This window comes from Zingiber officinale, chromosome 6A (genome assembly GCF_018446385.1).
Source record: "Zingiber officinale cultivar Zhangliang chromosome 6A, Zo_v1.1, whole genome shotgun sequence".
Classification (NCBI taxonomy): Eukaryota; Viridiplantae; Streptophyta; class Magnoliopsida; order Zingiberales; family Zingiberaceae; genus Zingiber; species Zingiber officinale.
In genome coordinates this window covers 87927879-87999967 of record NC_055997.1, presented here as the reverse complement: position 1 = coordinate 87999967, position 72089 = coordinate 87927879, and the positions used below count along the sequence as shown (strand labels likewise).

Sequence of the window (72089 nt, the reverse complement as noted above, 5' to 3'; positions counted from 1 at the left end):
GAGAAACAACCATAAAGTTTATTTATTACCAAAAATCCAGTAGCAACCTTATCTATCCTAAACTTACCAAATGCCAACAACTTGGACCAAGCAAACCTCCTCCTTTAAAAGCCCTCAACTGAACCAAGATCAGTCGTAGCAGATTGAAAACCCTAATCTGCTATATAAACCAAGTCCAAACAATTATCAATTCCTCCACAATAGAATATGAGAAACAGAGTCACAACCTACCTCAAATCCATATCAATGAGGGGAAGAAGAATTCGGCATCCGAAACTAGCGCTGTGGCGCTGCCCAAAGCTAGGGCACAAATGAAGAAAACTATGGCTTGTAGATGACTCGACAACACCTGATGTCCAACAATCAGCACAGTGAGGACCTCCCCCATTCCGGTGACGTTTGGACTCAGCAAAGTCGGGGTGGCACCGTGCGATGAAGAGGAGAAGAGGCTCAGAGAAACAAAACGGTGGCCGGCGTTAGGGCTGTGGAGGGGCGGTGATGTCGACCAGAAGGGGTGCGTCGGGGAGAGGAGGCTGTCGGGGATGGCTAGAGCAAATACGGCGTTGGCTGTGGTGACCTGGTTTCGGGCGGAGTAGTTTTGGCACGATCAAGGGAAGAAGAAGAATGGAAGAGGAGCAAGAAGATCCGTCTCGGGCGGTTAGGGTGCAGGAGTAGGCTTGTATGCGTCGGGTGGAAGAAACCGCCGCGGGCGGCAGTGGTTAGGGCAGATAGCGTCGGCGCGCGGGGAGGAAGGAACCGTCGGAGAGGAGAAGGAAGGGAAGTTAGGGCACGACATCGAGCAAGTGGGTTCAGCGGGGAAGAAGAGAGGGACGCGCGGGGAAAAGAAAAGTTCGGCGAAAACAAAGAAAGAAAAAGAAATGAATAAATAAATTCAACTTTTCCTCGCTTAAATTGGGTAGCCTAAACAGGCTTTCCCGGGCCCCGTTTTTTATCCCCGTTAACTCGTCCATACGAGTTCCAAAAAATTCCTGAAAAATTTCCAAAAATTTCAGAAAATTCCCTTATCATTATTCGCCATTTTTCGGTATTTTACATAAAGTATTATAGGAGTGCAATAGACAGTCTACTCTACTTAACTGCAAGTCGACCTGATATCTTATTTGCAGTTAGTATGTGTGCAAGATACCAAACATGTGCTAAAGAATCCCATTTGACTCAAGTCAAAAGGATTTTTAGATATCTTAAGGGAACAACAGACGTAGGAATTTGGTATCCTAGGACCAGTGACTTTGAATTAATAGGATATTTTGATTCAGATTATGCTGGATGCAAATTAGACCGCAAAAGCACAAGTGGTGGATGTCAACTACTAGGCCCATCACTTGTTAGCTGGTTTAGTAGAAAGCAACATTGTGTTGCACTATCTACAACTGAGTCAGAATACATAGCTATAGGAGAATGTGTAGCCCAATTATTATGGATGATGCACACCTTAAAAGATTTCAACTTAAAAATCACAAATGTCAAAGTTTTAATTGACAATATTAGTTCAATAAATTTAACAAAAAATCCAGTGCATCATTTAAGAACCAAACACATTGAAATCAGGCACCACTTTATCAGGGATCATGTTACTAAGGGTGACATTGAGCTCAAATACGTTGAGCCCAAGTCAAACTTAGCTAACATATTCACTAAACCACTCCCTGAAAATGAATTTAGCCATTTACGTAGAAAACTAGGAATGTGTCTAATAGACTAGGAGTTTCAAACTTCAAAAATATTTTCAAAAATGGTTATTCTCAAATTATAGGTTAAAACATATTCTGTTTTCAAAACTTTCCTATTTTTAGATTTTTAAATAAATTTTTAGCCTTAGACTAGTTTAAAATCCTTAGAGAACATGTACCCATAGGACTAGTTTTGAGCATCTCACCAAAACCCTAGGCTTACCTTGCTTGTGTTTGACGAACATAGAAAGGGGTGAGATGCATAGGCCACTTGCCTAAGACTTAAGATGCTTATTTCAGTACATCGACATAAGTCTGGGCGTTAAATACAAAATATATATTAATCAAGTTAAGGTTGACCTTAACTTGACTAACCAAGTGAAAGCTGCTATCTTTTGATAAGTCAGTCAGTAACAAACTGGTTAGACATTGGATTTAATGTCAGGTTCAGGGGGAGAAATAAAACGACTTCAGTTTTTCAAATTAAACTTTAAAATTATTTTTGACTCAACTTGATTAAAAATATGCAAATTTTTTTTTGAAAAGTTAATTCTGAAAAAGAATTTTTAAAAAAAATCCTTTGTCTACGTTAAATATTTTAAAACTATGTTTGCAAACTAACTCTTACACAATCAAGTTGTTTTGGGTTTCATTTTTTATTTTTTTATTGAAAATTAATTTTGAATATTAAATTTAACTTAGTTTTGAAAATTAAAAATGAGACTTTTTTGTTATTGAAAATTGTGGAAATGAGATTTTTCAAAAAGTTTACAAATTAAATCTTTTACAAACTTAGTTTTGAAAAATAAATTTCAATCAGTTTTGAAATATAATCTTTTTCAAACTCAGTTTTGGAATTTTTGAAAACTTATTTGAAAAGCATTTCAAAATTGAAACTTGTGTTGAAAAATTTAAACTTAGCTACTTTTTAAACTTAGCTACTTTTCTAAACATCCAAAAGCTAATGCTTTAGACAGTTTAAACTCCCCCAATTATCTTGACATTTTTAGAGTCTATGCTTAGTTAATCCATGTTTTTTTTTATGAATGCCAAAGGGGGAGGGTTAGGTGGTTAAGTTAGCTGAACCAGTTAGCTGAACCAAACAACCAAACTGAAAATACAAACTAACTTAAAAACCACATTAAATGCATGTTGTTTTATGCATATGTTTACACTAACTTAACCAGGTTGTCATTCCATCAAAAAGGGGGAGATTGTTGGTGCGGTTTGCACTAACGATTTAACCCAGGTTTTGATGAATGACAAATCAGGTTAAGTTAGCTTGTTGTTGTCTAACACTCTGATCGAGTGTGCAGGAAAAGTCCAGACAGGTCGACGGGCTGACCAGATATCTGGCACGAAGTCCAGCTAGGACGACGGGCTGACCGGATAGCTGGCGAGAAGTCCAAGCGGGTCAACGGGCTGACCGGACGCTTGGCGAGAAGTCCAGCTAGGTCGACGGGCTGACCGAATAGCTGGCGAGAAGTCCAGACGGGTCGAAGGACTGACCGGACGTCTGGCAGGTGAGTAAAGGTAAGTCACTAGAAGGGAGTGACTGTGAGGACGCGTTCCCGAGAAGGGAACATTAGGCGTCGATCCGGCTTAGATCCATTTCGGATATCTAAGTCGAGATCGTGACTAGATTCCGGTTTCGGAAAGACGAAATCTAAGTCATACTCTTTGTTATTACTTTGTTGAACTTTAATTATGCTAACACTTTGTTTTGCAGGATCTATTTTGTCTCGGACTAACCTTGTTTTGCAGGAAAGTTGTTCACTGGAAAAAGGTGGTCCGGGCGCCCGGGAGGCACCCGGGCGCCCGGGAGGCACCCGGGCGCCCTGGAGGCAAAAATTATCCTGACCGCGCGTCGCCACTTGGAGCTCGCTGGTTGGACTTGCCACGTCTCACCAGGGCGCCTGGATGGAATCCAGGGCGCCCCGAGCTTCATATAAAAGATGGGGCGGAGGCAGAGATCAAAATCAACTCAGAACTCTTAGACTGCTTGCTCTGCTACTCTGCGCTCCAACGACGCCAACGAAGCTCCGACAACGTTCTCTTGTCCTTGTGGTTTTCTTTCTGTCGGTATAGCTTTGTTTTAATTTTCATTAGCATTCCTTGTACTGTCTTTGTAATCATTATTTCGAATTGCTAGTGAATTGCCCAACGAAAGTGCTCACGGAGTACGGGCCTTCGAGTAGGAGTCGTCACAGGCTCCGAACGAAGTAAAAAAATATTGTGTTCATCTGTCTAAGCTGTTTCATTTCCGCTGCGCTTAACTCGTTTATACTCGTTGTTTTTCTAATCGATATTCACCCCCCCCCCCCTCTATCGACGTTTCACGGTCCAACACAACCATATCATAAGCATCCAGGTTCTTATGTTACTTTGGAAGCTCAGAGTTCATGGTGGCAATCATAAGGCATGATACATCTAATGCATCATCTTGATGATTTTTATAAGCATCCTTATCAATTATAGTGGCAGTGCTAGTAGTGGGGGTGTTTTAGGAATGGGGCGCTTTAGGACGTATAGTTTTCTTTCTTTCTTGAGTACTATTCTCAAGTTTCTGTACCAGTCTAGGAAATTAGTGTTGGAACCCCAAGGTTATTTTGGTGTGATCAACAAGTTAAGTTAGGTCTTGTGTGTTTCTAACCTTGTGTCTAAGTGCGCAGGAGCTTAGGAGCACATGTAGTCGAGCGGAAGACGCAGCTAGCGAGAAGGACGACAGTCCGAGGGACGAGGTGTTGCGGAAGAGTACACCGGCAGACGAGAAGGAAGCGTGCGGTGGTTCCGAGGGACGAAAGCCGGAGCAGAAGATTGCTCGGGGAGCAAGAGACGCAGCTAGAGAGAAGGTTGGCACGGGGTGCCACCGAGGGACGAAGACTGCGGATGAGTACGCCGACGGACGAGAAGGAAGCATGCGGCGATTCCGAGGGACGAGAAGCCGGAGCGGAAGCCCGCTCGAGAAGACCGAAACTTGGGTTCGGGTGAGCCCTTTTCCGGATGGCAGAGATCACTCAAGCGAGCGGATCCGGAGTTGAAGACCCGGACTGAGGTGAACTAAACCGGAGCAGTGGTCCCCAGATGAAAAAGTCAACATTGGTTGACTTTAGGCTCCGTGGCGCCCGGAACAGCCCGGGGCGCCCGGACCCAGTTTGTTGACCAGATCGCGTCAAACACGATATGAATGTTGGGGGATAAAGTTTTATCCCCCTATGGCGCCCGGAACCCTTCGGGGCGCCCCGACCAAGGCTATAAATATAGCCTTGGTCCAGAAGCTTATCATTAGTTCAGAAATTGTAACAACGCTTGTGCGCTTCCACTGTTTAGATTAGCTTCTTTCTTTCTGTGCCTACATTGCTGTAAAAGAGGCTTCTCCGCCTGAAGGAGATAGTAGTGCGATCATTTTCCTTGGATTAACAACCTCCCTAGTTGTAACCAAGTAAACATTTGGTGCCTTATCTTTTTCTATTTTGATTTATTGCTTTTCTATTTTATATCCAAGTGTTAGTTTGAAAAGTCGAGAAGGGTCGATTTTATTTTTTACAAGGCTATTCAACCTCCCTTCTAGCTGACCCAACGGTCCTACAAGTGATATCAGAGTCGAGGCGCTTCAGGAGGACTAACCGTCGAATGAAGCAACGAGATGGCCGGACCAAGCATCCACCCACCGAAATTCGAAGGGGATTTCGCCTCTTGGAAAAAGCTGATGCAGGTATTCTTTACCACTAATTTTGAATTAATGCTTACAATGGAATTTGGTTTTACAGCACCAGAAGGTAAGGAGAAAAATAATTGGACGAAAAAGGGTAGGCCGACTTCATGGCGAATGACAAAGCATAATACCATCTGCTAAGTGTTCTTCCGCCTCAAGAAGTCAACAGGATCGGGAACTACGACTCGACAAAGGAACTTTGGGAGAAGTTCCTCGAGCTGCACGAAGGGACGTCCGAAGCCAAGCTCGCCAGAAGAGATCTACTTCGCAATCAGCTCACAGCCTGCGACTTGGGGAAGACAAGACGGTTGCGCACCTGCACTTGAGAATCAAGGAGATCATCACCGGACTCTCAAATCTCAGAGAAAAGGTAAGTAACCGAGATTCGCTAAGGTACGCTTTGAATTCCTTTCCTAGAAATACCAAATGGGCATCATTAGTAGATGCCTTTTACATTTCTAAAGATTTAGAAAAGATTTCGTTAGAAGAATTTTTCTTGACTTTTGAAGTGCACGAATCAAGATGTGCATGTTCGAAGGAGCCCAAGAACAACATCGCCCTTAAAGCTTCGAGAGACGAACCTGAGTCAGAATCTTCTCTCGATGACGAGGAAATGATAATGATGGTAAGAAGATTCAAGAAACTTTGTAAATCTAGATCTATTAACCATCCACAGGGGAAAAAGAAAAGGACGATCTGTTGCTACCACTGCGATGAAGAAGGGCACATCAAGGACAACTACCCCAAGCTAAAGAACAAGGACAAGGAGAAGGGTAAGAAGCCTATCCAAAAGCGAAAGGCCCTAAAGGCGACGTGGGACGATACGTCGTCGGAGTCGGAAGTCGAGGCATTCTCCGGATTTGCTTTAATGGCAAGTCATCAAGACGACGACTGCGAGTCAAGCTCTTCCGAAATGAGCATCGAGAGCATCGATGAAGGGGGAGCCATGTCAGAAGAAAGCAACAGTTCAGGGGGAGAAACGGGCAACGAAATCGACAAGGTAAGTGAGATACGATCACTTCCTCCTGATAAACTCTTTAAGTTTGTTAAACTATTAACAAAAGACTGTTGCAAATTAGAAAAGGAGATTAAAAATTTAAAAATAATTTTGGCTAAATCTTGTCCCTTAGAAGAATTAGACAAATCAAAATTAGAAAATGAGAAATTGAAATCAGAAAATAAAGATATGAAAATTCAAGTAGATAATTTGAAAAATCATGCATGCTCATCTAATGTTAGAAAATTTAAAAATTTAAATTGGTATTATAGATATCACCAGGGACAAATTAGGAATATTTCAAGAAAATATATACCTAAGAAATATTTAGTTAATCCAGTAGGCTGGAACCTATATTGGGTTCCTAAATCTTGCTTAGTCTAAATTTTAAACGAAATTAATGATTTCAGTGAGAAAATTAAACAGTGCATTTCTCTATGAGGCTTTGTCTAAGGAAATGGTTGTTGCTCCAATAACCAAGAAGGCCTAGTGCCTCGCCACGACCTGGAAGCCAAAATATTGAAATAAATGTTTAATTAACTTTCGATCAAAACATTAAAATTAGAATTAATTAATGCTTTTAAAGTTTTTCAAACATTTTTTTCAAAATATTTTTACATGAAATTTTTACTTAGAAAATTTTACTTAGAAAAATCTTAAGTTAGGATTTTTATTTTTCTTTAAAAAATAATTTTTCAAAGACTTGAATTTCTTTTTCAAAAAGATTTTTTTCTAACTTAGAAATTTTTTTTTGAGTTTTTTTCTTAAAAAAAAATTCTCTTTTATACTTAGAAAAATTTCTAAAAAATGTTTTACAAAGCTGTCTAAGTTAGAATTTTTTTTCTTATAATTTCACTTAGAAAATTTACTTAAAATTATACTTAAATTTTTTTTATAGAGACTATTTATTATTGCAAAAATCTTTATTATTTTTAAGGATCTCCAAATTTTCTAAGTTTTTACCCTTAGATTTTTTCTTATAACCCTAGTTTTTATGTGATCAAAGGGGGAGAAGGAAAAGTATAAGTCTAGGGGAAGGTAGACCAAAATTTAACTTGTTTTATTTTAGCACTTAATTACAAATTTAGTTAAGTTTATTTTATGTCTATTTTTTCCTAGCTTAACTTGGGTTGCTCACACCAAAAAGGGGGAGATTGTTGGAACCCCAAGGTTGTTTTGGTGTGATCAACAAGTTAAGTTAGGTCCTGTGTGTTTCTAACCTTGTGTCTAAGTATGCAGGAGCTTAGTGTAGGATCGAAAAGAATTTAGATATCTCCACAATGACATGATATTGTCCACTTTGGGCCTAAGCCCTCATGGTTTTGCTCTTGGGCTCTACCCAAAAGGCCTCATGCCAATGGAGATATCTTTCTCTTATAAACCCATGATCTTTTCCATGTGTTTTCAATATGGGACTATGTTTGCAATCTTGCAACCCCAACAATCCCCCCCTCAAACAAAGGACCATGGGCTTCCCACGTCCGATCCTTGACCCACCAGGTCTTCCTGCCCCTCGGTCTACCCGACCTACTAGGACTTCCTGCCCCTCGGTCCACCCGACCTACTAGGACTTCCTTGCCTAGCCGCAACTAGGACTTCCTGCCTGGTGTCTGGTCATCTTGATCCGAACATAGGAGCCCCCACTTTCTTTGTTCGAGGTCAATATTGTACTCACATGGTTCAATCAGACCATAGCTCTTGTGCACAGTCGGCGGTTAAACCTTCTGGCAGTCCGGGCTCTGATACCAATTGTAGGATCGAAAAGAATTTAGATATCTCCACAATGACATGATATTGTCCACTTTGGGCCTAAGCCCTCATGGTTTTGCTCTTGGGCTCTACCCAAAAGGCCTCATGCCAATGGAGATATCTTTCTCTTATAAACCCATGATCTTTTCCATGTGTTTTCAATATGGGACTATGTTTGCAACCTTGCAACCCCAACACTTAGGAGCACAGGTAGTCAAGCGGAAGACGTAGCTAGCGAGAAGGACGACAGTCCGAGGGACGAGGTGCTGCGGAAGAGTACACCGGCAGACGAGAAGGAAGCGTGCAGTGGTTCCAAGGGACGAAAGCCGGAGTGGAAGATTGCTCGGGGAGCAAGAGACGTAGCTAGCGAGAAGGTAGGCACGGGGTGCGACCGAGGGACGAAGACTGCTGATGAGTATGCCGGCGGACGAGAAGGAAGCATGCAACGATTTCGAGGGACGAGAAGCCGGAGCAGAAGCCCGCTCGAGAAGACCGGAACTTGGATTCGAGTGAGCCCTTTTCCGGATGGCAGAGATCACCTAAGCGAGTGGATCCGGAGTTGAAGAACCGGACCGAGGCGAACTGAACCGGAGCAGTGGTCCCCGGATGAAAAAGTCAACACGGGTTGACTTTAGGCTCCGGGGCGCCCGGAACCATTCCGGGCGCCCAAAACAGCCCGGGGCGACCGGAATGGCTCTGGGCGCCCGGACCCAGTTTGTTGACCAGATCGCGTCAAACGCAATCTGAACGTTGGGGGATAAAGTTTTATCCCCCCAGGGCGCCCGGAACCCTTCGGGGCGTCCCAACCAAGATTATAAATATAGCCTTGGTCCAGAAGCTTATCATCAGTTCAGAAATTGTAACAACGCTTGTGTGCTTCCACTGTTTAGATTAGCTTCTTTCTTTCTGTGCTTGCATTACTGTAAAAGAGGCTTCTCCTCCTGAAGGAGATGGTAGTGTGATCATTTTCCTTGGATTAACAACCTCTTCGGTTGTAACCAAGTAAACATCTGGTGCCTCATCTTTTTCTGTTTTGATTTATTGCTTTTCTATTTTATATCCAAGTGTTAGTTTGAAAAGTCGAGAAGGGTCGATTTTATTTTTTACAGGGCTATTCAACCCCCCCCCCCCCCTTTAGCCTGCCAAATGGTTCTACAATTAGCTCCATTGAGCTTGTCCTTATCAAGGACAGATCGCAGATAGAATGTATTCGACGTACTAGATGACATGGTGATCTACAATAATAATATGCAGAAATAAGTATCATATTTAGATCATTTAATTAAGCTTTTAATTAAATGATTCTCTCACTAAATTGTAAAGCTTGATAGGAGCAAGTCATGGATGTGGTTTTACCCACACTTCTAGTTCTAGATACAAACGCGATGACATTCATGTGGGACAAGATCCATATTATACCTCATCTTGAGTTAACTTTGGTTAATCACCCAAGACTTAGTATAACTTAGGTAGACAACGTTTACCAATTACATCCTATGTAACTCTTGAATAATTAGGTGAACATGACTATTTGTTCGCTTGCCCATCTCATGAAATCCATATTATAACTCATCTTGAGTTAGCTTTGGCTAATCACCCAAGACTAGTATAATTTAAATTACATCGCATGGGATATGCCTCTAAGTTTTCAATCCAATTGAGGAAACTTAGTTAAGTCACACCCAAAATCTAATAGTCAGATATCACAATTGTCCTATCACACTCTACCAAGATAAAATGAGTCGCTTTGCTTTGGCAAACATGACTACAAATGATCGAGGTAGCAGTGAGTACTAAACTTTGGTAGGCATATGAAAAAGACCTAATTGTGATTAAACTACGCATGTATCACATACAATCATGGCATACATCAACATATATGCTAATTAAATGTGACATGGTTATGACCCCATCAATTATGATCTTCTCAAGCCAATGATAAGAGTGAAAGGTCAACCTAGGTCAAAGTAACTTCTCCAAGTGTTTCCTTGGTTGTCGTGTGTTGTTGTCCTTCTCCCTTTTCACCTTCATCTAGTAGACTAATTCCTCTCTAATTTGTACATTACAAAATCTAAAGAAACCTCGAGTTACATTAGAGGATAATCTAAATTTACAACAAGAATGAAAAAGGAGAGACATGATACACATGTCGTATTATGAATTACAACATACACACACATCCAATCACATTGGGGTTAAAGGTTATAACCATGCACCATGTCATATAACATTCACTATATCTTTATGATATAAAATCTACTATGATTACAACAAAGAATTATGAGTTGCAATGCCATGACGGTCCCGCTTGGGTGGGGTTTCAGGGGGTAGCGCCTCTGAAGCAAAATTATTTTACATACTCAGTGTATGAGTTGCTGTTATGCCAGAGACTCTGCTGCCCATAAAACCTTTGGCCAAAATCTTACTATTCACAATAGTTTTGGTCGAGACCTTATTGTTCACAACATCTTTGGTCGAGACCTAGTTTGGTCGAAACCTTTATATGGCCAACACCTGGTTTGGCCAAAACCTAGTTTGGATGAAACCTTGTATGGCCGAGACCTAGTTTGGTCGAAACCTAGTTTGGCCGAGACTATTTTGTTCACAACAACTTTATTTCAGTCCCAACAAAACAAGGACTCATAATCATGCAAATCATAGTAAACATCTCATGCAATTTCTATATCACATATAAAAAATCTAACAACTTAGTATATGTCTTCACAAGTGGCTCTGATATCACTATTAGGATCTAGAGCTCTAAACACGTAGAAAACGTAGTAGAAAAACTATCTAGATCCCTGCAGATGATCCATGTGAAAGGAAAAAAAACATATATACTAAGTATGATAAGAGGGAGTTATACCTTTATTGCGTGCCCTTTGCAATTCCGACAGCAACTTTTCTTTAGATGCAGATCTCAACGCGATCAAGTGGTCACGCCTCTACGGTGTCAACAGGGACACGTTTCGTCCGTCTCACGAACTCATGATTTGGAGAAGAACCACCACTATGATGTTGGCCGCACATGGAGGTTCGACCAAAAGGAAATTTTGCCAAGGAGGAAGGAGGAAGGAGGAAGGAGGAAGAAGGGAATATCAAAAGTCTCTCTTTTTCATCTAATGAAAAATTCAATCAAAAACTATTTATATTCATCCAATGAATACCAAGGGATTTTTTTTGTCTCTTTGTATTCCTCTTAATGGGTTAGATTATTATATTGGATTAACCATTAATCTAATAACCCAATGAGTCTAACCCATTAGTCCAATGTGTCTAGATTGGACTCAATCATTTGAGTGAATTCATTTGAGTATAACTCAATGAATAATCCAAAAAACTTAATCATCTCATAATCGGCTCTTAGGGCTAATACTAACACGAACTGCATGTGTTTACAAAAGTATGGTGAATATTGTAATTAGCGATTACTACTTTGATGATCAGGGCATCATCGTAAGGAACTTCCACTTTATCTAAGTCTTGAGGATCGAAACTGATTTTTGACCCTTCTGTCATTGCTTTGCTGCATCTAATGGTGTAAATTTCTAACCAATTAGTGTGCGTTTTCTGAGCCCGATTAAAGTCACCGTTAGTCGAACCTCTTGCGATCATACATATATCTCCTCGGGCGACGTTGCTGCGGTTCTCCTCTTCCCAAGCTAACAGTCGTGACAGCTTAACTGATGCCCTGGCTAGCCCATCATAGTTTCTCCGTTGAGTCTGCTCGGTGGCTGGCCTTCTATCTTCATGCCAGCCTCCAGACCGGTGGGGATGATGTCGATCAGAAGAGGGGGATTGATGGAGGGATTTCGGTGAAGTCGTTCGACTGGGCTTTGGTTTGAGACTATAGCAATCTCTGGTGTTGTGTGTCGCTACTCGATGATAAGAACAGAAGAGCGGTATCCATGGTTGACCTTTAGTGAACCTTGTCCGCTTAGCTTCCACATGCTACACTGCATGTGTACGGGGCTCTGACTGCGATTGTGCTACCCCCTCTTGGGATCCCTTCGGTGGTTGATATGTATGGGCCACTCGGTGCTTCAAGATAGTGGCGAGTTTGGGGATAACTCTTTCTTCTGGGTCGCCTGAGCCTCCTCAATATTAATGTACTTGGTAGCCCATCTGAGCAGATGATTGAAGTCCCTTGGTGTCTTTCGGATAGTGACCGAAAGAACTTGCCTTTTATGAGTCCTTAGGAGAAAGAATTTATCAAGATCTCTAGTGTGGCTAATGGAACTTCCATGGCCACTTGGTTGAATCTTTTAATGTAGGCCTGTAATGCTTCCCTGGGCCCTTGTTTGACCGTGAATAGGTTGACATTTATCTTTTGATGGTGGCAACTGCTTGCGAAGTGTTGTTGGAATGCCGTTCCGAAGTCCTTATAGTTGCATATAGATCCGATTGGCAATCGCTTGAACCACCTCTGCGCTGATCCTGAGAGCGTGGTGAGAAATACCCGACATTTGACTCCATCGGTATATTAGTGGAGCGTTGCCATGTTGTCGAACTTGATCAGATGATCTTCAGGGTATGTAACCCGTGTCTTCTCTGATCGTTAATGCTATGTAATGTCATGGCAGTTTGTCACCCAGGATCTCTTGAGAAAGCTGTTAATCCGCTAAGGAGAATTCTTGAATCTAGGCGCTTTACCTTTTCGTGCGTCCCAGATGGGCACATCATCTAATGAGGAGCTATGCGTCCTATCAGCTCAACCCCTTTCTTTTGATGGCGTGCAAAATAGCGCTGCTCTATGATAGGGAAATGGCGCTTTAGACTCCTTTATGTTAGCGCAGATCGACTTGTTGCTTGCCTTGCGAGCGGTAGGGTTAGCCACTCGGTCTTTATGGTCAGCTTGCTGGCCCATCGTTGATGCCACAAGTTCGTTTGCCTAGCGGCCGATTATTTCCTGCTGCTGCTCCAACATCTTAGTAGCCCGCACCTGTATTAGTATTTCCAATTCTTCTTGCGTCAATGTCACGGTGGTGAATCATCCAACATCCTCCATCCTCGCGTTTTGGATTCAGGTAAGTCTTCCCACAGAGGGAGCCAAATATGATCCTGCCCGAAAGCAGAGAAAATAGAAAGCTGGGGATGTGACTCGAAGGTTGACGAAGCGAAGACTCCACGTAAGCCAGCAACACAAAGTTGTTAGTGTTGGGCTGGGAAAGAGTTCCTAGCATTAGACCTTCATCGCTCAAGTCAATCTCCGACGAGTAGAAAAATGGAGAATTGTAGCTAAAGCGTGTAGAAGCGCATACCTCTCCCTATAGATGGGAACTCCCCTTTTATAGTGTCACAGTAGTATTTGTGTATGCATCTCAAAGCATAAGCATGTTTTCCTAGGCATCTTAGGAAAAGACAAGTTAAAAAGTGTTCCTGACACCATTCCTTAGGTAGTCATGCACCTCTCTTACATGACAACTTGGAACCTTCTAAAGTGTGATTTTCCTATTAGACATGCTATGCTGTCAGCAGCATAAAATCCCTAAAGATACGATAAGATAGTTAGTGGGTCCCACTGTGGGTCGATAGATGTCCGCTCGGCCGGGGCGTCTTGCCCGGCTATGCCCTTTGGCTTTGCAGGCTCATGCCCTTCCTTGCTTTCCGGAATGCCCTTAGTTACTTTCATCCTACTGGCCATATTGTCTCGGTCAACTAGAATGGCTTGTCATGGCCTGCCATCTGGAGGCTATGGCCGGTCGGGCTTCTTACTTGGATGATCGACACCCACTTGTTTGTCCGTCCAGGCCGACCGGGCCTCTGACCATTCCTGACCGCGACATCCATGTCAGTCGATCTCCCTTACTTTGACCTACCTTTGGTAGGCCCCTCATCATTACCGGATCAATAAGCAATAAAAGGAAACATGGTTCAAGAGAAATTATATAATTTTAATTTTTGTTGTAATCCTTTGATCAATTTAGGGTTACGAATTCTTACCTAACCCTTACCCTCCCTTTTGACATTCATAAAAAAAAAGAAAGATAAATCTAGCATATTATGAAAATTGTAACACAACTTTAGTAAAAAAAATCAGTAGGTTTTATAGGGGAGAGGTGTTTAAAAATTCTTAAAGAAATTTTAAACTTTTCAAAAAGGTTACAACATGTTGAAAATTTTAATTTTCTAAAACAAATCTTCTTGCAAAGCTTAAACTCTGAAAGAAATTTAGAAATCGTTTTACAAGATATAAAACACCTTTTTAAAAACAATATTGCACGAATCCTGTAAAATAATTTAAAGTGCTTTCGAAGTAATTTTGTTAAGAAAGGATAAATTTGTGCAAGAAGTATCTAAAATTTTTCAAAGTGATTAAAAAATATTTTTCAAAGTATTTTGATAGAATTTTTATGATATTTCAAAAGGTTTTCAACATTTTAAAAATTAATTTTGCAAAACAAACTATTTTGTACAAATAAATTTTGCAAGAAAAATAGATTTCAAAAGATGGTTTGTTTGAAAAGTACTTCTCAAAATTTCAATTGTTCAAAGCTCCTTTTTAAAAGGTTTTGCAAAGAATTTGTTTAAGTGAAATATTTTTGGACGTATTTTCAAGGATAAATTTTTAAAAGTGGAAAAATACTTGCTAAAAAAAGTTTTTACAAAGTAAGTATTTGAAAGTATTTTGTAAAATATTTTGAAAGTAATTTTGAAAGTGAAAGGAAATAAATTATTTTGAAAATTATTTTCAAATATCTTCCTCCTGAACTTGATATATATATATATATATATATATATATATATATATATAAAATATTCATCTAAAAATTTGGCATTAAATGTCTAACTATTAGTTACTAACTAACTATTAGAAGATAACAGTATTCACTTGGTTGGTCAAGTTAAGTAACTATATCCAGTTAGTATTTGACTAAAGTAGATTACTTAACCTGATCACTGTAATTTTGGTATTTTTTGCACAAACTTATGTTGATGCACTGATATAAGCATCTGAAGTCCAAACAATAGGCCTATGTATCTCACGCTATTCTAATTTTTGAATTCACAATCAAGGTAGACCTAGTATGTTTGTGAGATGCTCGATACCTAGATCTATAGGAATATACTTTCTATGAATTTGATCTAGTCTAGGACTAAAATTAATTTTAAATACTAAGTAAATGGGAATTTTTAAAAAATATAAGTAAAAAATTTTCCTATGATTTGCAAACCATTTGAAAATTATTTTAAAAATAGCAGTCCTAGTCTAAAAAGGAATTTTCTAGATTTTCTAAATAAAGTGGAAAAAAGATGAATATATAGATCAAGCCAAATAAATACACAATATATAGCAGTGCACTAGATACAATCAGGTCTGGTCATCATTAGTAGTTGGAGGTAGGGGTTGCTCAGGCACTCGTAAAGCTCAAAGGATCAACTGCATCTGTATGTCTAGCTGCCGAAATCTGGTGGTCATCTCCTGCCGAAGAGAGGTGAAACCCTTCGAGACTAACTGCTAGATCTGCGTGGAAGACTCCTCAAGTCAAGCAAGTCAGTCCTCAATGGATAGCTAAGTCAAGGGCTGGGTCGAGGTCGAGAGCTGGGTCGGAAGAGGTCCAAAGAACTCCTCAACCGTAAATGATGGTATCTCCTCTCCCTCGGCCGGAATGATAGGTGGGAAATCCTCCTCGGCCTCGCTTGAGCATCTGGCTGCAACCCCACTCTCCAAGCCAATTCCCCCTGAGCAGTAATATGTATATATGCTAATGTAAGCTGACGCTGACCAATCTCATCATATGTGCTAAGGGAAGTGGACGTACCCTGAGTCATATCTATCTCTATGGTGAAAATATATATGTCAAAAATGTGACAATAAGACATATGAACCTGTCACTTAGTGATGAGACTGAATGCATAAATGATATTCTGAAACATATATGTAATATGATTTCAATGTCTAGACATTGGCATAACACACACAGGAAGAAAGAGTGGGAGGGTCACATCATCGCAACATCACGAGATGTGATCGGCAAAATGCATGTGGTCAGGACTCAATATAGGACATAGTCTTGAACCCTAAGAGAGAGAGAGAGACCTGAAGTCAGTCACAGTAGGTAGTCTCTATTGGATTGAGACGCATGTGAAAAGGGGGGGGGAGTGAATCACATGATTTTCAAAAACTCATCTTTTCGATTTTGAAATCAAAATATGAGCAGCGGGAAAAGAAAATAAAAATAATGAACGCAAGAAAAACACGGGTGGTTTTACTTGGTTCGGAGCCTTCGGCAACTCCTACTCCAAGACCTAGGTTCCATGAACCTATCGATGGATAAATCACTATAAACCTCTTCCAATACCTCCGGAAGAGAGAATTGGGTACAGAGAAAGAAGGAACAAGTGCAACACCTTGCACTTGTCCTATTGCAAATAATTAAAACTTAATTACAACTCGTTACCCAACACCTTTGAAGATTGTTAGCTTTGGCTCGGTGTCGATCGGTTCCTCGGTAGTAGTCGGGTGCAACAACATTGTAACAGGGTCACAGTAGTAGCCCGGAGTAGTTGAAACCTCAATCAGATTCATAGAAACTTGTATATCAGTTGTTGAAGAAGCTTTGGGCGAGCAACCTTAAATAGAGCATGGAAGGCGCCTTCCATAGCCATGGAAGGCGCCTCCAATGAGGCAAGTTTGATCTTGAACAATCCGACACTTATCCGTTGCAACGCCAAAATTTTATCCTCTGGAAGGCACCTTCCATAGCCATGGAAGGCACCTTCTATGAACAATACGAAGGCGCCTTCACTACTTGAAGGTGCCTTCGGACACTGTTCATTCGAAGACAATTTTCTTCATTTTGCCCTACAAAATAATGTTAGTCCAAAAGTATCCTAAAAAATAAGTATTAGGATAATTTAATAATAATACAGAGTATTAATTAGTTCCTGTCTTTCTGGGACCAGGAATTAGTCAAGGTCTCAGCTTAGGGATCCTAAATGGACCTAAATTGGACCGACACCTACTGTCCCTTCAACCAGGACGCGTCCTCACTTAGTCACTCTCCTCCAGTGACTTACCTTAACTTACCAGTTTACCAGACATTCTGTCAGTCTGTTGACATGTTTAGACTTCGTGCCAGCTATCTGGTCGGCCCGTTGACCTAGCTGGACTTCTTGCCAGATATTCGGTCAGTCCGTTAACCTATCTGGACTTCGTGTCAGCTATCCAGTCAGCTCATTGACCTAGCTAGATTTTGTACTAGCTATCTGGTTGGCCCGTCGACCTAGCTGGATTTCCTGCACACTTAATCAAGTGGTTAGATCACGACGGAACATAACATAACTTAGATTACTTGTCATTTATCAAAATTTGGGTCAGACCGTTAGTGCGAACTGCACCAACAGTCTCTCCTTCCTAAACAAATACATATGGATAGTTTCCAATGTAATATGGGAGTAGGGTTTACAAATGACAAATCCCTACTAGGGTAACAAAAAAAAGGGCAAGCAAATCTCCTAAATCCTAAGCTATCATACAATAGAGTGGGGGAGAACCTAAAGTCCTTACCACCCACTCTGGTGGAGTATGTCAGGTTATCGATCTTAACTAGGTTGTTATAAAACTAGGTACATAAGTTTAAGTTTACTGAATGACTACAATAGACTAGTAAATCTAACTAATAATAATCTATAATCTCTATAATAGGGGCACAGTATCAGGTGAAGAACGACCTACTCAGAAACCTAGATTTAAGTGCAATATATGAATGTTGTAGGAAATATTGCCTAAGTTACTCAGTGGAAATCTAAAATCAGTAGAGGGGGTACTGCTCGAACTAGGCTAGGATGGAATCATTTCCTAAAGTAATTTATACATGTAAACATTCAATGAAAAAACATACAAATAAGGAAAATAATTGTATAGATCTAGTTAATGGGTTACCTATAAAGGGTGATTGACAGCTAAAGGATTCAAGCTGATTCATAGTATAGACTATGATCAAACTTTTTTACCAGTTACGATGCTTAAGTCTCTTCAGATTCTACTTGCTATTGCATCTTACTATGATTATGAGATCTGGCAAATGTATATCAAAACTATATTTCTCAATGGAAATTTACTTGAGGATGTGTACATGACACAACCTAAGGGTTTTGTCAATCCAGAGCATGCTGGAAAGGTATGTAAGTTGCAACAATCCATTTATAGATTAAAGCAAGCTTCTAGAAGCTAGAAACTTCAATTCGATGATGCAATCAAAGCATTTAGTTTCATCAAAAATCAAGATGAACCTTGTGTCTACAAGAGGATTAGTGGGAACACGGTCATCTTTCTCATATTGTATGTAGATGATATACTTCTCATTGGAAATGATATCCCTACTCTTCAGTCAGTGAAGACGTAGATTGAGAATTATTTCTCAATGAAGGACTTAGGTGAAGCAGCATACATTTTAGGCATTAAGATCTATAGAGATAGATCTAAGAGATTACTTTATCTAAGTTAAAGTACATACATTAACAAGGTGCTTAATCGTTTCATCATATAGAATTCCAAGAAGAAATTTCTACTGATGTCACATGGTGTGAGTCTTTTGAAGACTCAATCCCCCTCTTCTAAGGAAGAAAGGGATTGCATGGATCAAATTCTTTAATCTTTAGGTTTGAATTTAGTTTTGAAGGTTTAATTTTTGACATTAAGAGTGAATTATTTGATTTACTTTGATTTAGGTAGTGTATTTTATTTTTTGGTACATAGTATTGATTAAGTCTTACTTGCGTTATTAGACATGCTTTCGGAACCCACACTTTAGTTAGTTTTTTATTTTGAATTAGGGTTAAAAATGATTTAAATGTAGAGTTAGACTTATATCCAAATCCATATTTATTGTACATAGCTCTTTGGGACCCAAGTATCATGTTTAATACTTGGACCCTGAGGTAAACTTCTCCAATTATTCCTTTAACTCTTTAACTTGACATTTCATGATAGAATTTTCTTCTTCAAGATTTTCATCCCGAGTTGAATTTCTATTTTGAACTTGGTCAGTTAAGGATGTTGGAATGTATACTGAAAGCCTAAGCTTTGTAAACATTTATTATGAATAAAGAATCACATTTGGTCTAATTGTCTACATTTGTTTGTAGTTGTTCATTTAATTTATATTGTAGATAACATAGTATGTGGTGTCACATACAGAAGATGATGTTATCAGTACCTTATAAATTATAAACAGTAGCTCACGACCAAAATGGAAAAGGAACAAACCATTAGAAGGTCGTAGTGTAATTAGGTATTAGTTTATCTTGACTATATAATTACACTAGTACACTCAGAGTGTATTGAGTAGGACCATTTGAGGTCGTTTCTTTTATACTGACTTTATAAAGGAACAAAGACCTTAGTTATTATGGAAGTGTGTGCTCTTAATCCTAATATAATAACAAGCACATATATTTGATATTCATTTCTTTAATTTATCAATGGGTGAGATTTAGTTCGTTGAATCAATAAACCCGATAAGTTGGGAAATGGTATCACTTATAGTGTGTGTTGTTGATTATAGAAGGAAACTGTGTCCTAGAGATACTAGGTTGATAATGTCCTCAAGAGGAGCTCATAAAGATTGTCATGTTAAACCCTGCAGGTGGACTTAGTCCGACATGACGATAAGGTTGAGTGGTACTACTCTTGGACTTAGATATTAATTAAATGAGTTGTCAGTAACTCACTTAATTAGTGGACATTCGATATCTTAAACACAGGGAGACTAACGCACTCATAATAAGAAGGAACCCAAAAATATAATTTGGGATTGGTGCGGTAGTTCAATGATAGTTCTCTAGTGGAATGAATTATCATTGATAAAATTAAGTTGTGTGTTCGGGGCGAACACGGGATGCTTAATTTTATCGGGAGACCAAAACCAATTCCTCCTCTCGGTCCCTATCGTAGCCTCTTATTTATAGAGTTCTATACCCACCTATACCCACCTTCTATACCCACCAATAAGGGGCCAGCCAAGCTAGGGCCGGCCTAGGTTTAAGATTGGGTGGCCGACCCTAGCTTGAACCCAAGCTAGTAGGGCCGCCATAATTAATTAAAAGAAAATTTAATTTTAATTTTTATTATAATGTGGAAGATATAATTTAAAGAGAATTAGAATTAAAATATCTCTCTTGTAAAAGATTTACAAAAGATTAAAGAAAGAGATTAGATCTCTTTCCTTATTTGTAGATTGGAGAGATGTTTTATTTTCTCTTTAAAATTATTCACATGTTAATAAAATTAAAATTATAGATATTTCCTTTTATTAACCATGAAGAGATTTTAAAGAGAAATTTTATTTTTTAAAATTTCCGGAAACAAATTAGGAAGTTTTAATTGTTGATTAAAACTTGTCCTCTTTTGTTTCCAATGATGTGGCCGACCATCTCAAGTTAATTGGGAAATTTTGTTTTATTTTTCTCAATTAATTCATGTCAAGGAAAATTAAGGAAGTTTTATTGTAATTAAATTTCCTAATTTGCCTAGGCCAAGGAATATAAAAGAAGGGGTGAGGGTGCCTTCACAAGACAACAACATCTATTATTCCTCTCCCTCTTTTGTTCCTTGGTGTGGCCGGCCATCATCTCCTTCTCTTCCTCTTGTGGTGGCCGAATACTTCATCTTTCTTGGAGTTCTTGTGGTGGCCGGATACTACTTGAAGAAGAAGAAGAAGAAGGAGAGAAAGTTAGCATCTCTTGGAGCTTGGTTAGTATTTTGATTTTCTTCTTTGGTAAAGTTCTTCCTTTGTGGCCGAACCTTGCTTGGAGGAGAAGAAGGTGGTTGGTGGTTTCTCATCTTGGTAGATCGTTGCCCACACAACGTCCGAGGTTAGAAGAGGAATACGGTAGAAGATCAAGAGGTTTTTTCTACAAGGTATAACTAGTAATTTCTATTTCCGCATCATGCTAGTTATTTATGAAAATAATACCAAATACAAGAGGCTTAAGTTCTAGTATTTCGAATATGTTTTTTCGAAGTTGTGTTCTTTTGTTTCTTTCTTTTCCTTGTGATTTGATTGTTCTCTTTGGTTAACCTAAAGTTATTTTAGGAAATTAAATATTAGCTTTCTATTAAAGGTTTTGTCTAGTCGGTGGTGGTTGCTCCCATATCCAAGAAGGTCATGTGCCTCGCCACGTCAGTACTGGGAACCTTTTATGGAAATTAATATTTAATGGAATTAGTAACTTAAGGAGACTTGGGTCGAACGTGTTAAGTTCCGTAGGAGATCCAAGTCAAAACCTAAAAGAACAAATAGGTTAAGTTTTGGATCAAACGTGTTAAGTTCCGCAGGCGATCCAAAATTTAATTTAAAAGAACACATGGTAGCTAGGAAAAGGTTCAGACCTTTGTACAAAATTTTTGTACAGTGGAACCTATAGGTTTTCCGAGTAGTAACCAACAATTGGTATCAGAGCTAGGGTTTTGCCTCTGTGTATTTGGTATTTAGTTTAATTATGCACATGTCATACATAATTTAGGCAGGATAATAGTAGGATGTGCTAACTTTGTGGATGCAGGATCCAACTATTATGGCTTTTAGTTAATTATGTGTGTGATTGGACCCTTGGACATGTCAAGGGCAATTTATATGTGTGTGCATGATTGTATTAAAATACAGCAGGAGCTGTATTTAGTTTTATTAGGATTTTATTTTTGATCTAGATACATGTACATTCCTTTTATGGAATATAGGATCAAAAATGTAAAATTCTATTTATGTCGCGGATCGAATCTTGCAAAGCGTGGAACCTTCTAAGGACCAGAGGCGCAGCGGAACTAGGAGCAAGATGGATGCGACAGCTAGACCCGGAGGCGGTGGCCAAATATGGCAGCAGCTTGGGATGACAACACACGGAGGACAATTAGAGATAAAAGCCATAATAGTTGAAAATTAAATTTTCTATTTATTGCTTTTATATTGTGATGTGTGTGCATGTTAGTTTACAAGTTTAAGTAGGCTAGCATAGTTAAAATTCCTCATTTATAAATAACTAAGTGGGAGAGGGATTTTTAAATAAATCCCATGGTCTCCATTACTGGTTTGTAAGTGATGCAAACAAGCTTGCGCGTTGGCTCTGAGTGCCTTCCTCCATAACGGATGAGCTTGTTTGCGGATCACTAGAACAGACTTCTATTTTTAGATGACTATAGGAAGTTAATTAAGAGCGTGTGATCTTCCCCAACGGAAGGGGCATAATCTTATTAATGGACTTAGTGTCAAGTAATGGTATACACTTAGACACATCTAATAGTATCCTCCCCAACGGAGTCACTGCTATTATTTGTGTGACCAAATGATACCAACTATTATTTTTATTTGTCAAAAGTTAGGTTGACAAGATAATAAAATTAATGGGTTAAAATCCTCCTTTACAAATGTTGAATTTGTATACGTCCACACTAACGTGGCATACAAAATTCACGGTGTTATGAGGTGTTGGTTAATTTAAAATAGTATTGTTTGAGGAATCAATATTATTCTAAATTTAGAGTTTTGACCAAAAGTTATTTGTGATTCTTAGGATGTCTTTCAACCCACTGTCCATCATACTTCAACAGAATAGACTTACTGGACCAAACTACATAGATTGGAAAAGAAACCTATAAATTTGTACTGACTGAGCCTTGCCCTGAAGCACCTACTGGTGAATCTACCCAAGAGGAGATTGAATATCATAGGAAATGGGTAAAAGCAGATGAGATGGCGCGGTGTTACATTTTGGCTTCAATGTCAAATGTATTGCAACATCAGCATCAAGATTTACCAACAACCTATGATATTATGAACAATCTCAAGGAACTCTTTGGTCATCAGGATAGGGCTTCTAGGCAAGAAGCCATGAGAAAGATAATGACAGCCACCATGCAAGAGGGTACTCCTGTAAGGGATCATATCCTAAAGATGATGGCTTATCTGAACGAGATACAGATCCTTGGAGGAGAAATTGATGGGGAAACCCAGATCGATATGATCCTCCAAACGCTACCTAGAAGTTTTGAGTAGTTTGAACTATAATATGAATAAGAGGGCTTATTCATTAGCGGAACTATTGACTTCAAGCAGCTGAAGGATTATTTCGTCACAATGCTCATATTCACTATGGAAAATGATTCTACTTCTAAACCGAAAGGAAAGAAGAAGAAGAAACAAGTGGTTCGAAAGAAAGTGAATAAATCTCACGGATTTAAAGTTGGAATGAAGAAGTCAAGGGCAAGTGCTTCATCCGTAAGCAAGGTGACATTGAAGGCGGACTGTCCTCGTAGGAACCAAAACAAAGGTATATCTCATACTCTAGTTGTTGAAACATGTTTAGCGGTGTTATCTACCAGCACCTGGTGTGTAGATACGGGAGCCACTGATCATGTCTGCAATTCCTTGCAGGGGTTCCAGGAAACCCGACGACTATCTGAAGGAGAAATTACCGTCTACATGGGCAATGCTACTAAGGTGGCAGCTGTTGCAGTGGGAGACGTCTACTTATCTTTTAGTAGAAATAGGAATTTGGGTTTAAGAAATTGTCTTTATGTACCCAGTTTTAGAAAGAATTTAATTTCAGTTTCTAAACTGTTTATAGATGGATATTCAGTTTCTTTCAGTAACGATGTAGTTATTAAAAGAAATAAAGTGATTATCTGTTCTGGTGCATTAGTTGACAATTTGTATATTTTAAATCCAATTTCTTCCACAAAGCAAAACATGGAAATTTATAACTCATCTTCTAATTCTAATAAGAGAAAAGAACCTTCAGAAATGAACCAAGCATATCTTTGGCATCTAAGACTTGGTCATATTAATTTAAGTAGGATTCAGAGGTTTATAGCCGATGGACTTTTGAGTTCATTAGAGTTGGAAAATTTTCCAACTTGTGAATCTTGCTTAGAAGGTAAAATGACCAAGAGGCCGTTCAAGGCCAAGGGGTATAGAGCCAAAGAAGTGTTAGAGTTGGTTCACTCTGATTTGTGTGGTCCTATGTCTGTCCAGGCAAGAGGAGGTTTTGAATATTTTGTCTCTTTCATAGACGATTATTCAAGATATGGATACATTTACCTAATGCGCCGCAAGTCCGAGTGCTTTGATAAGTTCAAAGAATACAAGGCTGATGTGGAGAAACGATTAGGTAAAAGTATCAAGACACTACGATCTGATCGTGGTGGCGAATACCTCTTAGGAGAGTTTAGGAATTACTTATCAGAGGCTGGGATTCAATCCCAATTGTCTGCACCTGGTACACCCCAACAGAATGGTGTAGCAGAACGAAGGAATAGGACTCTTATGGAAATGGTTAGATCGATGATGAGTTATTCAGAATTACCAAATTCGTTTTGGGGATATGCTCTGGAAACAGCAGTATACGTTCTGAACTTAGTACCTTCTAAATCAGTTTCTTCTACTCCCATAGAATTGTGGAATGGGCGAAAACCCAGTCTAAGACATATTCGGATTTGGGGTAGTCCAGCACATGTGCTGAAACCAGATGCTGATAAGTTAGAATCTCGTGTGTTTGTAGGATATCCCAAAGGAACGAAAGGTGGTTTATTTTATAGTCCTAAAGACCAGAAGGTCATTGTTAGCACCAATGCCCAGTTTTTAGAAGAAGACTATATAATGGATCACAAGCCCAGTAGTAAAGTTGTTTTAGAAGAACTTAGAGAGGACATGTCTACTTCAGTACCAACAGTACAAGATGAAGTACCACAAGAGACTGCAACACGTGTCACACACGATACACAACCACAGATAGTGCCTCGTCGTAGTGGGAGGGTTGTGAGGCAGCCTGAAAGATTCATGTTTTTGGGAGAGTCTTCGGACTTGATCCCGGGTAAACATGAACCTGATCCCCGGTCATATGACGAAGCACTCCAAGATATAGATGCAGCATCTTGGCAAAAGGCAATGAATTCTGAAATAGAGTCCATGTACTCTAATAAGGTCTGGGAGCTTGTAGAACCACCTGATGGTGTAAAAGCCGTTGGATGCAAGTGGATCTACAAAAGGAAAAGAGGGACAGACGGGAAGGTAGAAACCTTCAAAGCTAGGCTTGTTGCGAAAGGGTACACTCAGAAAGAGGGAATCGATTATGAGGAAACCTTTTCACCGGTAGTCATGCTTAAGTCTATCTGGATACTCTTATCCATTGCTGCTCATATGGATTATGAGATTTGGCAAATGGATGTCAAGACAGCTTTCCTTAATGGAAGTCTTGAAGAGAACATCCATATGAAGCAACCAGAAGGGTTCATTGAAAAAGGCAAAGAGCATCTAGTATGCAAGCTCAATCGGTCCATTTATGGAAGCAAGCTTCAAGGTCTTGGAACATCCGGTTTAATGAAGTAATCCAGTCATATGGATTTATTCAAAGTCCGGATGAGTCTTGTGTATATAAGAAGTGTAACGGAAACGTGGTGGTATTTCTTGTACTATACGTAGATGATATTTTGTTAATTGGCAACAATGTCAAGGTATTATCAGACGTAAGGGTATGGTTGTCCAAACAATTTGATATGAAGGACTTAGGAGAATGTGCACACATTCTTGGGATCAAAGTTATAAGGGATCGCAAGAAAAGAATGTTGTGTCTATCCCAAGCTTCATATATAGATACAATCCTTGCTCGTTTTAGCATGTAAGACTCCAAGAAAGGTTTCTTACCTTTTAGACATGGAGTAGCTCTATCTAAAGAGATGTCTCCAAAGACATCAAAAGAGATAGAGGACATGAAAGCAGTTCCTTATGCTTCGGCTGTAGGAAGCCTAATGTATGCTATGTACGAGACCTGATATCTGTTTTGCCGTAGGCATGGTCAGCAGATATCAGAGTAACCCTGGACAAGGACATTGGACTGCGGTAAAGCATATATTAAAGTACCTGAGAAGGACTAGGGATTATATGCTAGTTTACCAAGCAGATGATTTGCTCCCTGTGGGTTACACGGATTCAGATTTTAATCGATAGGGACAATAGTAAGTCTACATCGCTATGTGTTTACTTTAGGAGGTGGAGCCATTTCATGGAGGAGTGTTAAGCGAAAATGCGTTTGGACTCAACCATGGAAGTCGAGTATGTAGCAGCCTCTGAGGCTAAAGAAGCAGTATGGCTCAGAACTTTCTAATGGACTTAGATGTGATTCTGGTTTGCCCAAGATCATCACAATTTATTGTGATAATAGCGATGCAATTGCAAACTCGAAGGAACCACGAGCTCATAAGGCGAGTAAACATATAGAGCGCAAGTACCACCGATACGAGATATCGTGAAGCGAGGAGAAGTTGTCATCGCCAAGATTGCATCAACGGATAACTGCGGATCCTTTCACTAAGGCCCTTCCCGAAAGATTTCGATCGGCATGTGGAGGAATGGGAATCGGATGTATGGTAGAAGATATGGCGACTTAGTCATTAGTATAAGTGGGAGATTGTTGAATGTATCTGAAAGCCTAAGCTTTGTAAACATTTATTATGAATAAAGAATCACATTTGGTCTAATTGTCTACATCTGTTTGTAGTTGTTCATTTAATTTATATTGTAGATAACATAGTATGTGGTGTCACATACAGAAGATGATGTTATCAGTACCTTATAAATTATAAACAATAGCTCACGACCAAAATGGAAAAGGAACAAACCATTAGAAGGTCGTAGTGTAATTAGGTATTAGTTTATCTTGACTATATAATTACACTAGTACACTCAGAGTGTATTGAGTAGGACCATTTGAGGTCGTTTCTTTTATACTGACTTTATAAAGGAACAAAGACCTTAGTTATTATGGAAGTGTGTGCTCTTAATCCTAATATAATAACAAGCACATATATTTGATATTCATTTCTTTAATTTATCAATGGGTGAGATTTAGTTCGTTGAATCAATAAACCCGATAAGTTGGGAAATGGTATCACTTATAGTGTGTGTTGTTGATTATAGAAGGAAACTGTGTCCTAGAGATACTAGGTTGATAATGTCCTCAAGAGGAGCTCATAAAGATTGTCATGTTAAACCCTGCAGGTGGACTTAGTCCGACATGACGATAAGGTTGAGTGGTACTACTCTTGGACTTAGATATTAATTAAATGAGTTGTCAGTAACTCACTTAATTAGTGGACATTCGATATCTTAAACACAGGGAGACTAACACACTCATAATAAGAAGGAGCCCAAAATGTAATTTGGGATTGGTGCGGTAGTTCAATGATAGTTCTCTAGTGGAATGAATTATCATTGATAAAATTAAGTTGTGTGTTCGAAGCGACGGGATGCTTAATTTTATCGGAGACCAAAACCAATTCCTCCTCTCGGTCCCTATCGTAGCCTCTTATTTATAGAGTACTATACCCACATATACCCACCTTCTATACCCACCTAAAGGGGGCCGGCCAAGCTAGCTTGGGAACCAAGCTAGGGCCGGCCTAAGCTTGGGTTTAAGGTGGCCGGCCCTAGCTTGAACCCAAGCTAGTAGGGCCGGCCATAATTAATTAAAAAGAAAATTTAATTTTAATGTTTATTATTATGTGGAAGATTTAATTTAAAAGAGAATTAAAATTAAAATATCTCTCTTGTAAAAGATTTACAAAAGATTAAAGAAAGAGATTAGATCTCTTTCCTTATTTGTAGATTGGAGAGATGTTTTATTTTCTCTTTAAAATTATTCACATGTTAATAAAATTAAAATTATAGATATTTCCTTTTATTAACCATGAAGAGATTTTAAAGAGAAATTTTATTTTTTAAAATTTCCGGAAACAAATTAGGAAGTTTTAATTGTTGATTAAAACTTGTCCTCTTTTGTTTCCAATGATGTGGCCGGCCATCTCAAGTTAATTGGGAAATTTTGTTTTATTTTTCTCAATTAATTCATGTCAAGGAAAATTAAGGAAGTTTTATTGTAATTAAATTTCCTAATTTGCCTAGGCCAAAGAATATAAAAGAAGGGGTAGGGGTGCCTTCATGAGATACAACTTGTATTGTTTTCTCTCCCTTTTTCCTTGGTGTTGTGGCCGGCCATTACCCTCTCCCTCTCTTCCTCTTGTGGTGGCCGAATACTTCATCTTTCTTGGAGTTCTTGTGGTGGCCGGATACTACTTGAAGAAGAAGAAGAAGAAGGAGAGAAAGTTAGCATCTCTTGGAGCTTGGTTAGTATTTTGATTTTCTTCTTTGGTAAAGTTCTTCCTTTGTGGCCGAACCTTGCTTGGAGGAGAAGAAGGTGGTTGGTGGTTTCTCATCTTGGTAGATCGTTGCCCACACAACGTCCGAGGTTAGAAGAGGAATACGGTAGAAGATCAAGAGGTTTTTTCTACAAGGTATAACTAGTAATTTCTATTTCCGCATCATGCTAGTTATTTATGGAAATAATATCAAATACAAGAGGCTTACGTTCTAATATTTCGAATATGTTTTTTCGAAGTTGTGTTCTTTTGTTTCTTTCTTTTCCTTGTGATTTGATTGTTCTCTTTGGTTAACCTAAAGTTATTTTAGGAAATTAAATATTAGCTTTCTATTAAAGGTTTTGTCTAGTCGGTGGTGGTTGCTCCCATATCCAAGAAGGCCATGTGCCTCGCCACGTCAGTACTGGGAACCTTTTATGGAAATTAATATTTAATGGAATTAGTAACTTAAGGAGACTTGGGTCGAACGTGTTAAGTTCCGCAGGAGATCCAAGTCAAAACCTAAAAGAACAAATAGGTTAAGTTTTGAATCAAACGTGTTAAGTTCCGCAGGCGATCCAAAATTTAATTTAAAAGAACACATGGTAGCTAGGAAAAGGTTCAGACCTTTGTACAAAATTTTTGTACAGTGGAACCTATAGGTTTTCCGAGTAGCAACCAACAAAGGAGGTCAATCTCAATTGTTCCTTAAGGATATTATTTTCCTTAAGGAGTTTAGCGTGTTCCTCAATTTTAGTCAGTTTCTTGTTTAAGCAAGAAATAATTTTTAAAAAAATTGTAATGTAATTAAATGTTACCTTAGTTGGTTCATTTGAACCGGATACGAATCCATTGCTCGACTCGTGTTCTGATTTTTCTTCTTGATCTGATTCACCTTCAGTTGCCATCAGTGCGAGGTAACTCGCTTGCCTCGGTTCTTCTGCTCCCAATTCGTCTAAGGAAGACTCGTCCTAAGTAGATTTTAGTCTTTCTTTTGCTTTGTCTTCTTAATCTTGTCTTCGTTCGGGCATTAATGTTTGAAGTGCCCCTTCTTGTTGCAGTCGTAGCATGTGATGTTCGCCTTCAAGTTAGTGGATGGAGACTTGGACATCTTCTTCATGTTGATCTTGGTGAAGTTTTTCATGTGTCTAGCGAACATTTTCCTTACCATGTTCACTAGCTTCTCTTCTTCATCTGATTTCGAGTCGAATTCACTTTTCATCTTAGGTTTAGCTTCCTTCGAAGTACCTGCAAGAAATGCAATTCCTTTATTGACCTTCATGGCGTTAGTTTGTTCATGTAGTTCTAATTCACAAAATAATTCATCTAATTTTAATTTTGAAAGGTTCCTCAAAACCTTATAGGCATCTATGATCGATGCCCATAGTGAGGTTCAAGGGAACGAGTTCAGAGCATACCTAATAATGTCACGGTTCTCGAGTTAATGCCCGATCATGTGCAGACTATTTAAGATATCCTTGATCCTCGCGTATAGCTGACTTGAGGTTTCTCTGTCCTGTATTTTTATGTTAAATATGCATTTTTTATGTTAAATAAAAAATTTAGAAGGAGGTCTCATTTAGTTACCTTGGCATCGTTAGTTCCTTCGTGTAATTTAGTGAGCTTGTCCCATATCTACTTTGCATTCTCGTGCGGGCCAATTCGGTTGAGTTCTTCTTTCATGAGTCTGTACTAGATCGTGTTCAAGGCTTTTGAGTCGATTTGGACTTTCTTCTTATCTTCTGAACTCTATCTTTCTGGATCAAATGGTACTTTTGTTGCTTCATCTGCAGGCACGCGTACCCTCGTCAATTAGTGAACCATTGCTCAATGTCCATTTTCAAGTAAACATCCATTCTCTTCTTCCAATATAGAAAGTCATTTCCGTTAAAGAGAGGAGGAAGAGCGGTGCTGAATTCCTCAAGTTGGCCTATTGATTATTAAAATAGAAAGAGGTACCAAGACTTGGTCTTAGATTAGTAGCGCTTGAGAGAGAAAAAATGTCAATGACTCGAGTGGTGTTGCACTAAGTTCAAGTGAGAATCGAATGAGAAATAATTATCCAAAGAGGTAAATTTTACCAATTCAAATAAGATACACAAAACCAGAATTCAAAAAGAAAAACAGTTCCCCTGGTTTGATTAGTGGTTGCACCAATTCAAAGCAGAACCTAGCTCCACCACTTGTTGGATCGAGATGCACGTGAGAAGGGGGGATGAATCATATGGTTTTAAAAAAAAACTTTCTTTTTCTGTTTTGAAATAAGTACATAGTGAGAAAAATTATACACGAAAGCAAAACAAAAAACTCGAACTTGGTGGGTTTTACTTAGTTTGGAGCCTTCAGCGACTCCTACTCCAAGATCCAGGTCCTGCAGATCCATCGATGGGTAATCCACTAAATACCTCTTCCAGAACCGTCGGAAGAGGGAATTGAGTACAAAGATAAGTTAGGATAAGTGTAACACTCTACACTTTCCTTTTATGCAGAATTTAAGTACAAAATGAAATGTTCGTTACCCAACACCTTCGAAGATGATCAGATTGCTCAGTGTTGGAAAGCTCCTCAGTAGTGGTAGGGTGCAACAACATTGTAGCAGAGCAGCAGCAGGAAGTTAGAGCAGTCAGAGTGTCAATCAGACGCATAGAAGCTTGTATTAGTGATCTGTACAAAGCCTTGGGCGAGCACCTCTTTTTATAGTGTTAAAGGCACCTTCCATAGCCTTGAAAGCGCCTCTAATGTGTAAAATTTGATCCTGATCAACTCTCTCCTTATCTTCAACAAAGTCTGATTTTATCCATTGGAAGACGCCTTCTATAGCACCGAAGACACCTTCCATGAATAGTACTGAAGGTGTCTTCTGTCCTTTGAAAGGAGCCTCGGGTACTGTTCACCTGAGGTAATTTTTACTCCTTTTGTCCTGTAAAACGTACTAGTCCAACAATAAATAATAACCTATAAAACAAGGTTAGCACAATAATGATATGATTAATTTATGACTTAGACCCTGTCCTCCAGACTAAGATCTAGTCAGGGTCTCAATTTAGGTTTCCTAAATAGACCTAAATTGAATTGACGCCTATTGTCTCCTCAAACGGGACGCATCCTCACTTAGTCACTCTCCTCCAATGACTTACTTTCACTTACCAAGTGTTGTGTTATCTCCTTGACATCCAATCTGATCCACCAGGTCCTCCTGCCGAAATCGCACATCCGGACTTCCTCCCATCAGAAATCGAACATCCTGACCTCCTGCTAAAATCTCACATCTGGACTTCGCCAATCGGAAATCACACATCCCGACTGAACTTCCTGCCTAGTGTCAGGTTCTCTTGACCTGTCAAGTTAGTCAACCCTGCACACTCGGTAAATGTGCACATCTTATGAAATTAACAAAGACCAAAATAAAACATCTTATGAAATTTACTTTAATAAAATTCCTAACATAAAATATTTCAAAGTTTTCGGTTGTAATGTGCACATCTTAAATCTTAAAGATCACTTAGGAAAATTTACTTCAAAAACTAACCAAGGAATTTTTCTTGGGTACTCATCTACAAGTAGAGCCTATAGAGTTTACAATAAATCTACTTTGAAAATTGAGGAAACCACCAATGTAACCTTTAATGAAAATGATTATATTTCAATCAATGAACATGGTCCAAATTCTAGTCATCCAGTTAATCAAGAAGAAGAAGATGAATTAACAAAAAACAAACAACCTGAAATTTCTAATCAAAGAATATTAAAATCTAATCCTAATCATCAAGTTAATCAAATAATAGGAAATCCTGAATTAAGGGTTCAAACAAGATCTGCCTTTAGAAATCTAAGTCAAATAGCATTAATATCTAAAATTGAACCCAAAACCATAAGTGATGCGTTAGTAGACCCTGACTGGATAATTGCAATGCAAGAAGAGTTAAATCAATTTGAAAGGAACCAAGTTTGGGATTTAGTACCTCCACCAAAAGGAAAAAATAATTATAGACACCAAATGGGTATTTAGGAATAAAATAGATGATCAAGGTGAAATTCTATGAAATAAAGCTCGTCTAGTAGCAAAAGGGTTCAGTCAAGTCGAAGGACTAGATTATGACGAGACTTATGCCCCAGTAGCTAGATTTGAATCAATTAGAATATTGTTGGCCTATGCCGCATTTAAAGGGTTCAAATTGTACCAAATGGATGTTAAATCCGCTTTTCTAAATGGCCTTATTAAGAAAGAAGTCTACGTTAGTCAACCACCCAGTTTTGAAGATCTAGAAAATCCAACTTATGTCTTTAAACTAAAAAAAGCTTTATATGGATTAAAACAAGCACCTAGGGTTTGGTAAGAAAGACTGTCTAGTTTTCTAAAACCAAAGGGTTTTAAAGAAGGTCAAATTGATCCTACACTTTTTATTAAAACCTTTAATTCGGACATTTTCATAGCTCAAGTTTATGTAGACGATATTGTATTTGGTTCAACCAATTCGAAATTTTTAAAAGAATTTGTGACCTTAATGGAAAATAAATTTGAAATGAGTTTGGTTGGTAAATTAAATTATTTCTTAGGTCTCCAAATTAAACAAACTAAGGATGGTAATTATGTACATCAAACTAAGTACATAAAAGAACTTCTTAAAAAATTTGGTATGGAAAATAGTAAAGGGCTTAAGACACCAATGGCAAGTAACCTTACCCTTGATAATGATGAAAATGGTATACCTATTGACTTAAAGTATTACAGAAGCATGATAGGGAGTTTTCTTTATCTAACTGCAAGCCGACCTGACATTTTATTTGCAGTTAGTATGTGTGTCCGATATCAGACTTGTGCAAAAGAGACCCATCTTTCACTGGTTAAAAGAATTATTAAATATTTAAAAGGCACTACTAATGTAGGAATTTGGTACCCAAGAACCCCACATTTTGACTTAGTTGGATACTCGGATTCAGATTATGCTGGGTGTAAGTTAGATAGGAAGAGTACAAGTGGAGGTTGTCAATTATTAGGTTCATCTTTAGTTAGTTGGTTTAGCCGTAAGCAACAATGTGTTGCCCTATCTACCACTGAAGCCGAATACATAGTAATGGGTGAATGTGTAACCCAATTGTTATAGATGTCTCATACATTAAAAGATTTTAATCTAGATTATAAAAATGTAAAAACCTACATTGATAATATAAGTTCTATAAATCTTACTAAAAGTCCAGTACATCACTCTAGAACTAAACATATAGAGGTTAAACATCACTTCATTAGAGATCATGTGTCTAAAGGGAATATCGAACTTAATTATATTGAATCCAAATCTAACTTGGCAGATATTTTTACTAAACCTTTACCTGAAGCAGAATTTAGTAATCTAAGAAGACAATTAGGGTTATGTTTTATAGAATAGGTTTGTTTGTTTTGGAAATTATTACTTTATCTTTCAAAATTATTTTTTTGTAAAAATTCTCTTTCAAATTTTTAGTTTTCAAAATTTCTTTTAAAGTTTTTGGAGTAGCTTAGGATCTACCGTAGAATTGCATGATCCTATAGTCCTAGGAGCCAGCATCTCACAAGCACAGTAGGATCCCTTGTTTGATAACTTAGAATGGGTGAGATGCTTAGGTCTTAGCCCTAGATTTCAGATGCTTATGTCAGTACATCGCTATAAATCTGGGCTTTAAAATAACATACATGAATCAATTTGGGTTAACTAACCGATAAAAATCCAGTTAGTACTAAATACTCAAATTGACCAACCTGAGTCATTTGCTACTATCTTGTGGTAGTTAGCCTTGAACAAAGGTTGGACATTTCATCATAATGATAAATTTTTCTTAGTTTTCCTACCCATGCTTGGACTTTTAGGAATTTGTCAATTTTAGGGGGAGCTTCAAAACAAGATTTTTTAAGCTTATATTATTTTTACTTAGTGATCAAATTATTTTCAAAATATTTTTTAAAATTCATTCTTTTCAAAATCTTATTTTTCAAAATTCATTCTTTTTCAAAATATTTTTCAAAATTCAAAATATAATTTTCATAATGTTTTAAAATTTTTAATTTTCAAATGTTTTAATTTTTAAAATATCTTTCAAATTTTATTCTTTTCAACATATAATTTTTAGATATTTTTAAAATATTTCTTGACTTAGTAAATTTTTTAGTAATGTTTTTCACAATATTATTCAAACTTAATATTATGTTCTTTGATAATTCTATTCAAAATTTACTTGGTTTTTGGTTCTGCCCCTATTTTTGATGTGTGTTAAAGGAAGAGAGATAGTGAATTCAGGGGGAGTTATTTAACTCAAACGGAAAAAATTGCTTGTTTATTTACTTGTTGCATATTTTAACTTAACTTTGAATCTTGGTTGCCAAACATCAAAAAGGGGGAGATTGTTGGTGCAAATTGCACCAGAATCAAACTTGAGTTTTGATGTTATCAAAGGTTCAAGTTAAGTCTTGTTATGATCTAACAAGTTGACTGAGTGTGCAGGATGTTTATTCAACCAAGAAAGACCTAGTTGGAGGCTAGGCATGAGAAATCTTAACAGATCGTGGAACCCAGGTGCAAGTCTAAGGAGGTCGAGAGGACTTGAAGCTTGGCAGTATGATCGAGAGGTCTGGAGGACCTAAGATCAAGGGAAAAGTCCTGGCGAGCCGATCAGAGCTAAGTGAAAAGTCCAAACTAGATCTGGAGGATCAAAGTTTGGCAGGTGGGTTGAGGTAAATAAACTGGAGGAGCGACTGTGAGGTCGAGTTCCAGAAGGGAACAACCCTAGGTCGCTGATCCAACTGAAGAAACCGGGAAGGTTTCCAAGTTGAGATCAAGAACAGTTCTACTGTTCTTTTATTACTCATTCATTATTATGTTGTGTGCTAATATCTATGTTGCAGGAAGTTTTTGTTCTAACACTGTGCTGCAGGTCAGACTGGATCGGTCGACCGAACTAGCGGTTCAGTCGACCGAACAAAGCATAACAGACAAAATCAGAAAGCAAACAGCTCAGACCAGATCAAAGTCAAAGTCCGATCAAAGCTTGATCGGTCGACCGAACAGTAAGATCGGTCGACTGATCCCTGGTGACTCAGCACAGACCGAGTTAACAAACATCGATCAGCAGAAAAGGAAAAAGGTTGATCGGTCGACCGAATCGGATGGCCGGTCGACCGATACAATAAAAATTAACTACAGCATTAATGAGGATCTCGGCAGATTTCGACGAACAGGGAAATAGATTGTTCGGTTGACCGAAAAATGGGTTCGGTCGACCGAACCATTCATGAGCATTTACTGCAACAGATCGAGCCAGCTGCAGTCTTCAGCGAGGAAGGAATGGAGCTAGTTCGGTCGACTGAACAGAGGGATCGGTCGACCGAACCTCCAGTACTCTTATAAATTGAGGCTCAAAGTCAGAGGAAAAATAGAACTTTTCGAATCAATTCTGGTGCTCTTCTGCAAGCTACTCACGCCTACGATTTCAGCAAGCAACTTCATTCGTGCCGACCAAGCTTCATCTTTCAAATCTTATTGTCGTTATATTTATTTTATATTGCACTCAATTTACATAAGATAGTAGGTGTGTTACTATCTTAACATTCTTGTATCTGTATGATTCGCTTCTTTCCGAGGACTTCGGAAAGAAGGTTTTTAGTGCTTTGCCCATCGGTGCAGTCAAGGACTGCGGGCCTTCGAGTAGGAGTCGAACTAAACTCCGAACGAAGTAAAATACGCTGTCTCCTTTTTATTCCGCTGCACGACTTTGATTTGAAAGAAAAGAATAGTTTTAAAAAGAGCGATATTCACCCCCCCCCCCCCCTCTATCGCTTCAAACGATCTATCAGGTCCAATTTGATCATTTGATCAAATTGACCAACCCTAGCTCGCCCAAGTCAAGTCTAGGGTGCCCTAACCCAACATCCAGTCAACCGTGACCTGTTGGGACTCCTCGTGCCTAGCATTTGGTCAACCTTGATCTGCTGAGACTTCTTCACCAAGTGTCTGGTCAATCCTTTGACCCACTTGGACTTTTCGTCTTGTGCCAAGTGTCCGGTCCTCTATGACCCACTTAGACTTCCTTCCACCAGATGTTCGGTCACCCTTGCCCCATCTAGATTTACACATGCCAAGTATCCGGTCACTCCTCTGACCTACTTGGACTTCCCAGCACCAGGTGTCCGGTCAACCTTGATCCACCTGGATTTCTACGTGCCTGACTTCACTCACTAGGTCTTTTCTTCTACCTAGCTTCACTCACTAAGACTTTTCATCTACCTGGCTTCACTCACCAGGACTTTCCATCTGTTTGGCTTCATTCACTAGGACTTTCCATATGCCCGACTTCACTCATCGGGACTTTCACCTGGTTTCACTCACTAGGATTTCGAACTGCCTAACTTCACTCACTAGGTCTTTCACCTGACTTCACTTACCAGGATTTTCACCTAGCTTCACTCATTAGGATTTCCAGTCTATCTGGCTTCACCCACCAAGACTTTTACTGTCTGGCTTCACTCACCAGAACTTTCCAGTCAAGTATCCGGTCAACCTTGACCTACTTGACTCTTCTTCACATCTAACTGGTCAGTCCTTGACTAGAGGAGAATTATATCAACAATCTCCCCCAATTGGACGATTGCATCTGCAATCTCCATGTATTGTCAAACATTGAAACTCAAACATCAAGACTCAAGCTTGAGCCAACTCAAGCATAGTCAACCTGGTCAACCTGACCCCAGGGATATTGCACCAACAAATATGACCTAATTTAACTTGGTTGACCATATCAAAACTACCACGAGGTATTTGCAATCTCTCCTTTTTTGATGTACATCAACCCAAGTTAAAGTTAGGATTAAATCATAATGTAATAACATGATTATGTAAAGTAAATTGTAATTATAACAAATAATTACAATACAATGAATGAATTTACTAAGTTAAGTACATGGATAAAAATTCTAAATTTAAAAATATTATCCTAAATCCCCTTAACTTATACCTATTTCTCCTCCTTTAATTACATAAAAAAACTAGGAAAAAATATAATAAAAAGTTAGAAAAATTTTGAAATAATTTTCTAGGGGTATATTCCAAGAATTACTAGTCCTCAAATATTTTTCAGAAATATTTTTCAAAAATACTTTATTTTTACTAATTACTCGTTGGGTTGGACAAAAATATTTCAAAAATTTTTTTTCGATTATGAAAAATTCTGAAATTTTTTGTCAAACTTAAACGAAATAATTTATATCTAAAAAAAATTCATAAAAAATATATTTAATCAAACAGAACTAATTTATTTTATCCAAACAACCTAATTTTCAAAAATAAAATTTAAAAAATATATTTCAACTCTAAAAATTATACTAATTTTCCTAGATATGTAAAACAAAGAGTTTAATGCCAAAAAAAAAGAGAAAAGTTTCCAAATTTCTATTTTCTTGAATTTTTTATATTAAAAATTAACTTTTTAGAAAATAATTTGTAATAATTCAGATAAAATTATAAAATTGTTGAAAATTTTTATTATGATAAAAAATATCATCTATTATTATAGAAAAATAAAATTTTTTAAAAATAAATCTAAAAAATGTTTTAAATTTTCAAAATATTATTTTTTGTTAATAAATTCATAGAAAATAACTTAACGGTAAAAAAAAATTCAAATTTTTTTTTATTTGTAGATCAAATCATTTGATAGAATAGTAAAAATTTCCAACTTGAAATACGAAGAGCTGACATCTAAATAATTTGTTTCAACAATGTAAAAGATAAAGCACATTAAATTTTAAATCATGCATAACATTAATTTAAATTATACTAACCATAATTTCGGAATCCAATATAAATTATTTCCTACTAGGTTAATCAAGAATTTTAGTGGAATATAATCTTTAGGGATTTTTCTAATTTGATTCCTATGATTTTTGATATACCTATTGAATCATCTGTAATTTCTATAATTTAAATTTCGTAAATCTTTTGGAGTTGAACATATATAGTCATTTTTCAAAGATTCTATTTGTTCTTTTAATTTATCATTTTTAAATTTTAATTTATCAAAATCTTTCCGTCGATATGTATTTACTAAGTCAATTTTAACTTTGCCATTTTTTTTCAAATTTAACCATATTTCTAGATAACATCTTGATAAATTAGAAAAACTGCTTAGGAGATAAGGCATGTATTTCACTTACCTTGATGACTTCATTATCCGATGCTCCCCTTCGTCATTGCTTTCTTCCAAAGATTCTCTCGAAAAATTTTCCCCTTCGTCGACGCTCATTTCAGACGAGCTTTCATCGTCATTTTTAGGTATATATTTAGCTATCAGTGCTACTTCAGCAATCTCTTCGGTCTCAGTGTCTTCTAAAGACGAGTCGGTATCCATAGAAGAGTTGGATTCAACTTCTTTTGGTTCTTTGTGGAGTTCTAGAAGCTTATCCAGAGAGCTTTGGCAGATTTGTATGTGCCAATTTTATTGAGTTCATCAACCGGTAATACACTTATAAGGTGAAATTAAGCCTTACCGTTTGCCATAAACTCATCACGTCGCTTTTTGGTCCAGAGGTGTTCTTCGAGTTCTTCTCCGTTCGTGTTCTTTAGTGCTTCAAAATCATATTTCATTATCAATAAAATATTAAAATCGGTCTTAAAGAATACCTTCATTCGTCACTTCCCAAACGCGAACTCCCCCTCGAACACTGGTGGGTAGATGCTAGTTCCGACTATCTCTTGTGTACTTCGATCGGTGGTTAGTCCTTCTAAAGCGGTTAGGATCTAATACCACTTGTTGGTTCTGATGCGGCTGGCAAACGGAGGGTGAATGACTTGTAAAACAAGATTAATCCTTCCTCGATCTTTCAACTCAGATTAGTAGCACAATTATAATAAATAAATGAACAACTAATAAAATAAAAGAGACGGAAGATTTAGTTGGTTACAACCTAGGTGATTGTTAATCCAAGGCAAATGACAGCACTATAAAGTCTCCTTTGTTGAAGGCAGAGAAACCTCTTACACTCGTCGAATGCTAAAAAATATGCTAGGAATTGAATATAGGAGTTGTTGAATATTTTCTAGCTCCAGGTGTCTTTTTATAGCCCCTAAAAACTCTATCCGAAGTTGGAAGACGTCTTCAATAGGGTTCAAGGCGCCTTCAATTAGAGAAGTTTTATCACCGAAGATAAAACTTTATCTTCGACTAATGGTCACTGGAATGTGCCTTTGACACTGTTCATCAAAGACATCTTTCAAGCCATGGAAGACACTTTCCATGATGCAAATAAATTCCTTAGCTGATCTCTTCATATGGGTGATGATCCGGCTAACCGGAGTTGAGCTCACCCGAACCCAACTCCAACCTTCTCCTCAAGCAGGCTTCCTTCCCAGCTTCTCATCCCTCGAACATTGTACACATCCTTCTAGTCCACCGGTGTACTCTTTTGCAGCATCTCGTCCCTCGGATGTACCAAGCCCATTGACTCCTTTCTTGGGCAATTCTTCTCACTAGTTACGTGTTCCGCTCGACTTCTTGTGTTCTTAATCTCCTGCACACTTATATATAAGGATCAAACATAACATGACCTAATTTAATTTGGTTGACCATATCAAAGCTACCACGGGTACTTACAGAATGAATGTCTGATAACTCTTAGAATCATTTCAAGACTGAGATTAATGGTCAACTGAGCAATTCTCTTGGGTCATCTTGCAATGAAACTTAATTTTGTTTGCTTGCTCAAAGGTACATCCAACTAGGGCGGTAAACAGGTCAAGTCAAGTCAAGCCAAACTTTATTCAAGCTTATTTGATAAGGTAACCAAGTTAAATTGAGTTGAGTCTAAAATGAACCAAATTTTTAAAATGATTGTTCAATTTTGACTTGATTTTTTTATGAGCTTGAGCTTGGTTCGTTTGATGTTATCAAGCTCTCAATTTAAGCTTGGTTCATTTAGATGTTATTGAACTCTAAATTCAAACTTGTTTGATTGTTTGAAATTTTTACTTGTTTTATTGATTATTGAGCTTGATAATTCAAATTTGTTTGTTCATTTTAAATGTTTGGTTTCGCCTACACTAAAGCAAGCTCAACCAGCTAGATATTTTTTTATTTATTTAGCATGTTAATATGAGTTTTATTAATAAACATGATTCAGGAACGTTGTTCATGAGTGTTGTTTACAACATTAACAAGTTGAACACATGCATTCAAGTTTGTTTGTTTAGTTTAATGAGTTGTTCAAGTTTATTTATTTAATTGATTTTGTGTGTATTGACGAACATAAACAAGCTCTTATCAAACTGAAGACCAAATTTATTCACGAATGTTTGGTTCATTTACAGTCCTACATCCAAGATATTTGAATTTTGTTCAATTAGCCTAACTAATAGTTGCCTCCAAACATTGTAAAAAGTAAGGAACCAAACTCAAATATGTGATACATTAACTAATCCTACCATTTGAATGTGTCTTCTTAAGTAGATGCCCTACATAAGATTGTTTCATGATGGACACAAAACCATCTACCTCTGTAAAGACATGTGCAAATGATATAGCACTGGAACTTCCTCCTAAAATTTTTCAGTTTTCTTCATAGTGGATTGAAAAATCAATGGCAATGTATCCACTTGCTTCAGGTAGCAGGTAAACATATATAGAATCAAAAAAGAGGATGCTTTATCCCCGAGGCAATGATGCAACGATAAGATACCTTCTTAATTTTTCATACATTTAAGGATGAACTTCTAAGTTTGGCAAATTAATAGATAAATTTTACTTAATGGACGGTTGACGTAAGAACACTAGTTGATGGGGCATCTGCTACAAGCGCTTCCCGATTTATCCTAATGGTCAATGAAAAACTTTCATGGAACTGAACCAGTCACCCAAGATTAGTCAGTGTAAACTGGATACCCAATACCAACTTATAAACAAAAACATGCTTTGAAAGATTGAAATATAAACATTGAATCCACAAATGTGATCGCCATATTCTAGCAACAACAGAATATATCTCATGCCAAGCTGGTCTTATGCTTTAGCTCATGCAAATTAGCTCCATTGGCTTAACACTAAAGCATAACAAAGTGAGACATTTCAATTGAACTCTAATTACTTCACCACCTTTTATGCGAGAGGTTCTAGGATTTAATCAAGTGCAGCAAACGAGGTTGTATATCTATAAGTCATCTTGGTAACACAGAAGACCTAACCTATAGGCAACTACAATCACAACATCCCTCATAATGGTCCGTAATGGATTCTTTATTGCACTCAACTAGTGGTTAGACAAGGCATTACAGTAAGCTTGGTTAAAACAAGGGTGGAGTGAGGATAACTAATGTACTGAAAGTTATAGATGCTATGAAAATGAGTGAAAGGAAATGAGGGCATGGAAAGGTGAGGAAATGCAATCACCCAATTCTAGGCATTGAACTTTATAAATAAACTTCCTTACAATAAGATTCCTCTCCCATTCTTTCAAACTTCCCCAATTCAGACAAGGATTGCAACAAGATGGATGAAATGGCGACCATTGGTTATTGATAAACACAAAATTGAGTATTGATAAACTATTAGATGAAAGAACACTGTGGCTTTCGACATTGTAGTGGAAGATTAGGCCTAAATCAACTAAAAAGAAGCATCCCAGGTGTCCAAGTATTTCATTAGGCCTTAATCAACAAGAATCTATGCTACAATGACAAGATTAGGAGAAACAAAAGAGGGAAACTGTGTAATGAAATGAACAAGAGGAATTGCTAAAATAATAACTTTTATAAAATTTTCCACTTTCTGTAAATAAAATAAAATTTTCACTGCTCCAGAACTTCTCTGCTATCGTGGTTAATTCCTACAGTCTTAAACTTCAATTGTTTATCTTTGCGATAATGTGACTTCCTCACCCATACTTCTGAATCTTGCAAAAAGGTCTCCTTGACACAATGTGAAATTTAGGTCATTCAAGTGCCAGGTGTCAAGCCTACCACTTCGTCTTCCTATAGAGGAATTATTAAATGACTTATTTTCTTGAGCTTCAGGAGGCTAGATCAGTGAATCCAACCACTTCAAGTTATCAAGATCAGTAGATACAGAATGCTTCCCACTCCTAACATTTCTGCTGGAGAGGACTGGCCCACTGACATTTCCATTCACTGTTATAATCAGAAAGGAGCCATCTATTGCATCTGAATATAGACTTTGAAATCAGTTGCAAATCATTGCTTGCTCTCCTGCAGCCACCAGACCCTTGCTTCAGTCATCATAAGGAAGCCTGAAATGTTTTGCCACAAGTTATTGAATTGGATTTCTTACTGATTGATAATTACTTTTGCATGGGAAAGGATATTACATTTGTACAAATGGAAAAGGTTCCCCTCCAACAGTAGTTTGATGGTGTTTTTTAAATCAGCTAAAATAGCAAGATGAAAGTAATGTGAAGAAACAACAATCATAATATGCAGCTTCAGTACCATTATCAGGATGCAAAGTTGCAAATAATAATTTGAAACTTAGTTGATGATGATTGTATTGGATATTGTTTTGTGCCCATCAACCATAGTTTGCTAATCTATAGCAACGACACATAATGAAGAAATGAAGAATGTGTTTAATTGGCAAAAACCACAAATGGCTGCAACCAACCAAACAACTTTGATCTGTATTTGAGGCTCAAAAAATGGAATGAATGGATTTGTACAAGTGTCGCATTTGAACTTTAATAATCTCTCACTATACATCATGGTTTAAAGTGCCGTGTCGAGACGGGCGAAACGGGTGAAATATCTCATGTCGTTCGGCGACTGACACTGGCACGACCTCGACACCAGACCCACAACGACTGCGACGTGTTGCGCGACCCCGTGGTCGTAGCGCAGGGGTCGCTCGACCCCACAACAGGAACGGAGGGGTCGCATAACCCTTCCGCTGCCGTCATAGAAGTGTCACGCGATCCAACGACCGCTGTAAAGGGGTCACATGACCACCACGATCGTGTCGGAGGAGTCACACAATTCCCGTGGCCATGACTGAGGGGTCACACAACCGGCAGCGCCGAAGTCGCGCAACCCCCCTGTAACATCAAAGTCGCGCAACCCCGGGGCAGCACCGAAGTCGCGCAACCCCACGACAGCGCCGAAGTCGCGCGATCTCGTGAGTGGTGTCGCATTTTAGATTTTTTTAATTAAACTTAAATTAATTATTTTAATCAACTCCTAACTATGATAGAGATAATCTAATGCGGCTTTATTAAACCCTAATAAATTATCTAATTAATTTTATATTTTATTTATTTTAATTTAAAAATTATAATAAAATATTTATTTATTTATTTATCTATTTTCATATCTTTTCCTTTTTTTAAGATTATTTTTTATATTTTTTATTTTTTTAAATATTTATGTTAAATATTTTATTTTAAATTAATATATGTTATATTTAAAAAATACCAAAATTATATCAGCACGACACGATACGGTACCAAAATCGTATCGTTCGGTCCAAGACTGAAATCTCGACACGGGTCGAAATTTTAAACATTGCTATACATATAGTGATTGCAACCACTATTTCAGACTTGCCAATCTATCTATGAGCTTACAATTGCTTACAAGTTAGGAATCCCAACAAACATGCAGCAGAAATACCTTCTGATGATTGTTTTCATAGCTTGTTTCATTAACTTGATTTTGGAAATAATGCTTAAATAGCTGAATTGCATAGTACTTACTTTCTGAAAGATACTGACTTCTGTCTTCCTAGACTTTTGCTGCATGTTACCCAATTATCTACAGCAAAGCATCTTGCTTCCTCTTGCAGTGGTAATTCCTCCACCAACTTTGCTTTTGTAAAGAAAAGTAAGATATCACCATTATCAATCTAAATAATATCAGCCTATTAGCTGCATCCACTTACCTTGAATAGGGGCAATAAGTGATATCTCTTTTTTGACTGGAAGGCATTAGTGATTGTTCTTGTCCACCAGTTTGCAGGATCTCAAAATGATACATGAGATATAGTTCCTCCAGTAACCATTCAAGTGCAAAAACTTGAAATCTCCGACATATGCATGACTGAATCAGGAGAAATGCCTTGCTTCAACATTATCTTATATATCTCATAAGCTTTATCCCAATCACCCAATTTATGATATTCATTAATTATCACAGTATAAGTTACTACAGTAGGACAAAGATTCATTTTCAGCATATCATCTAGCAAAGCAATTGCAGTTTCCATCATAAACATCTTGCTATATCCATCAATGACGTAGGTGTATGCATGAGCATCAGGCGCAAGACCGCTGTGCACCATTTTGTCGAACAACTCAGAAGCATTCTTCATATCTTTGTGACTACAGTAGCCATCAATCAAGCATGTATATACAATCCTATCAGGAATAAACCCCTTTATAATCATTTCTTCGAACAAACCCAATGCTTCAGGTAGCCTTCCAATCTTGCAAAGCCCGTTGATAATGATGGTGTATACAAAGATATTTGGCACCAAACCCACCTTTGACATTCCTGCAAACAGCTTCAGTGCCTCCTCAAGATTTGATGATTTAATTAGACCATCAATAAATATGGAATAGATAACTACATCAGGAACAATCCCTTTCTTTATCATTGTTCCCAGAACACCCCACGTGTACACTGATTTTCCTTCCTTGAATAGTCCATTAAGGATAGACTGAGAACATAAATATATTTGGAACAATTCCCCATTCATTCATTTTGTCAACGAAAGCAAAAGCATCTCTATGCTGCTTGCAAAACAAATCAACTATCAGAGTACATGTTACAACACTAGGCATCACACCACTGTTAAGCATGAATTCAAATTGCTCTAATGCTTCATTTAAGCACCCATTTCTACAATGAGCAAATATTACACTCGTGTAACTATGAGCATCTGGGACAAAATTGCATTGAAGCATCTGTTGCCAAAGCCTAGAAGCACCATCCAAATCCCCAAGTTGGCAATATATATCAATGAGGATCCCATAGGAAATTAAGTCATGTGCATAGCCTTGGCCACTCAGTTGACTGAAGAGACTTGATGCACATCCCATCTCGCCTTTCAAGCATAAACCATGAAGTAGTGAACTAAAACTGACAATCGTCGGCATGGTCTCACTGCTTAACATTTCTTCAAGAAGATTAGAGCCCTTCACAACATCTCCACTTTTGCAAAATCCATCAATGAGAATGCTGTAGCTATGCGCATCCGGTTTCGGTCCATGTTCTTTCATCTCCTGAACTACTGACAATGCTTTCTCCAACTCATGCTCCCTTCAAAAACCAAGTACCAGAGCATTATAACAATTGGTATTGCATGGCAAGCCTCTGACTGCAAATCCTGAAGAAATTCCTTTGCAGACTTAACATCCCCTGCTCGACAAAGCCCCCTGATGCACGTATCATATGTCACTGCATTTGACTTCACACCTTCCATTTCCATTTCATCAAGAATTTTACTAGCTTCATTTATGTCCAAGTTATTAGATGTTGTAATAGTTCAACACTATGTTATACCAATTATAATTTATAGTTGATACCATATAGATATTTTATACCGGTCAATACTAATCAACATTATATTATACTAGCTATGAATCTTAACTACTATAATATAAATATTTCATCTCTAGTCAATAGATCAACATTATATTATGATAGTCATAAGATCATAACTACTACAATAATATTAAAAATAAACATATTTTTAAAAATAAAAATAGATTGAGACAAAATAGATGTTTCTATAATAAATAAAAAGGAGTGTTTTTAAACAATTCCAATAAGAATAGATACTATTTTTATTTTTACCCAAATAAATTTACATGAGCCAGATTAAAAAAAAAAAATAGAACTTTCAGACAATGAAGATAATAAATTGCTCCAATCATTGTAATTAATTAACACCAACTGCAAAAGCCTTCACTGTCAGAAAGGCAAGAACAGGATTGTATTATTGTACTGTCAATGTCTGTCTTACAATTTAACAAGATGCTTGCTAAAGGACTGGTATTAACTAGCATCAATGTTAAGTAAATAACTTATCCTCAATACTTATTGCTTCCAACCCAGCAAGTGCAATCACTGGGATCATAAATTAATACTGAAAGGAAGTGAGTGAATTCCCAAGCATTTCTAGTAATCTTTTGGAAACTTCACTTCCTTTGAAGTAACAAATTGATACGCATCAAAGCTCATGTGGCAAATCCATAAATTGCTCATTCAGAGCACAAACGATAGAACTCGAGTCGTTAACTGTAACTCTATCTTGACCCATCGGATTACTAAAGCAAAACTCAATGTCATCATCATCACTATCAATGTTGTGGCATGTTACCCGGTTTTGGTACCTTCGGCGCTCGAGGACAAACACATTGAAGTAGTAGCTTACTAAACTAGTCCACTTTCTGTGAGGGAAATATATTTTAAGCCACTTCCAGAAGTTTTTGCCCTTTGATGGCCGATTCAGGTGAACAACAGTCTTGAACTTCGATTGTTCATCTTTTGTCCATGAAAGTGTGACTTCCTCACCCATATTTCTAAATCCCCAAAAATGAAAAGCTGGACCCAATTCATGGTTCAATTGAAATCTCTTCTCGGCGATGTGAAATCTGGTGCACTCAACTGATCTGGGAAAGTTACATTCACAAGTATCTTGTCTACCTCTTCCAATAGCAGGATCATTAAATAATGGCATGTTCTCTTGACCTTCAGGAGGCCAGAGCCGTGTACCTAACCATTTCAGCTCATCTGAAGAATCAGCAGATACAGATGGCCAGTCAGTCCAATCAAGAACTTCTGCTTGGAAGGACAAGCCCACTGGTACTTCCTTCTGTCGTTGAACGCCAAAATGCCAATCATCTATGTTATCGAAGTACATACTATGAGTTGTATGTTGGGCATCATTGCATGCCAAAGTTGTTGAACTAGATTTTTCTTTAACAGACTGAGATGACTCAGTGATATGGGAAATGGTACCATTAACATCGACACAATTGATGGAGTTTGCTTCCTGCAAGAGTTAAATGGTGTTTTTTAGATACTTAAATGACACGAAGGAAACCGTTTAACCATATTCGCAAAGAAGGAAAAAAAAATAATTGCAAATATGCAGTTTTAAGCCATCATCATCCCACCCTGTAGCCAATTAGAAAAGTAACTCAACCAATTTTCTATAAGCTACAAGCAATAAGACCTACCAAAGATAGAGAAATGAGCTATATGTTAATGCAAGTATCAACTTTGCATCTCTTGAGCCTACTGCTGGACTAATAGAGAAGAGGTAAGGTGTCAACCTATAGAGTATAAAATGAATTAGTCCTGTTACTCTATATACAGCTACATTTTGATTTAAGAACATTAAGAAAGCATGTTCACATGTTATAATACTAGTCACGCTTTCGATATAACCATAAAAGCAATCATATACTCTAGAACACATAATGGAGGTGTACATACCTACAGAATACAATAGGAAAGGCTTTACATATTGAAGAGTTGGATAGATGAGAGGCAATAGAATTTCAAACAAACTCATGTGATCATGAAAAGCCCAATTAGAGCATATACGTAAACATACACCAGAATTCCAACCCAACAAAGTTGTAAAGATTGTCTGTAGTCACCGTATGTGCCTAACCCACACAATATTGCAGCATGTGGACCATATGCAGTCGCACATGCTACCCAAAATTACTAATGTCGGCAAAAAAAAATCCATGGGCATATATAAGAAAGTACATAAATGATTACCCAAACAATTTAGGCAATTGGCACTATATATATATATATATATATATATATGTAAACCAATCTTGGCAATTTAGATAGTTTTCAGAAGGATACTAATTAATGCTTGCAAATTTGCACAGTATGAAGTTTAGGCAGACTACTCAGAGGGCCTGTTTCTGCAAAGGAATATATAGTTGCATAAATTGTTTTCTGAGGACATGCTTGATACAGACAAAACATGTACTCAAATTCTAACATCTATAGTGCATCTTCTGTACACTGAATCAATATTTTCAAAATAGAATCTAGACTAATTTTAGCTGAATTGTGAAAACTAGTAGTTCAATATTTGTGTTATTAACTGACTAGTGAACTCTACCTTTTAGAAGTAGTCCATGGTTAATAGACAGAAATGGTAAATACCAGTTAGTTATGGTACATAGAAGTAGTCCATGGTTAATAGACAGAAATGGTAAATACCTGTTAGTTACGGTAAATATACCATGCTAGAACTCCTGTTCATCTTGGGAATCTCTGATCCACCAAAGACTATTTGTTGTTACAAGATAACCGCATACTACCTGACCTTTACATAGGTGACATGATCCAATATCTGTCAGATATGGTTTTACTATCAAGGATTCATTAGATATGAGGGATAAGATGTAACACTTCAAGCTTGCCTACAAGTTCTATCTGAACTGTGAGTCAGTTTAAATAGTATAAAATTATCATACACCTGATTACATAAAAATCACTGTTTTTGGTATAAACTTTGTAGCTTAAGCTCAAAGAATGACATTTAATAGTACGATTGTCCGATTGTCTCATGTCAGATTTTTATAGCCTTATGGTAGCAAAAGGTGGAATCTGTCACCCCAGCGGCCCCACACGGTAGGCCCCACAACCATCTGTGAGGAGGTAAATTGGGAAGCTATAGTTGGCCAGTGTGGAGGAGGGCTTTTTTTCCTCAACTTTGCCGAGATTCGAACCCTTGCCCTATGGTAGCAACTTTGCTCCGCACTAGCCAACTTTTCTGCGCCTATGTGGATTGGTACACCAAAGATATATCATTAATCACTTAATTGTCACTTAATAAACTCTTCAAAAGTTGCAAGTACCATCATAAATTATCCATTTGGCCATACCATAGATCAAGATTCAAAAATTCATTTTGCGTCGAAGTTTCAATATCGCCAAAATGTTACAATTTTGGCACCTGGTTGTGTCAATAGTAAAGTGTATCGAAAGGAATTTAGATGAATTTTACTCATTTTATATACTTTCGACTAAGTTTATTTACTTTTAAAAATAATACTATCACATTTAGAAAATTAATTGAATTATAATTATATAATACCATGTTATACTAATATTCAATACAATTTTGATGTCTATTAAAGCGTGACAAGATCAATTAAATAAGGTTGAATCAAAATATTTTTACTTCAATGTGAATTGGAATGAACTTCATTGATTTGTTTACTTTTGAAAATAAGGCCATAACAATTACTTGAATTCATTAAGCCAAAGAATATTGATTGTCAACACAATATGATACTCATGAAGACAATTGACATGGATGGTATAGGAGACATCGCCTATATCGATTAGCATTAAGTTTTGGTAATTTATTAGAATAGCATGTTTTGATTGTGTCACCTCACACAGCATGAGATTTCAAACTATGTCATAGATATTTCTTCTCTAGTTGATTAATGGGCGTCTAGTGATATTACAATCACTTGCAATGCTAATGTGCATAGTTCTAAAAAAAAGGACACTTACGAGGATTTAGGAGGAGGTTCATTTAAAGTGTTTTAGATTTGAACCGCAATGATTCAAAACTAAATTTCCCTATTTATTGTATCTTGTGAGTATTAACTTAAACACCTGTTTTGCAAGTGATAACATTTGAGGTATTAATTATATGCATGTTACTTATGTATCAACTTTTCTATGATTAATATAGATTGTTATATCTCATGTGATTTCCATTGTACGATTGATGTAGAAGTATGAATTGGAAGTGTAGATTAATACATTTTATTGCATATATGTTAGTCATTTTTATCGACATAAAAATGTTGTTATATTGATTCAACAAATTAAGAATAGAAAACCTAGTGAGAGTAGCATAGCTTTAATTGGATGATATGGATTTAAAGACAAAAACACTATGCTTAATGCATCAATCTCGCAGCTTTGTGCATGTTTGTCTTCATACCACATATGGGCTACAAATTGGGTTGGCCATTATATACCCCTCACATATGCCTCTGGAAATCTTGATAATATGTAATGTGTTCTAATTGAATAAGGATACAAATTCAAGTAGTGGAGTAAAAAAATATTCCTTGGGGTTTAGACATTTTGGCACGGGCTATCAAGGCCTAGTTCAACCCTCAGTTTTCATCCAATCATGGAACCAACATAGGTAGTTTTAGAGAAGTATCATATCGTAGTTGGTTCTAAATGATCTCTTCTCACTTGAGAAGTGAGGCTTTGATAACATCAGTTACATCTATCAAAATTAGTAAGTACCAATTTTTGACATAAGTTATGTGTTTTTTCAGCAAAGATAGGCATATGCATTTAGAGGCATTGCTAAAGCATCGGTCATATGTCATGTAGATGAATGCAAATGAATGAACAGGTTTATTGTGATTTGGAAATGTTTGTGCATTTATTGACTGGTAGAGAGGAAAGTTCGTCTGGGTTGGTGTGTGATATGATTTCATATGCATATTTGTCAACCAGTTGACAAATTGGTGCCTATTGCTAAGATGGTGTAAGTTATCTCAATTATGCAGTGTTACCCTTGTTTTGCAAAGGTTTGCACATAGTACAAAATGAGAAAGCTAACTCATTAACAGAATACTCTCGACGACTGTTGACCCAAAATGCTTAAGCTGAGTTAGGCATATCACTATCTAAGCATTATAAACTTTGTCCAAGCATAGAAGCATTCCCCTAGTTATAGTTTCCTTAGAGGTAAGCAAAGAGGGAGGAATACTAGACTTTTTAAAAATTATTTGTTGAAAATAGAAATTTTTAAGTCGAATTGCATGTAACAATGCCTTTTCCATCCAAAATCGAAAGAAAGCAAATGTATGCCAAATTGGAAAAAGATTTCCCACCAAAGGAAATGGAGAGGAAGTGCGGCTAGGAAAAAACTTTTTCACTGACTCCTTTCCTTCCATAATATGATGCCTAGTCTTGTAACTGAAATTTCAGAGCTTATCAATCCACATACATGCTTATCTATTGCATGAAATTTAGAAACATACACAAAAATTAATTTAGCAGAAATACCTTCTGATGGTTCGCTTCGGAGTCAGTTTGATTCACTACTTTCTGAAACAATGCCTTCCTAGCCAGAAGAGCACAAGCATAGTTCTCCATAGCCGCAATGTTCTTACTTTGTCTAACATCAGCTAATTGTGTTTTCCCAACACGACAGTAAATAGGATTTTTCGCGGTATTTCTCACCCAACGAAGCAATCGAACCAAAGTTTGCTGCTTCCTTTTGCAACGATTGCTTCCACCCTTAACTGAGCTCAATTCCAACATTAGACTATCACTGTTGTCATACTCATTCCCATTGGTGCCAGTCTTCGAACAGCATCCACATCCCTTTAATGGAGACAAGAACTGATCTTCTAGTGAACATGAAAGCATTGGCGATTGTTTTATAGTTGCTTTTGCATTAGAGTGATTCAGATTTTGGTATCCACTCTGTTGCCCTTTGACCTGCTTCCCCGATGCTAGCATCACCCACCTCTCGAGCGCATCCAAGTACTTAAAGAACACCAATTTCACCATCGAACCGCACCTCGACTCCACCCCAAGCGCCTGTGCCACCGAAGCCCATCCGGAGTCCGCAGACACCCGATCATAGCCGCCCATATCACGCACGGAGCAGTAGAGCTTCCACATATCGACGGGACGCCCATCGCCGACCATGGCCGGCATCGGGCGGAGCTCCCCTCTCCGATTGGCCTCCTTCAAGAAGGCCGACAGGACCCGATCGAAGAGCGCGCTCGAAGTCTCGGAGCCAGCATCCGTCACATCGAGACGAGAGCAAAAGCCGACGCTTTGGAGCTTGCGAAGGATCTCCGCGACGTCCAGATGGGAATCCGCCGCCAAGAAACTCATGTGTCCATCGACGGGAGCACCTTCGAGAGAGCGAATGGAGCTGGGAGGCGGCGAGGTCGAAAGATGGGATTTTTCTCGGACTTCGAAACGAACAGAGCGACGAAGAGCGAGAGAGCGAGAGAGAGAGAAAGAGAGAGAGGCGTCGAAACCGCGAGAGCAGTAACGATTTATTTTGAAAGCATAAATGCCATAAAATTAAAATAAATGGCATAGGAACACCCAATGGTATTTTTTTCCAAAAAAAACAAAAAAAAAATACGAGGACGAAGAAGAGAGATCCATCTCAAACTCTAAATTGTGCTACATTTGGAAAGGAAGCAAATGTTAATTGCATTTGTACTCTAGATATGTATTTACGAATAGAAGAGTTAAGATGGGACCGGCACCCTAGGTATCATTCAGGATTAATTTATATTTTTAAATTTATCTTGATTGGTCGGTAAAAATATTTATAAAAATTTATATTTTTAAATTTATTTTGATAATCAATAAAAAATTTTATAAGATTAATTTGAATTGATCATCTTCAAAATTAGTCGGTCAAAGTTAAATAACTTGATTATTAAAAAACATGAATGAAAGAGTCCAAAGATAAATTAAAAAAAAATAAAATTGGATATAAATGAATAAATAAATAGAAAGATAGATTGAGAACGAAGAATTTTTGTATCTTGCCTTAATAACAAAGGCCGATTAAAATTGGACGAAAATATCTAAGCTCTAGAGATAAGGAAGGAATGAATTTATTAAAATAACAACTAAATTAAAATATTTTAATTTGAAAAACCAACTTGAAATTATATTGTAATTTTTATTTTGGTTGGAAGTGAACATAAATTAATTAAAAGTAGTTTCCAAATAATAACTTTATGAGATTAGTAATTAAAAATATATATAATTTAAAATTCACATGTCTAAAAATTATATAAAATCAATAAAAATAAGAAAATAATAATTCATATACTAATCTTGCACTAAATCATCCAAAAAAATGATCTCAGTTTTAACAAGATGTACACTATGCTAGATCATAGTTATACAGCAAAGCTTTAAAATATAGAGGTTGAAATAACATTAGCATAAAATATACAAATAGAACAACACAATTATCTTAAATTTTAAGAATGAAAAGGAACGAGGGCCTTCTCATTATGACCTGTCAATTTTTTATTTAATTTATTCTATTGACAACTTTTTATAGATGGAAATTGTTTTCCTGCTTAAAGAAGGTTATGCAATTGGTAAATTATTAAAGAATTATTTATTCATTAGCAAATATGGCACATGGTAAAGCATTATTAATCCCTAAAGTATATTGTTCAAAGCATATGTGACAACAAAATAAATGACACTTATTTTCTTGTTCTAGAAGACTAAACTAAATATCAGCAAAATGACCTTAGACTACATGTTTGTGAAAAAAAAAAAAAAAACATGTATATGAAACGTAAAAGAAAATTGAACTTTAATGTGTCAAGCTTGCTCCAGCATAAGGAAGCAAAACACAAGACAAAAGATACAGAAAGTATACATTACCACAATCAACATCTTGAGAACTACAGCCAAAATTTAAGTCCTAAAGAATTTGTGAAAAATTGTAAATTACTTGATTGAGAGGAAAAAAACAAACCACAAATTGTATTCAAGGCTGAGTTTCCTTGGATGAACAGTTAGAAGGGAGAGAGAAATACTCTTAAAATTACACCTGAGAAACTGATTCCTGCTTGCTGAAACTTGTTTCAGCTGCCATCATCTTTTCTACAGCAAAATAGTTTCTACAGTAAAGCACAAGTACAGAAGCAAGTATAGAGAAATAGTTTCTACAGTTGATCCTTGAAGCAACAAATATTAATGTTTAACCGCAATATCTGGTTTATTAATACCGATTACTACAGTATGCTAATATTTGGCATTCTGACGTCCAAGATAAATCAACTAAATCTAGAGGAAATAGAGAGTATAGCTGCACTTACACCGCATAGCTACAAAAGAGCTATGTAGACACTGTTGCACCTTCATTTCCAATTTTGTAGAATGCTGTTCCCGGCAGGCACTTGTCTTAAGTAAGCCATGATCTAGAGGAAGAAAATCCTATAAAATGTCTTCTTGGCTGATGCTCTGATCATTTAGTATGCAGACATAACTGAAGCTTCCAGTAGTATACAATTAACAAACTTCAAGATGACACTTACGGCAACCCAAAGATACCTCTCCCAAAATAATGTGTGTTTTTTCTCCTAACCCTATTTGCACATCTTCTACTGCTTCTCAATGGAGTGAGGTAGAAACGTAGAAGTCCAGGGTCAACGTTCCCTGGAGAGGGATAATGGACACTTCGGCTTCGACCAATCTTGAATTCATTTTTCATTCGCCATTCAGACCTCATATTCTTCATATCAGCATGAGCAGCATTCATACTTAGGGATGCACTGTGATTCATTCTAATAGAACCTTGGCAATCACCATTGTTTAGTGATACACCATTGGTTTCCATGCTTTCTACATTATTACTCTTCTGTCCATGTAAAGTCTCTGATGCAGACCTCTCAAGAATATGATCGCATTTTTTTACCAAGTCTCGGAAAGAATTACCTATATTCCAGTCCCAAACCTTACTCAGTCGGCGAGATTTTTTCCTTCTGATTCTTGACACAGCATCCCCTGGTTGAGATTCTTCATGAAGTCTCTTGATAAAAAGTGTTTCCGAGGAAATGGGTTTCTCATCAGCCTTCGGCACATTAGCAGTAAATTTGAATCTATCAATTTTATCAATATTTTGGTTGTGATTTCCAGTTATTTCACCATGCACACCTGTCTCCGTTCTTGTTAAATCTTCATCACTTTCTTCAAGGCAAGAAAATGAACAGGACAGTGCCCTGGTCAACATTGAACCTTCCCATGAATGTCTTGGAGGTTCCCAGGAGTTCTTGCTTGAATTATGACATAACCTCCAGTCACAAGATTGCCATAAATTAAGATAGCTTTCGGAATTTTTATCACCAGATAAATAACTAGACTCATCATCAGGTATTTCAAACTTCTTTGAAATGCTCCCCGCTCTCCACAAAGTTCTTTTCTTTGCAAACATCGTATTGAACCAAAGGGTCTTACCTTGGCCCTTTTGCCTCTCTACAGAGTCCCTGATATCTTTGGCAATAAATGTACCAATTGTAATCTCCTCGGAAGAATTGGAATCATTCTCGATCATCCTAGTTCCTCCATAAGAGTTGATTTTAATGTTAGCATCCTCAGAGAAGAAACAGCGGCCATCATGGGAACTAATTTCAGATTCACAAGCATTTGAAGTTGATGTCAAATTTTTTTCTGGCACACTAAGTGTAGTTCTGTCAACATCCAAATCATCATCCAATTGAAACAAGTATCGGAGAGTCTTTCTAGTCCCGGCTTCACTAGTCTTATTCTTAACATTAGGAACTACATCTGGGACCTTGACTATTTCTTGCTGTATGTTCCTAGGTGCTTCCAAACTCTGTTCAGCAGTTCCAACATTCGACAGCCTCTCAACCAAGCAAGAAGGGCAAAAACCAGTGAATTGCTGAGACGGATGTCTCACACACCTAGAGAGGTTACCATTTTCCAGGATCATCTTCACAAAACACAAATTCCAAAATGGTGGACTAGGGCATCAGATTAACTTGGCGATGCCAAACTCCCAAATTGTACCAACAGTGGACAACAAAAGGCGGAAAGGAATACTCTTTGCCGAAGACTCGAGTTCTGGACAGTAAAGCATAAAAGAAGGTTATCCGAACTATTTATTCAAAACGCAACAAAAAGAGTTACAAATCAATATTAGAAGCAGCTGGATTACATACCTTTAACTTCCAAAAACCAGAAGATGTAATAATCTCGAGCAGAACGAAACTCTAGAACGCATAAGCAACGGAGAACCCCAAAGCTGCCAGTTACTAAAAGGATCTCAAAGCAGTAACAAAAGAAACCTAAGAGAATCGCATCCAAAAGAAACCAACTTTTAGTTCGTGCAACTCAAAGCAGATTGAAACCTAGATAACAGCAATGCCAGAAAAGAAACGAAACGCACCCTAAATCGACGGATTTCAAATAAAGATTTCCGAACAATTACAAGATTCAGCGCGGATTCGAGCTCAAGTAAAGGCACTTTCACCAATCGACAAAAAGAAGCAAACTCAAGTCGCCGAATCCGACGGAATCTCCCTAAGAACCGAAGCCAAAGTCTCTAAATCGCAGCTTTTTCCATGCGCACGGAGAAGCCCTAGAACGAATCAATATATTAAACTAATACCGAAAACCACAACTTGGGGAAACGTCGACGAATATCGACAACCATCATGACCAAATTACCCTTCATCTTCTCTCACAACATCGGAAGGGCCACTGTGGCACCTTCACCCACTATTCATAGTACCGGAAATGACCATGCCAACGGTCGACCAAGAAGATGATTCTAGCCGTTCGATCAGTTTACATCGTAATATAAGGATAGAAATGTCAAACGATCAAATGGTGAGGGCAATTTCACAATCTGGATGGAGCTCAACTTCGTATGCTTCCGCCGAAGAGAAGTGTGGGGAGTTTAAACTCCACGTGGCACAATCTGGGAGTGCCTTTCAGTGAGCCGTTACCAGAAACGATCTGCAAACTGTCAGAAAGTCTTCTAGACTTTCATTTCTAATTGGACTAAAGCGATCATTCAAAGTGATTAAAATAATATTAAATAGTTAATTTTTATTTGGTAAAAAATAAAAGAATAACCCTTATTAATTAAATTTGCTTATAATATAAAATTATTATGCTCAAAATTATTAGAAATATTTTGATCAAATAGTTATAATTTAGCAGACTGATTTTTTATAAAAAAAATAATTTAATTTTTTAATATCAGATAGAACAGATATTATATTTGATTTTAATCAATAGATCCAAAAATATATATTTCTAACATTGTCAGTTAAAATATTTATAAAGTTTGTTTAGAAATTAAAAAAATTACTAACATATTTTTTATATAAAAAATAATATTAACATAATTTTATTTTTGACTTTATCAAAATTACTTAATAAAATATTTAAATTTTTAATAAAATAGTAGGATAAAGACACGGTAACAACACTTTACCACGGTCATCCCCTCATTAGAAAAACATATTTTCCGTTTATAAAAATTTTAGCTCCGTCTCTAATACTAAACTCTCATATAACCATTATAGTACTTTATAATTACCATAATACGTATATTTTATTTAGATCAATATCCATCAATATTATACTGTTGCAACTATGATTACTTATACCTATATAATTTATCCGGATTAACATTAATTAATATTATATTATATTATATTATATTATATTATATTATATTATGATCCTATCTGAAAGTAAGCGAATGGAAAACTGAGGTGTGGCAACACTGACCGATTGTGAACTCCACTCTGCTTTACAAAACAAATGACGTTAGTACCGAGCCAAGGAAGAGGCCCCGATGTTGGCCCTCCAACGCTCAAGTCAATCACCGGAATGTGGAAAATAAGTGAAACAGTAGAATTATGCCCAAAATAAATCACACATACCTCCGTCGATAATGGACCCCCCTTTATATATAGCCCTAGTGAGCGACGTATACACTCCTCGAGGCGTAGGCACGTTCTCCGATATGTTCGTGACCATGTTCTCTAACATGTTCGTGGTCACGTCCATCACAATGTCTTATGATAGGATGTCGAGAGAACCGCAGTCCTGCTACTTGGCTGTACTGCTCGGCCAGGACTCCACTCTGTCCATGGTCAGGTCACGCTGCTTGGCCGAGCCGGTATCCGCTCGGTCGGGAATCCTCTGATCTGCCAACTTCGATTGCTCTTCCGTGCGGTGTCTATGTAGTAACCTGACTCCTTCCGTTCGGATCAACTATCCGATCTCCCTCAGCATCTTGATAATATGACTTGAGCGCCTGCCTATGATATTCTCCTGAGTCAGAAGGATTTGTCTGTTCGGGGCATGCCTCCAGCCGATCGAGCCCTACCTGTCCCGACCAGCCATTGCATTTATCCTCCATTCGACCTTTTGACACTAGGACGTTGATCTTGATTTTGACCTCCATCCTGTCGGGTGATCGATCACGTGCTAGGTGGGCCTCCTCCTATCGCCGCATCACAAACCTCCCCTTCAAATCTAGTCGAAGGAGGCTACAAGTCCGACTGACTAGACAAGATGTCTTCGTCGACTCTAAGACCCGATCGACCCATATACTCAAGTTTCTGGTCGGCGCACATGTCTACGTCGTTTGACCTTATTTCACTAGACTGGGGTTGTTACTGTAGCTCGACCCAAGCCTTCGAAGCAAAATGTGCCTTGATCGTTTGACTGTATGATAATCGCTTATTCGTGTCCAATCGGGACAACGGGCGATTATACTTGCCGGCAATTTTCTCCTTGCTCCTCGCGCTCCTTGGCCAAGCGCCCTAACATCATCTAAATTTCTAGAAGACAATGCAAATCTATGCTCATTATGACTGAGCACGAGGTCATACCTTTTAATTAAGCCTCATTAATGTCATCCAGTGACTGAGCGCCACGTGTCCACTTTCTGTCGCTGTACATTTGACGCGACAAGCGGATATCCACTGATGACGTGACATACAGCCTTTCAAATTCAATGGTTGGATCTTCTTCTAGGTTTTCGTAACTTCGGATCGAACGGCTGAAGTCGATCGGTCACGAGGTTTATAAAACTCGCGTGCATCGCCGTCTTCCTCACTTCGCATCTCTTCGTCTTCAAGCTTCGTGACGACGGTTTGCTTCCTTTTTCTCTCCGGCGATCCTTTCCGTAAGTCTCCTCACCCTTTCAATCAATTTTTTTCATTGTTCTTCATCGACCTCTTTGTTTTCGTTGTTTCCGATAGTAAGCTCCTCACAACCTCCCGTTGCCATCCCTAGGCTCTAGTACACGTCCATCGAGTCCAGATTCGACGAAGACGCCGCTGAGAGTTTGAGAGCTGCTTACGAGATTCCATATGACTATCAAATCGTTATTCGCTCTGTTTTCGACTGGCCGCGTGAACCACCGACGAGTTGTTTATGCCTCTTTAGAGATCAATTCATTGTCGGTCTGTGGTTTCCTGCCCACCCATTCTGTTCCGCAGTATGTAAATATTTTCGTATTTCTCTCTACCAATTAGTCCCGACTCCTTTAAGCTACTGTGCGGGGTCGTCATTGTTTTTCGCCTGCACGATATTCCTTTAACTCCTCGGCTCTTCCACTACTTCTATTATCCTATGTCACGCCCCCAGAGGAGTCCTTATCGAAAAATTTCGGCAGTATCTCCCCTGTACCGGTGACAATCTGAGGCATACATGCATACAAAATACATCAGCCACATACGGCTGGAATATATATACACAACCACGCAGTTATATAATCAGCTCACTCGGCTGGAACAGAAATAAACACAACCACGCAGTTATATAAATATATTAATCAGCCCACACGGCTGTACTAAAATTAACACAGCGGAAATCACAAACAACGATCACAAAACACAAAGCGACTAACTGCGAGCCGGCTCGGCTTGACACAATAAAATCAAACCAATTACAAGATACACAAATACAAGAATAATAAACAAAATCAAAACATAACTAACGTACGGTATACCAAAACCATAATATCGTCCTCGAATGTGACGTGGAACTGGAGGACAGGATCTCCAGGCGACTCCATAAATCCTTTACCTGCTACCTGGCGAAATTACCAATATACGAGGTGGTGAGTATAAAGACTTAACGGGTAATAGACAGATACTGCATGAGTATAGTAAATAACTAGAGATGCAAAAGTATACAGTCTCGTAAGGAAATAGCAGATACTACAGTGATATCATAATAAGTGTCCATACCTGAAATCATATCCTAGGCTAGTAGTAAAAGGTACAGTGTAGCAAAGTCCTGCTACAGTACTGCTCATAACTATATGGTATCGTGTGAGGTATATACATGTCAACAGTAAATAAGTCAGTGTCTAAACACATATCACAGGTATAAATCTCAACCTATGTAAGCATAACAGCATAAATAAACAACAATAGCATAAGCTAGTAACAGCAGCATAGATAAGCAACAACAGTATAAATAAACAACCAGCAGATATAATAACAACAGCGTATGTACAGATGGTCACCCCGCCACCTCTCTGCACCACGACCCCTGTATGGTCGAGAGGCCGAATCGATGACAACTGTACCACCCAAAGGCCGTCACTACTCTCGAGTGACCGGATGGACAGGTGCATAGTAGCTGAATAGCTACGTCTGCGACGGGGGTCCCTGCTGCCCGCGACTCTAGCTATCACTATCCATGAGTGTGCGAGTGGGGGCACGACAGGACAAGCGGCACGCTCCAGCTACCGTTACCCATGAGTGGTCGAGCGTGCGGCCCTTGCCAACAACCGCCTCAACCACAAGGGAGACAGGATCGTCGGCAATGCATGCAATGACATGATGCGAACAATGCAACAGTCATCATATATATATAAACAGAAACAGGTATGCTACATGAAGCCAGCATGCTCAGTAAGGTGCGTAAATAAACAGCAACCAAAGCATGTAAACATGGTATCAGGTGTCTATCTATCCAATATCTAATATCTAATGTCTGGCATCTGGTATCTGATACCTAGTAATATAGTATCTGGTATCCGGTATCTATATATCCAGTGTCTAGTATCTGATGTCTGGTATCTGCTAAATATCATGAATAGCAACGAGAGACTGTATAGATACAGAAACGAGTAGCTCAAAGATTGAGTGGAAGTATCAAACGTGGGAAAAATATGAGTGGAGTCAAGATAAATACAGGAGCTATCCGAAAATATAACTCATGCACTAAGATCAATATACTAAAGAGATAAGACAAGAAGTACCCGCCTTCATACGTAGACCGTGTCCAGTGTTCCCATGTCGAGACACTTGTCCCGAAATCTAAGTCCTGTGATCACAATACGCATAATGTAACTAATCAAGTAGGAACTAGTTAGCTAAATCCATCATAAACCAAATAGCCACCTTAACATCAATCTGATCAAAAATCCATAAACTCTTATCATTCCATAACCTAATCTGTAGCTCAAATCAAATAAACTAATCCATGACTAAATCATTCATCCTCTAGACTAATCAATTCCAAGCTTAAATACTCACATAAACTAACTAAGTCCATAATCCAATAGATTAAACTACACATATATCAATGCTAACAACTCACCGGAATTGATGGCTCCGCCAATGACTTGTAGCTGGTATAACTCTCTACCAGCGAAGATGAGATTGTTGTCTCTGCAAATCAACATATTGCTCATAGCCCCAATCAATTGCTAACCAATCTAGAATCAACATAATTCCAAGCACAACTTACCCAAGTTCAAAATTCCAACCGCTCGATGAAGAACTCGAATCAATCTGTGAGGAAGTGGGGCTCCTCTTCCTCGGTGACCGATCATGGCTTCAACAGTAGATCGACAGGCAACGGAGAGCCGACAACAGTGGCTCAGCAACCGAAACAACGACCAAAGTGGGTTGCAACAACTGGGAGGTCACACAGTAAGCCTTCTGCTCGAAACAATGTCGCGGGAGAAGAAGGACCAACTGATTTGTGAGATGCTGGCAATGGATCTTCACTCAGGGCACAACCCAAAGGAAGATAGCTTTGTTGCTAGGGCACGACGACCTACTTGCTCCGGTTATGACGAGGGAGGAAGAAGATCACCGACAGTGAAACGTCGACTAGGGCTCGGATCTCCTTCTCTTGGTCGAGAGCACGACGACTGACCTAGTATGCTAGTGCGGTGAGGTAGACTCGAATTAGGGCTCGGCTCGGCGGAACCTGTGGGTAGCCAACGCGCCGGCTGACTCCTGATCGGGATCATCCTCAAAGGAGGAGAAGGTCAGCCGCACGCAATCGAAGATCCAGGACTCCTCGCTCAAGCTCCGACAAGTTCCAGATGACTCTGACCAGGAGAGGAACGATGAGGCAACGCGATAGAAGGGTCGGCATCGTCGACTCCTCACGACGATGACGGCTGTGGTATCGCCGGTCGAGTGTCACTGTGATGACCCACAGCGTCGAGCAGAGACACAAGAGGAGGAAAAGAGGAGGTGGTGGTTGAGAATAAGGAGAGTGAGGGGGCGGCGGTGAGATCTTGGCGACAAAGAGCAAGAGGGAGGAAGGGAATCGACGCTTTCATATGGTTAGGGAACGGTGAGAAATAAAAATAATAGGTTAAAAACTTAGGTTCAATCAATTAAACCCTAAGTTGGTTTCCTCAATCAACTCCCACTAAAGGGTATTCCAAACAGGCTTTCTCTAAACCCAATAATTGATCCCCTTAAAATATGTCAAACGAGCTCCGAAAAATTCTCAGAAAATTTCTAAAAATTCCTAAAAATTTCAATAAAATTATTTGTCAAATAACCTTATTATTCAACTATTATTTGGGTACCGTATTTTAAATTCTCCCCCACTAATAAAAATTTGGTCCCCAAATTTACTGCTCACCTCAGGTATTCTCATCTAAAGAGTTTCATCCAACCCACATACTCATAAACCCCTACATCCCAGTATCAAGAACAATATCCAGCCGTAAAAGATAACTCGGTGGGTTATGTGCTCACCCTGCTTCCGCTACTCTCACACTGCTGTCTAGCCAACTGTGAGTAAATCAATCATCCAAAATCCACAACACCTAGTATCAGTAAATCCTCTAACATCCACATTAAGCTCTCAGTCTGTTCATCTGTCTAAAGATATAAAGCGGTTCTAAAACAGAACTTTATACTCATGGTCTGCTGTAAAATCTGCCACTATCGTAATGTGAATTATGAATCTCCATCCAGTTCAAAACTCAGAGATATATCCTGAGGTCCGGTAATCTCTCCACCATATAATCCTACTACTCGATCTAAAGAATCCATCCTACAAATCAATAACTAGGGAGCAAATTCATCAACCAATCACTGATTTCCCAACGCATCGTATCCTCTCCATGTCCTGGGTAATTTCACAACAAAATCCATCATAACATGCCCCCAACTGCACTCTAGTATCTAAATGTACTTACCAATTCATACACTCTATAACGGTTGTATCTCGTAAGTGTTAAGCAACTAGCTCCACACTTTCCATGTCAGTGGGGGTCATCTATCTAAATGTACCCTCAAGGTCATCCTACTAGGTACATACAGTCCATGGTCAAAGTCTCCATAGAATAGGATACATCGATCCTCTACAAACTAGTCAAGCCAGCAATGGTATGCAGCTAACTCAGTCAATTCTTCGTCTGTACAAGTCATGAACTCAAATGTAACGTTTAGGTTATCTAACCAGCACACATAACCCAAGGATCAGAATCTCTATAAAATAGAGTGAGTCGATCTCCAACTAACTGAACTACTGACCGAACTAAGAACATAAGAATGGATCAGTCCTCTACTGACCAAGTCAACAACCGTAAATCGAACCTCTATAGGCTAAAGCAACTAGAATAAGTTGATCCTCTACTAATCAAACCAACAGAGTAAATCAACCCTACTAAGCAAGTCGACAAGGGTACATCGGTCCTCTACTAACCGAACCAACTAGGATAAATCAATCCTCTACTACCCAAGTCAAATAAGAGTAAATCGGTTCTCTACGAACCAAGGCAATACGAGTAAATTGGATCTCCACGAACCGAAGCAATATGATATTTAGCAGATACTAAACACTACTAAACTAGTGATAACAGAAATTACTGACACTAGTGGTATGGTAAAAAAAGTCCTATGAGACTGTATTCCTTGATCTCTAGTAGGGTCAACCATGATCAATGATTGACCTAACACATTTGATGTATGCTACAAACAACTGGACATGTACTAACAAAAGCATACTAATACATAACATAACTAACATAACAACTATGCATGCACTAACAGAAATGTAAGATAACAATATGCAAACATACCTCCTATAGCTTGGAGAATCCTGTCGCTGCTTGGTCCAAAACCTGAAAAGTCACATCGAGAAACCAAATCACGAAAAATCAAACGAAAATAGGCCTCGTAAAACCTTGGCTATGATACCAATAAATTGTCACGCCCCCAGAGGAGTCCTTACCGAAAAATTTCGGCAGCATCTCCCCTGTACCGGTGACAATCTGAGGCATACATACATACAAAATACATCGGCCATATACGGCTGGAATATATATAGACAACCATGCAGTTATATAATCAGCTCACTCGGCTGGAACAGAAATAAACACAACCACGCAGTTATATAAATATATTAATCAGTCCACACGGCTGTACTAAAATCAACACAGCGGAAATCACAAACAACGATCACAAAACACAAAGCGACTAACTGCGAGCCGGTTCGGCTTGACACAATAAAATCAAACCAATTACAAGATACACAAATACAAGAATAATAAACAAAATCAAAACATAACTAACGTACGGTATACCAAAACCATAATATCGTCCTCGAATGTGACGTGGAACTGGCGGACAGGATCTCCAGGCGACTCCATAAATCCTTTACCTACTACCTGGTGAAATTACCAATATACGGGGTGGTGAGTATAAAAACTCAGCGGGTAATAGACAGATACTACAGTGATATCATAATAAGTGTCCATACCTGAAACCATATCCTAGGCTAGTAGTAAAAGGTAAAGTGTAGCAAAGTCCTGCTACAGTACTGCTTATAACTACATGGTATCGTGTGAGGTATATACATGTCAACAGTAAATAAGTCAGTGTCTAAACACATATCACAGGTATAAATCTCAACCTATGTAAGCATAACAGCATAAGCTAGTAACAGCAGCATAGATAAGCAACAATAGCATAAGTAAACAACCAGCAGATATAATAACAACAGCGTATGTACGGATGGTCACCCTGTCACCTCTCTGCACCACGACCCCTGTATGGTCGAGAGGCCGGATCGATGACAACTGTACCACCCAAAGGCCGCCACTACTCTCGAGTGACCGGATGGACAGGTGCATAGTAGCTGAATAGCTACGTCTGCGACGGGGGTCCCTGCTGCCCGCGACTCCAGCTATCACTACCCATGAGTGTACGAGTGGGGGGACGACAGGACAAGCGGCATGCTCCAGCTACCACTACCCATGAGTGGCCAAGCGTGCGGCGCTGACCAACAACCGCCTCAACCACAAGGGAGACAGGATCGTCGGCAATGCATGCAATGACATGATGCGAACAATGCAACAATCATCATATATATATAAACAGAAACTTCAGCAGTGGAGAGCTCAACAAAGTTCAGATCGCAGGAGCAAGAAAAAGTCCTTTTTTTTACTGTAGAGGCCCTCCACCTCGTTATATAACTTGAACCTGCGAAGAAGACAGAAATCTAGCCGTTGTATCTCAACGGCTAGGCCTGGACCGATCAGGCTCCACCCTGATCGGTCCAGGATGGCTCTGATCGGTCATGGGATCGATCAGGCCCTAGGCTGATCGGTCCCCAGACCGATCCCAACTCTCACAGAGAGTTGGTTGCAGAGCCCTGATCGGTCTGTGGACCGATCAGGCTATCGGTGGATCGGTCCACAGACCGATCCCTCCTATTCCTTCTCCCAATCTGTTTGGTTACAGATCGGTCACCAGACCGATCAGATGACCCACAGCCTTCCTGATCTAGAGAACGAGCTACCGAGCCCTCTCTGACCTAGTCCGGAGAACGAGCTACCGAGCCCTCTCCGACTTCCACGTCCGGTCCAGAGAACGAGCTACCGAGCCCTCTCTGACCTAGTCCAGAGAACGAGCTACCGAGCCCTCTCCAACTTCGTCCGGTCCAGAGAACGAGCTACCGAGCCCTCTCTGACCTAGTCCGGAGAACGAGCTACCGAGCCCTCTCCGACTCCATTCAGTCGAGAGAACGAGCTACCAAGCCCTCTCTGACCTAGTCTGGAGAACGAGCTACCGAGCCCTCTCTGACCTCCCATGCCAAGCTTCCATACTTGGACTTTTCCCCGTTGCACCACAATCCCTGCTTGGACTTTTCCCGTGCCAAGCTCCCTGCTTGGACTTTTCCGTGCCAAGTCTCCATACTTGGACTTTTCCCGTGCCAAGCTCCCTGCTTGGACCTTTCCGTGCCAAGTCTCTATACTTGGACTTTTCCCGAATCAGGTCAACTCAAGTCGGGTCAACCAGGTCAACCTTGACCAAAGGTTGCACCCACAATCCCCCAAGTTCCTATCCTTGTCAAACATCAAAATATAACTTCTCTATTCTTGTCAAACATCAAAATATACCTCGAGTCAGGTCAACTCGAGTCGGGTCACCCAGGTCAACCTTGACCTAAGGTTGCACCAACAATCTCCCCCTTTTTGATGTTTGACAAAAACCATAATCAAGTTAGGTTAACCCGATAACCTAACTTAGGTTTTCCAATAGCTCTCCAATGTTCTTCCTTGAACATTCTCTGAACATTCTCCCCAAACTCCAATGTTCTTCCTTGAACATTCTCTGGACATTCTCTCCTTTTTTGACACACATCAAAAAGAGTGAATCAAGGTCAAGAGTTTCTTCCTAATGAAAGTCCCATACCTTTCATTGAAACCCTTAATTTCCCCCTTGATACTAAAATCAACAATCAACTTAGTGATAATCACTTATTAAAAAAACTTGACGAGCAAAAATTCCCCCTAAAAGTCAACTCCCCCTTGACCATTAGGTAAAACTCCCCCTAAAGTTCAACTCCTCCTTGACCATTGCACCAACAATGTCTTGGAGAGTTTCAACCCTTTAGAAATCTAAAGCACCAACTTCCATAGCTGAAATTTCAGACAACAGTCGAAAATCAACATTTTGGCACGCTCTGATCGGTCACCAGACCGATCAGGACTCCACTGGATCGGTCACCAGACCGATCCACACTACCCTGGATCGGTCTAGTGACCGATCCAGACTTCCCTGGACTGATCAGAATCTTCTCTGATCGGTTCACAATTCTCTGATAAGAATTTCTGATTTTTCTCCTGAAATTCAGAAACCCCTAAAAAATTATAGAAAATTCCAAAAATTATAAAATTTTGAGGATACATTCCTCATAACATATATTATCATGAAAAAAATAGTTTTTTTATGAAAATAACTCCCATTTTTTAATCTTGATACAAAGTTCGAAAGACTTTGAAATAGCTCAAAGTTAATCCATCTTTGTATCAACTTGCTCAATGATGAATGCTATCACTAGAAAAGCTTCATCAAGGTTTTTCAAATCAATTTTGAAATGATCTTAAACCATTCAATTTAGGACCACAATCTTAGGGCTAAATGTGTATGACTTGTACACAAGTTTTCCCTATGATCCTCAAATTCGAATTAGGCTCATCTAGGTACAAGAACTATGCACCTTGATCCTAACTCATAATCCTAATATCTCACACACATCTAAGGTGTATCAAACACATCCAAGTCAATTTTGATGTGAGATATGGGTTTAGGTCATCTTAAGCTAAGTTCTCATGCATTTTCTAAACAACAATTTGATCTCCATATCAAATTGTGTTTCTATCCTTAAATCAAATTAATTGATCATAAATGCAATAGATGATGACATGGCATAAAATAATATCATAAGTGGAAACATGTGCCAATGTCATGATGTTATGTCATCAAGTATGAAACTTAAATAAGGCATGACATATAACTAACCTAAGCATTACCATGACATTTCAAATGATAATAAAATAAATATGATGTCATGACATGGCATATGACAAACAATGTATGGCATATAAAGGTATAGAAAATACCTAATTCTAGCCTTAGTTGCCATTTTTGATAATTTTGATCATTTTACCATAAATTCTATATTCCGAAGTGTAATAGACCTAAAATCATATACTAAAGATTTTTAGATCACTATGTGCCAATTAGATTGACCCTAGAAAACTCCTCAAATGTGGTTGGCACATCCTAATCACCTTAGGAATAATTTTTAATTTCATTTTCAAGGCTTGATTACACCTTGAAAATTCCTAAAATGCCACATTTTGCCATGAGTAGGTTAACTACCTATCCAATTAAGGTTGGCACACCCTAAACCATCTAGCGTGAAGGAATCACGCTCCTAGGAACCCAATACCTATTTGAGCTCATTGGGTTCACTAAATATTCACTAGGGATGACTTCCCTAGCAACCCTCCTAATGACCCTCCTAGGCTTTACAGCCTTGGTCATTTGGGACTCATCAAGATCAACTCTAGGGGTGACTCCCCTTGTGACCTTGGTGATGGTCTTCTTAGCCCTAGGTCTTGTTCCATAATCGAATGGAACATTATGATAAGCGGGCTTGACCACTTGAGACTTAGGTTTGTGACCCAAACCTTTCATGTCCTTGGGCTTTGATTTTTGACCCTTAGACCCTAGAGTTGACTTCTCCAAATTCTTAAGAGTCTTTTCTAAAGTGTCAAGTCTTAACCTCAAGACTTGATTTTCTTTCTTTAATACCTCAAGCTTTAATTTTCCATTTTTCTTTGAGGTATTCCTAGGCATATGTCTAGTTGTTTTGGGATTCCTATCTAGGTTTTCGTTAACCTTAGATAGTTAACTCTAGGATTGACATTTCTAGCATTGTCCTTATCTAGGCTAACATGTTTGGCACCTAAGCACATGTATCGGTTTCTATGGTTATCATGCTTATCATTATTGATAATTGCAATAAGACTACTAGCATGTGTCTTATTAGAATTGCAAGAATGTGCTTTAAAGGATACCTTAGGGTTTGCCTTAGCTCCCCCCATAGATGTGCTTGGTCTCTTGTCCTTGTGAGGTTGCCTCCCCCTTGGACATTGACTCCTATAATGTCCCCTTTGCTTGCATTGGAAGCACACCACGTGCTCCTTGCCCTTGCGTATCGGGACTCCGGCTTCCTTGACTTTTGGTGGCGGTGGAGTCTTCCTAATCCTCTTTGGACATTTACTTTTGTAATGCCCATATTCCCTACACTCAAAGCACATTATATGTAATTTACTTGAAATTAAGTTACCTAGGGTTGAGGATGGATATAAGCTCTCTCCTTCATCCCTTCCGGAGGTAGAGGCTTCTTCTTCTTGCTCCAGTCTTGAAGAAGAACTCTCCTCCTCTTCTTCCTTAGATGTTGAGTAGCCCTCAACTTCTAATTCCATACCTCCATGATGTGAGCTACTTGGCTCACTTGACTCCTCTTCATGACTTGAATTGGAGCTCTCCTCATGGAACTTAGCCAAGTTGTTCCACAACTCCTTGGCATTGTTGTATCCACCTATCTTACACAAGATATCATTAGGTAATGAAAATTCAAAGATTTTCGTTATCTCGTCGTTGATTATGGATTGATGGATTTGTTCCTTCGTCCACTTCTTCTTCTCGAGAGGTTCTCCTTCTTTATCCACCGGAGGAATAAAACCTACTTGTACACAATTCCAATTTACTAGGTTAGTCATAAGAAAATACTTCATTCTTACCTTCCAATACGCGAAGTCGTCGCGATCGTAGAAGGGTGGAATCGTGACGTCTTCTCCAAGTTGATCCATTCTCTAGCTCGTGCTCCCCCGGGTGTTAATCCGACGAAGAGCGACCTTGCTCTGATACCACTTGTTAGGACCTTCGGACGCGGCTAGAGAGGGGGGGTGTGAATAGTCGACCCCAAATTCACGTTTCTTCCTACAATTTTAGTTAGCACAGCGGAAATAAAAGATAGAAACAAAACAGGAGAATATCAAACCTCAAACGCGACGATATAACGAGGTTCGGAGATGATACTCCTACTCCTCGGCGTGTCCGTAAGGTGGACGAATCCTATCAATCCGTCGGTGGATGAGACCCCGGAAAACCGGCTAATAAAAACTCCTTTTGGGTGGAGAAACCTCGTCACAATCTCTCTTGCAACAGCAAGATCGGAGTACAAAGATAAAGCAAGAAGCCAAGAACAATATGAATGTAAAAACACTAGTTTGCTTGCCTTCTCGTCGACTGGTGATGAAGCAACCACTTCACGGATGCCAACAACAACAGCAACTGATCAGTTGGAGTCTAGCCGAGGGAAGCTCACACGAAGCTTCAGCAGTGGAGAGCTCAACAAAGCTCAGATCGCAGGAGCAAGAAGAAGTCCTTTTTTTTCCTGTAGAGGCCCTCCAGCTCGTTATATAACTTGAACCTGCGAAGAAGACAGAAATCTAGCCGTTGTGTCTCAACGGCTAGGCCTGGACCGATCAGGCTCCACCCTGATCGATCCAGGATGGCTCTGATCGGTCATGGGACCAATCAGCCCTAGGCTGATCGGTCCCCAGACCGATCCCAACTCTCACAGAGAGTTGGTTGCAGAGCCCTGATCGGTCTGTGGACCGATCAGGCCATAGGTGGATCGGTTCACAGACTGATCCCTCCTATTCCTTCTCCTAATCTGTTTGGTTACTGATCGATCACCAGACCGATCAGATGACCCACAGTGAGAATCAGTGTATCACTGGATCGGTCAGCAGACCGATCCAGATACCCATAGTATCACTGGATCGGTCAGCAAACCGATACAATTTCCCAGCCTTAAACCCTAAAGCTTTCATGATCTAGAGAACGAGCTACCGAGCCCTCTCTGACCTAGTCCGGAGAACGAACTACCGAGCCCTCTCCGACTTCCACGTCCGGTCCAGAGAACGAGCTACCGAGCCCTCTCTGACCTAGTCCAGAGAACGAGCTACCAAGTCTTGGTCCGAGAACGAGCTACCGAGCCCTCTCTGACCTAGTCCGGAGAACGAGCTACCGAGCCCTCTCCGACTCCATTCAGTCCAGAGAACGAGCTACCAAGCCCTCTCTGACCTAGTCCGGAGAACGAGCTACCGAGCCCTCTCCGACCTCCCATGCCAAGCTTTCATACTTGGACTTTTCCCCATTGCACCATAATCCCTGCTTGGACTTTTCCCGTGCTAAGCTCCCTGCTTGGACTTTTCCGTGCCAAGTCTCCATACTTGGACTTTTCCCGTGCCAAGCTCCCTGCTTGGACCTTTCTGTGCCAAGTCTCCATACTTGAACTTTTCCCGAATCAGGTCAACTCAAGTCGGGTCAACCAGGTTAACCTTGACCAAAGGTTGCACCCACAATCCCCCAAGTTCCTATTCTTGTCAAACATCAAAATATAACTTCTCTATTCTTGTCAAACATCAAAATATACCTCGAGTCAGGTCAACTCGAGTGGGGTCACCCAGGTCAACCTTGACCTAAGGTTGCACCAACATAGACTAATCAATTCCAAGCTTAAATACTCACATAAACTAACTAAGTCCATAATCCAATAGATTAAACTACACATATATCAATGCTAACCACTCACCGGAATTGATGGCTCCGCCAATGACTTGTAGCTGGTATAACTCTCTACCAGCGAAGATGAGATTGTTGTCTCTGCAAATCAACATACTGCTCATAGCCCCAATCAATTGCTAACCAATCTAGAATCAACATAATTCCAAGCACAACTTACCCAAGTTCAGAATTCCAACCGCTCGGTGAAGAACTCGAATCAATCTGTGAGGAAGTGGGGCTCCTCTTCCTCGGTGACCGATCATGGCTTCAACAGTAGATCGACAGACAACGGAGAGCCGACAACAGTGGCTCAGCAACCGAAACAACCACCAAAGTGGGTTGCAACAACTGGGAGGTCACACAGTAAGCCTTCTGCTCGAAACAATGTCGCGGGAGAAGAAGGACCAACTGATTTGTGAGATGCTGGCAGTGGATCTTCACTCAGGGCACAACCCAAAGGAAGATAGCTTTGTTGCTAGGGCACGACGACCTACTTGCTCCGGTTATGACGAGGGAGGAAGAAGATCACCGACAGTGAAACGTCGACTAGGGCTCGGATCTCC

At 38.7% G+C, this 72089-nt stretch overlaps 2 protein-coding genes and 1 pseudogene across 4 annotated transcripts; all 3 read right to left on the bottom strand.

Annotated features, from left to right (window-relative positions):
- Nucleotides 1-44004: 44004 nt before the first annotated feature.
- Nucleotides 44005-45770, bottom strand: LOC121995007 (annotated as a pseudogene).
- Nucleotides 45771-46184: 414 nt separating this feature from the next.
- Nucleotides 46185-52442, bottom strand: LOC121996825 (AT-rich interactive domain-containing protein 2-like). Its single transcript, XM_042550946.1, has 2 exons — nucleotides 51335-52442; nucleotides 46185-47300 (listed from the first exon to the last, which is right to left on the bottom strand). Exons 1-2 carry the CDS (start codon nucleotides 52175-52177, stop codon nucleotides 46476-46478), a joined length of 1668 nt encoding a protein of 555 aa, XP_042406880.1. The 5' UTR covers nucleotides 52178-52442; the 3' UTR covers nucleotides 46185-46475.
- A 1179-nt stretch (nucleotides 52443-53621) lies between these two features.
- Nucleotides 53622-56478, bottom strand: LOC121996826. Of its 3 annotated transcripts, none has more exons than XR_006116163.1 (4): nucleotides 56241-56478; nucleotides 56014-56139; nucleotides 54151-55915; nucleotides 53622-53935 (listed from the first exon to the last, which is right to left on the bottom strand). XR_006116163.1 is itself a non-coding variant. In XM_042550947.1 (3 exons), the coding sequence occupies exon 3, from the start codon at nucleotides 55782-55784 to the stop codon at nucleotides 54366-54368; it is 1419 nt and encodes a 472-aa protein (XP_042406881.1). In that variant the 5' UTR covers nucleotides 55785-55915; nucleotides 56014-56139; nucleotides 56241-56478; the 3' UTR covers nucleotides 53622-54365. The 3 variants fall into 3 exon arrangements, 1 of the variants encoding a protein (XP_042406881.1); XR_006116162.1 differs by having other exon boundaries at nucleotides 53622-53930; XM_042550947.1 differs by having other exon boundaries at nucleotides 53622-55915.
- Between the last annotated feature and the right edge of the window lie 15611 nt (nucleotides 56479-72089).

Excerpts from the sequence above, each read along its gene's own strand:
- LOC121996825 (XM_042550946.1), bottom strand. The coding sequence starts at position 52,177 with ATGAGTTTCTTGGCGGCGGATTCCCATCTGGACGTCGCGGAGATCCTT. Across the intron at positions 47,301-51,334 it reads CCGAAGCGAACCATCAGAAG|GAAGCAAACTCCATCAATTG; the intron begins GTATTTCTGCTA and ends TAACTCTTGCAG.
- LOC121996826 (XM_042550947.1), bottom strand. The coding sequence starts at position 55,784 with ATGATCCTGGAAAATGGTAACCTCTCTAGGTGTGTGAGACATCCGTCT.